The sequence below is a fragment of the Centruroides vittatus genome, unplaced genomic scaffold (genome assembly GCF_030686945.1).
Source record: "Centruroides vittatus isolate TY-2023 unplaced genomic scaffold, ASM3068694v2 contig_2734, whole genome shotgun sequence".
In the NCBI taxonomy this organism is placed as follows: domain Eukaryota; kingdom Metazoa; phylum Arthropoda; class Arachnida; order Scorpiones; family Buthidae; genus Centruroides; species Centruroides vittatus.
In genome coordinates, this window is record NW_027121741.1 from 167896 (window position 1) to 226020 (window position 58125).

The following is a 58125-nucleotide window of genomic DNA, read 5'->3' on the forward strand; positions in this document are numbered from 1 at the left end:
AGTGATATGAACGATATCTTTAACGATTCTATTGTTGATATCGCACACATACTTGTGTTATTTTCACGAACACTTTTCTTTTTAAGTTATTTGAGTGAACACAACCGGAAATCAGGTGAATTCTTTAGTGTAGAGGCTTTTAAAGAACGTGGAAAAATTATTCTGTCAGCTTTAGAAGCAAATTAAATATTATTTTAAAATTGTTTACAGTTTATCTCGATTATTTCAATTGAAATCTTTCTCAAACCTGTTGCTAGTGCATCTAAAGAGCCTACTCGAGATAGGCATCATCACAGAAAAGTGTTTTTCAACAGCAGCTCTAGCTAGAAAGATGTAAAAAAAATATTTAAAAAAAAAACACATTTTATTTTCAGTTTCATCGCAGTTAGCACGTAGCATTTATCTATCGTTGTAATTATTAGTAATTGCTGCAACTATTTTTCCTTAATATACTGTATATACATACATACACACACTCGTGACTTAGTTCACATCCTTACTAACTAATGGACCAGAGAAGAAGAATAAATAATGCAGGAATAATTGCCAGACTAATTATTTATTTATCAGTTTTACCGAAAATAAACGAAGCAGTCGAATATATATTTTCGGTTCCTTTTGAATATTTAAATAAAGAGAATTTCAGGAAGTTTTGGGAGAACGATTCCGTTTTATTAAGTATTTAAAAATTCATTTCATTTAAAAGAAATTCGAAGTGGTATAGAAATTAATATATATGCCGCATCGTTGGAATTTGTAAATTATTCAAAGAATTCCTACTTCAGTTTAAGTTTTTAATTATTTATTTCAAAAGCTCCGAGTTTATTATTATTATTTTTTTTTAATTAAAAAAAATAAATATATATATAGATGCGAAGCGAGCGTGCATCGACGTGATCGATTTTTAGGCGAAACGTTTCCGTAATATTTTCTACAAGTTTAATGAGAATTGCTGAAACTATTAAGGTGAATAAATTCGTGTTAAATTCGAATATTAATGCGTTTTAAAAGTAGGACAGCCCCGGCAAGCAAGCGCGCGTCACACGTAACAAACGACGTCACGCTAAATGTAACACTTGCCGATGATTTGCATATTTTACATGACTAATATCGTAACTAAAACTACGTGCTAATATTTAATTTTAATGATCGTATATAAGTTCGAGTTTTATCCGTAAATTGGGGTTTTTCGGATGGATAGAGCCAGAGCCCTCGATATAATAAACAAAACGGCGATTGAAATTGTATCATTAAATTGGGGTTCCACTGTGAGAGGGTCTAACTTAATTTCGGCAGAACAGGATGGATATGTTCTGTGATGTATTAAAGTTTTCTTTATTTAGGAAACAGTCATTCAATTACTTTAAAAAAAAAAAAAAAAAAAAACTCCAACGACGAGTTGTTTAACTTTCCCTGCAACAGTGTGTGGCGCCAATCTATTACGAGATTTTATTTAAAAACTCTTTATATTATTAATTATTATATAATGGCAAAAAGCTTAATTTTGATGGTAGAGATGAGTTTTATTTAAAAAGAAAAAATTGTAAATGCTAATAACGAGTAAAATATTCATTAACTCCGACTCCATTAGAGATATGACACGATTCCCTCTATCTTCCCACCCCCCTCGACCTTTAACCACCAAACTTTAACAGCATCAATATCCCTAATACCTCCCTGCAAAATTTCAAAAGTTTTCAACAAAAGGCACGGGAGTTATTAAGCTTAAAGCAGGGTAAACAAAATCGTGCTCTCCCTCACACACTAACAGCCATACATACAGAAATATCCCCAAACTTTTTTGTATTTCTCTGTTTCACGGTCCTCTGAATCAAAAAAAAAAATGTGAAAAATAACCATGCTTTTCCATATATAACACCCGAGAAAGTAAAATGCGTTATTATTGTTAGGCCCTATCGTAGGGGACTAAGCGGGACCATTTGAACTCGGAGAGGCCCTGATTATCATCTCGTTAGATTTAGCCTACCATCTTCACGATTTTCGCGAAATTAATAAATCTACATTTGTTCACGCTATGATGTATTTCGGGAGCACTTTAGTTTAAGATTTATGATTTCGACGTAAATATGATAATAACTTAAATTCTATTTTAATTTTCTAATTTTATACTCATTTATTACTAAATTATCATTCTGTGCAATCTAATTTATTAATTTAATATTCTACGTGATACGATCGACGGTAGAGCCTCAGTATTTTCTGCTTTGGCAACAGATTTATATCGTGCCTACGGCAGAAAATAACTTCACTTTAACTCGATGTAACCTAAAACAAATTTAACATTCACCGTTTTTTTTACTTAAATGTATTGCTTCTCTGTCCTCGCGTTACTCTCTTATATATATACTATTATGTATATTTTCACGTTTTGTCTACCTCAACATATACCCGTAAGTAAAGTATCTAATGGAAGAGCCCGCCCTAGATATGTCTAGGATGGTCCATTAGATACTTGGTATATCATAATATACCAAGAGATGTCACATTTTGGTGAAAATACAGTGTAACTTTATGAGTGGACGATGACCGAGAAAATATATAGCTCTTGAGATGGGAGTGAACTTTTACAAGAGAAGCTGTGGAGTTTCTCAAATGCAACATAGACCGATACTTTTTTTTTCTACTCATCTATTCTCCAAAATGGATGAGTAGAGGGGAAAAATGTGTCCTCTTCTATAGAGATGAAAGAATAAATGTACCCATACTAATTAAGCAAACAATAGAGATGATAAAGGACCAAAAGTCACTAGCAATGTTCCTACAGGAGATGGCGCGTTAACCTATGGGCAAAAAGGCAATTTCCTAAGGCCCCCACCAACGGGAGGCCCAAGCCAATCTTTTATAAATTCGCTACTGTAGTAAGAATACCGAAATTTGAATCTGGCGCCATTTCTGTGAATCCTAGATTGCTAGTGTGGCGCATATGCAAGGCGCGCTGGCTCAGCGAAGAATTTAATCCTCCAGAGGATACCGGGTGATAACCCCCAAAATTCCCAAGAAGAGAAATATCTGAAACAGCACTGTACGTGGGGCCTCCTTACTTCAAATTTGCGTCCCATGAAGCTGTAAAGCGTCACTGCCTGTAGTAATGCGAGAGAGGCTTAAAATTGAGAGGGTAGAGTTGGGCATGATAGAGAGAGGATTAAATGACGGAATGTAAAGAGGAAATCAAACTGGACATTACCCCTATAACTTATTGTTTCATTACAAGGTTTACAACATTCTCAGTTTATTTTATGTATTCTTATTCGTTCTTACTACCTTACTTACCTTGTACATCTTCCATATTTTAAATTTACTGCAAAAACAAGGAACTTGGTATTTAACTAATACAATCTTTATTCTTAGTCAATGGTAGGGTAAACAGGTACTTGGGATAGGAACTAGGACAAAATCAGCTTTTCCCGAAAGATACGAGATAAGTCAATTCCATGACATGCAATAGATGTGTACTTTTTACTCTGCCAGTGACAGAAATACATTTGAAATGTAGAAAAAAAGATACTTTATTGTAGGAACAGTTTTTTGAATAAAGCCCTCGCACAAATATATGCTGATATTGGTTTCGGTCCAGTACTAATTAGTATCATGGATTTGGCACAATATCAGTATCAGGCTTTACGTTATATAAAAGGGGCATTACAAATCACGTTTTAGTCTTTCCCACAATCCAAAATCATCACTTTTTTATAGTTTTCGGGTAGAATGACGACAAATTCAAACCGCTATAGTGTAAGTCTGAGTTCGATTTCCGTTCGGAACGGCTTACGCTTTTCCGAATGGTCCTCCTTGGTTAACTAGATTGGAAAGAGATTATACTATACAGTTTAATATTATAGGTTATAGAGAATGAGCACTACTAAAAATAGCAACAATATATCTTAAATGAGTCCTGCAGCCACATGGATACCGATGCCACATTCTACAAATTTAAATAATCAAGCTTTTGAACAATACTTCTTTTAAAGTATAAAAATTATTACTAATGTACAATCATGTCGAGAAAATAGAATAATCAACTTTTTACTGTTTCCCTTGATCCAGCGACCTCCTATCAAAAACAACGTCTTAACTTTCGACCTACATTTGGAAAAGATATCAATCTGTCGTGACATAAGCCATAGATCTTTCGGTAATACTTTTTATCCCTCTTAAAGTCAACTTTTTAAAAAGAATTTAAGCCAGAACTTTATATTATTTCTTAGAATTTCAAAATGTTCACGTTTACACGTTAAAAAACGCGTTCAAAGATTTGATAATTTAGCATCGAAGAGTGTTTTAAGAACACACTTCAAAGCTAAATTGCTCTCCAAACTTGTCGGTTGATTGAAAATGTAGAGTGACTCAACAATTAGTGAATGGGTTAAAACATCTTCGAACAGAATACCAAAAAGTATGTTAATTTTAAATTTATGCCATACACATATAAGGCCTCCGAGTTCGAAAGAAGCCCAGGCCAATAGATCATTTTGAGGTCCTTAGTGTACTAAAAGAACATACAAAACTACGTTAAAAAGTTATGTTTTTAAATAATAAAAGTTTACAAAAAACAACGTTTACCCCCTTAACCACGCTAGAGTGAATACTAGATATTCTTGCTTTATTTATAACAAATACTTTTTTCTGAGGCCCCCTAAGTGCGATACCCGGGTGCAGACGGCTCTACTGGCTCTCTCGTGATACTGTACACGTACCCGAAGAGGGGGAAATCAAGAATGTGTTGCAGGTATATAAATTCGACCTCAGTGCAATAAAAGACTTTAGCGACGATGTAACTTAAGTGTTTATTGCAGCCAAGTAGAAAAGCTTCCACACGAAAACATCCTGCAACAAAGACGTTGCTTCCGGTTTTCTCGCAATTTTTACCTAGTAAATAAGAATTTTATTTAATACTTTCAAGTTAGAAGCTTCCAATCTTTAAATAATAGATTTTTTTTTTTTTTTTTTTTGTTGATCTTATTTTGGACACGATAATCTTCAGATGAGAATTTAAAAATTGAAGATCTCGAAATACTTTATAAGAAATGGATTTCTGTAATTGATCGATATGCGGGATTATGCTTGCCATAACACAAAATAACTTCAATAACACGGACGGTATTGTTCTTAGTAATGTCGTAAAATTCTTGGCATTAACCTTCGTGAGAATTCGTCAAAATCTCTTTTTTCTTGGAAGTAAATTCGTAATTTGTAAGGATAATTTTCATTGTTTTCTGGACAAACTCGTAAAACACTTTCGTAATCGATATTGGCTGATGGGTATTCTATTTACAATCATCTTTATTGTATTTTCCCCCGCAGAAAATAATTTTTTTTTTTTTTTGCATTTTATGCAGAAGATAAGAGTAAAAACTTTACACTAAAGACTTTCCTATTGCAATGCGCTACTAGAAAAATATCGATTTATAAAAGTAGCAGTCAAATTGCTGACTTTGGCTTCAAATTCACTAGTTTTTCTCCCCCTCTTTCCCGATCGATTTGCATACTTTTTAAATAATCATTCGATGCAGATATTAGTAAAAATCGATTTTAATACGTAATTATTTAAGTCGATGATCGAATCGACGTAAAATTCTGATCAAATAACCCTTAAATTATTCTCGAATAATGCGAATTTTCATAAAGCTGCATCTAACTGGCTTATACTATTATGGAGAATCGCTTTTTAAAGTTAAATCCATTTTAAAAAATCGGTAATTTTAAGCATCTTCATTGTCTTTGACACTAAATCAAGCCCGTAATTTTGCATATTGCTGTTTAATTATTCACATTATTGTCACCGCACGCCTTGACAGAATTCAGTTTTAAGTGGAACATTTGCCTTTGTTTGCATTATTAATTTTTAATAACGAGATTAAAATGCAAGAACACAATCCGAAGCCATGGCGTATCATTTAAATGAGGTTAAAAAATAATAATAATAAAGAATAAATTTATTGTCGTAGAGAATATCAGATGGTAAATCCTTCAAGGGTTCTTTGCACTTAGAAAAATTGGAGTCGTAATTCAATTCTTTGACCTTTTTATTAATATTAATAATAATAATAAATCCATAAATTAAAGGAGACTTTGACCTTGTCTATTAATAACTTTACCAACAATTCTTCTTATATCTCCTGTTACGCAGGCCTACGCTATGTAAGTTAATTATATTTATGTATGTGTTAATTGTAGTTGGGTTTATTAATGTTGTTTATTAATCAAGATGTGAATTAATAATTAATGCGATTAAGATCTGGCTCACAGACAGACCTTGCAAAGTCCTTTCGGATTATATTGTTGTTTTCGCCAAACCAATTTATTTGATTGTCTTTCAACAGAAGTAATAATAAGTGAAAACCGGATTGCGATCCAATTGCTACTGGTAACAATAGACGTCAATTCTTCGCGAAATTATTCAAATTGTTCGAGCAATGTGTGAGCTCGAGTAATAAGATTAAATTCGTGCAATGATGTTGCGTGAACTTAGATTAATCCCCCGTTTATTAAAAGGTCATAGAGATTCAATCCTTTCGTTCAAATATGTGATCCATATCTCACATTGATAGAGACAGATGGATCTTTACCCCTGAAAAAAACTCTAATTTACTTAAATTCCATATCAATACGAGGTATGGATCATATATTTGAATGTCACGTTTTATAGAGATCGAATCTCTACATATGACCTTAGATTAATCCTCCATTTATTCAAAGTTCATACACTAATTGAGATAATTATAGTGTCTTTATAATAAAAATTTATCTCAGTTAGTGTATGAACTTAGATTAATCCATCAATTATTCAAAGGTCATGTAGAGATTCGATCCTAACAAAACCTTATATTTAAATATACGATCCATACTTCACACTGATATAGACAGATGGAGAAACACTAATTATAGTGTCTTTATAATAAAACTTAATCTCACTTAGTGTTAATAACGAGTTACCCATTATTATTTTATTTATATCCTTAAAAATGTCAATTTATCGAACACAACTTTAGGCTTATTTTAATTATTTCTATGCCATTTAACGTCACACTAAACGAGCTCCCCGTCTAACACTACATTTTATCACCCCCTGTTACTTAGTTTTTCAATAATTTATACGGCGTGCAATTATGGAATAAAATATCTTAATGCCTCCATTAATTATCAATGAATATTAATATTCATAACGCAAGATAACAAACGAATTTTACTAATTCAGTATTCGTAACAATAGATTATCATCATCAATTGTTTTTTTTAAATTTTAAACGCTATCGTCACGAATTTCCGTGACGTTTTCGCATGACGCGCAACGTCTTGTCACACGAGAAGTATGACATAACGTGTGTGAATGACCCCTTATTATATTGGAAAAAGCATTGTTTTTATTATTAAAAAATGATCTCGGTATTTATTAAAACGGACGACATTTTGACAAGTCGATAAACCTTTGTTTATTATTTGTCGACGAGTAATTTCGTGTGTCGTAATTACCGTAAGCCTGAATCATTATTATTATTATTATTTTTTGAAAAGTTCATTAATTCTAACGGCTTTTTGTTTAATAATTCATTCGAAAATGGGAATTATATTTTAAAATTTTAATTACTAACGTGAAACGCGTAACAAGTAGTCATTCGAGTTGAAACGTCACACGTTTTTAAAATATTTAACAGGTGTTTTAAACTATTTTTGAATTTAGAAAGGATATATATATTAAATCGTTGATGTTTAGTAAGCATGTACAGTAAAACCTGTACAAAACGGACACCGGCAGTGCGCGATTCCGGTTTACACAGGTTTTTCTGTATACACACGCTTTTATTTTACTGTATTCGTGAAATAAAAGCGTACGTATACACCTTGGCGTAGCCAATAGCATTATAAGGGTTTTGTTATGAGGGCCTAGTAGAGGCTGTAATTTTCTGGGAGAGACACCAGGTTAACTGGGGAGGGCCGTGTCCACCCAAGCCCCTTCCTGGCTACGCCCATGCGTATACAGTAAAACCTGTGTAAACAGGAAATCGGTTTTTAGTGTAAACATACGGGCTCAGAGAGTTGGTTGCCAGGAGGTTGCGCTGTGTACGAATACAGCGCAACCTCCGAATAGCGGACACCGTCGGGAGCGAGAAGTTTGACTGCTATTTAGAGGTAAACGTAAGAGACGTCCTATTCGAAGGGGTCTGCTGATTGTAGAAATGTCCGTTAACGGCGGTTTCGCCGTATTATCTAGTGGAGGGTCAAATTCCCTTCCGTCTCCCTCTTTAACTAAAGGCGTACGCGTCTTATTTACTCGTTTTAAAATTATGTATTAAAGAGAAACGTGAATCATGGAAATACATAAAATACGCGTATAAATATAATAAGTAGAAAGGATGAATCGCGCGTTTTCATAGCCAAATTTAGCAGTCGCCAATAAGGACCACTTCCGAAATGACGAAACTCGTGGAAACTTTCTTCCGAAAATTTTTAAATAAAGCGCCTCCTCCGCCACTCCGCCTTCGTCCATTGGTTGCTCGCGCCATTTTGTCCATGACGTGGAAAGTAGCGTTAGAAAACGGAAAGCCAAGAAGCTAAGTCCACTCACTCGGGAGAGACGATCGCTAAGGAACCGACCGACGTTGTTATGGTTACGAGAGCGCGTGAATTCCGTTACCATTAGCAACCATCCATCGAGATCGTCGAGTCAGACGCTTTCGGTCGGCCAGCCAAGTTCGTCTGCCAGAAACTAGGTAATGTGTGTATATATATATAAATACATATTTTTTATTATTCTCGATTTTTTTTTGCTTATTTAATAAGTAAATTACGTCGTTGGTTTCTACCGCCACGTTTCTTAAATAATAACACGTCGAGTTGTGTTTAAATAGGCTTAAAATGGAGGTCTAAAACTATTTTCTCGACCCCTTTTTTTCTGTTTAAAATTATCTTTTAAATTAATTTTTAAAAGACAAAAGTGACGTTGTAATACGATTTTTGTGCGTTAAAAAAATTCGTGTTTTCCCCCTTCTCTTTTTTTAATACTAGAAAACCTATATAATATACGTTACCTTGTGTTAAATTTAAAATTTTGAAATACGTCACGTCACGTGAATTACGTCTCGTGTCGGTGTGGTTCGAGTGTTTCCAGAACGATATTTTTGAATTTCTGTTAAAATTTTTACGGTTTTTCGGACGTAAATTCATGTTTTTTTTAATAGGAAACTTTCGGTTTGAAGTGCGGATTAAAGTGTAATTCTATTTTATGTGTTTTTAAATAATAATAATAATTTATATAAATGGTCTCGTCGGACATTTTGGATATAGTTTCGAAGACATTTTTTTTCTTTTAACTGTAAGGTTTATTAATAGCCCACGTGTCTGAGGAAATTTTAAGGTTGTAAGCCATCGGAAACGTTACTATTCCCGCCAACTTCGGGTATTTTTTTTAAAGGAAATTAACCTAAAACGTATAACGAATCGTTCATAAATTTAACTTTAGGGTTTGTATGTACTGTACGTCTCTCCGTCCGTCCATTCGTTCGTTATTAAATTCTCCATTAAGTTGCTCCTCCACGTGCCAGCCCTTATTAAATAACAACAGTTTTGTGGTGTCACTCCCATTCTAAATTAATAATCTATGACGACAAATCGCAACGTTAACAACGGCTTTATGTTATTGTTTTCCGGAGGAAGGGGGGACGAAAATAGACAGATAAACGAGGAAGCGTGGCCATGTCACACCGACTGGATCTTATCGTAGTGTCTTCAACCAGCCACTGACCCGAAAACAATAATTATCTTTTGTCTTATTTAACCCGGTCCCATTTATTTATCCGGCGAGAAACTCCCCATTGGGTGTGATTTGTTTCGAGGCGTGGTTTGGTAACCTTCACCCCGCCAGGCATTGTTGCCCATCGATTCGCCACGTCCAAACACGCTCACGCATTCTTTCTTTAATTAAAAACTATCGGTTTTTGAATGGCGATCGATAAAACCGAGAAAGTTACGACGATCCTCCGTTCGCAAATTGCCTCTTAAAACACAGGGAAAAAAGGGGGAGAATCCTTCCGGCGAGCGATAAATATGAGACAAGACGAAAGGCATTTTTTTAAAAATAAATTTTCGTGTTTCGAAATTTGCATAACGGATGTGTCTTCCGGTTTCAAAAACTCGACGGAAACACTCCGGAAATTCGATTAAATTTCCTACACGAGCAATATTATAAAACAATTAGTAATGAATCGGGAGGGGAAACTACGTTAGCGTCAGATAGTTCAATCGATGGATGGATATTGTTTTCTTTCTACGCTCCATCATCAATCAAGCCGGACTATAGGTCAAGCCTTATCTGCTTTTTCTCTCCCGCGTGGTTCCTTACCATTCGTTTTTTGGCACCTTGCGAACGAACGCCAGGAGAAACGACCGTTTAAGTCGATACCCGACGGGCGGTGCACGTGCCCTTTGACGGGAGAGGATCTACTAAGCAGGCTGCAACTCGATGCCTGGTGCCTTTTAAGTAAGACCCATTCGGACGAACAATTATCGTGGGCATTTTAAGAAAGTTTCGCGTTTTGTCACACGTTACCCCCAAAACAATTTCCCATTATTAAATTTCTTCGATGCCATCGTATTTTAGGGGGAAGGGGGGACGAAAAACGATTTAAAAGTTATCGTAATAAAACGACCAGATGCGAGACATTACCGTGAAATTGTTCGCAGCCGTTCAATCTGTTTTAGTCATACGACGTTAGAGTATAAAACGACTTTACAACCGACCTTGGCCATTTTATGTCCGGACGCCATATTTGTTATCGGATTAAGAACGCGTATACAGTCGGATGGAAAGGGATGACTTTAAAATAATTTTAATCGTCCTCCTCACCCGTAAAGGGGACGGTCGATAAAACTCGAACGGTTCGTTTTTTAACAACTGATTGACTATTCTAATTATTATAACAGTGTATAACTCCATTAATTACTGCGTGTTCCTTGTGTGATTTATTCTCCAAGAAAATTCATACTTATAAACAAAGGTTATACCCTAATCTTTTTCCTTTGTACAACTTTTACCAAGATGTATGCAAATTAGTGGACACCTTAATAATAACACATTGATTTATTAGGGTTGGAAAAAAAATTAGTCGTCACCTTTTTATATATCACATTTTAAAACTTAACGGATTAATTTATCTTTTGGGAATTATTAATGCGGTTATCGGCTCAAGAAAACTCCACGGAACACGTGGTCCACCCACACAAGACGTCATGTTTACAGAAGTGTGACGCTCTATTATTAGTCGCGCGCGATGCGTCCGCAGTGTTTCTCCTCCTCATCAACTGGCCACATTTTTTCGTTAGTAAACAGAAATTGCGTGACGCCGTCGCTCCGTGGCAGGGACGTGTCGTGTACGCGCCGTTAATTCCGGTACCACGATTTTAAAGGCGCGGTAACCAAGGTAACCGTCGCCGGCTTTAACGTTAATTTATATATAGATTTTCCTGCAAAAAACTTCTGCTTTGGCTTCCATTTTTTTCCAGTCCGTGACCGACGAGAAATTTCCCAAATTGCAATTGGTGTGTTAATAAATAATGCACTTTATTTATCTTCGCAGTTCCATCCCGTAAACAGCGAATCGATTCCCGTTGCAGGCGAATAAGAGGTCACCTGTTGCTAAGATACGCGCGATCCACGTCACGGGATTAGGTATTTTCCTTTTATTCCCATAAACCGATGCCCAGATTACCGCGTGTAACGAAAAAGGGCACGAATCTGGCCGCCGTCGAAGCCGTCACCCGTTACGCCAGTTGCGTATTTACGCGTATCGTTGGGCGTCCGACGTAATTTTCCTATTGTTTAGTGTGACGATTTTGTTTTCGTTGTAGGGATGGACAACTACACGTCTCTCGCTCTGACTGTCCACAGAACAGACGACGATCCCGTCACTTGGAACAGCGTTTTGCGTTTGGTGGTACTGACTTTGGTATCTACGTGCGGTAGCATCGGGGGTATATTCGTCATAAGTGGAGTGGTGGTGGTGGAACCCCTTCAGACCCGCGGCAACATCTACCTTGTCAACTTCGCCCTCGGACACTTGCTGGTGACCGCCCTGGTGTTGCCGTCGTACTGCGTCGCCATCTTGGCCGGGATTCCCAACGAGAATACTTTCTGCACGTTTCAATGGCTGACCACGTCCGTGTGTTTTATAGTGTCCGTCCTGTCCGCCATGTTCGTGTCCATCGACAATTTCCTGGGGCTGGGGCAGGTGGTGACTTACAACGTCTGCTGCACCAAAGGTAAAATCATCTTTTCCGTTTTCTTCAGCTGGATGGCCGCTATCGGATTCGCCGTGGGCCAACACGTCATGGAATACGGACCCGTTCTCTGTCAGCTGACTTACAACGCGCGCGAATTGACGTGGTTACCGTACCAGATCGCCATGGGCTGTGTTTTGATATTGTTGCCGCTGCTGCTGTGCATCTGGTACTTCACGCGCTCCGTCATAAAATTGAAGAGTTTCAAGCAAGAAATGACACAGCTGGACAACCCGATGGCTTACGTCCTCACCGACGAGCACCTCCTAAGAAGCAATATCGTCATATTCATCCTGATGCTGCTGATGTGGATGCCTCTAGTTGTGACTTCTGCAATTAACGTCGTCCTGCCGATCGATATCAATTTAATCAGCACGTCCTGGTGGGTGGCCGTCACCAATTCCTGTATTTACAGTTACGTGTACGCAGCAACCAATAAGGAATTTCGAGAGGCATTCAATAAGCTCTTCTACTACTGCTGCTGTAAGAGTCACATAACGATTTCCAGACGTCAGAGAGACATGCACAGAAGCGGCAACGGGATCGGCCTGAGAGTACATATCATTCCCAGTCTCAACATTTATGCACAAAGAAAAGAAAACTTCAAAGAGTCCAAATCTCCTTACGATCTCTAAAAAACAAACTGAGCCATCGAGTGTGCCTTGAGCAATAAAGGATTCCAGAAACGAAACTGAATTTCACACTTAAAAGCGCTTAGTGTTTAAGGTGCATACGACATTTTTATTTATTTATTTATTTATGTCGAAACAATATATGCAAGACAGGTCATATAATTCTTTACGGAAATCTTACGCTAGTAGTCGAGCCCGTCATAAACACACGAATTTTTCGAAAATTTGGCAATTTCTTTTAGTGCCATCCTCTCTAACTTCCGAAATTTTCCTTTCCAATTCGTTATAAATGACAAAAAAAAAAAAAATAACAACAACTATCACACTGCCCTTAAGACCGTTAATGTTGGAGCTAATTTTGCAAACCGATTTAACGTGGGAAATTATTTTAAAAAATTAATTAATTAATACTAATGATAAAAAATATTTTATTAAAAAAGAGACGAGGGGGAAAACATTTTTTTAAACTCAGAATATTCCATCCAGATTGTTAAATAGCAGTTATCATTAAATATATCCTATATTATCTCATATCTATCAATACATATACACAAACACACAAAAGAAAAAAATTGAATAGTCATTGTTGACTTTCCGAATAACGTCTACAAAAGTGAATAAATAAATATTTATAAAATATTTTAATAAATGTATAGTCTATAAGGTAAAGATGGTAATTTAATAGAAACAATAAAAAAAATGGAGAGTAGAACAATTTTCATAAAGGTTTCAATTTCGAAGTGTAGCCGGTGGTAGTTTCCTGATTTCGTGTGTAATCGTCTATGCTTATTTGTGTATGAACTGAACATACAAAACTGTTATAAATACTTCTTTTTTTTTGATTTAATAAAATTTACAGATATTACAGTCTGATCCGTGATGACTTGTTTTCCTGTATATTATGCTGAGACACAGTCGGATATACAAATTATTTATTCACTGTATCAAATACTATAAGTTATACAACTTTATTTTCTGGATAACATTCAATTGTTTTTAAATCGGCAACTCAGAGATGATCCAAAGTAATAGGAAACAAAAATGAATAACAAATTTCTAGATACGGAGATATTGTTTTATCAAACTTTAGAGAATATATATATATTTATACTGTATATATTTACAATGTCATTACTTTATTAAAGTAATTTTTTATGAATTTATGAAATATATAATTTTTATATACTACAATTTTTATATATATATAAGTTGTCAGGCATCTTGCAATTTCTAATATCAACAAACCTGATATAGTTTCATATCAAACTGCATAAATTAAAATTAATTCAACTGGTGGTAACAAATAAGGCATCCCCCCCTTTGTTTTTTCTGTAGTAAGAAAATCAAAAGATTCGGATCGGAAGGATATGTTCGTCGAGAAATTCGAAAATAATTTCGCGTAGCGTTTTCTTCTCTTGGCGAAAAGTTCTTTATAAGAAAAGGATGAGATAATAAGCGTAAATCGATCGGAATCTTTTGATTTTTGTATCAAATTTTGTGTACTGTAGTGAGTAAAATAGGTTTCTTTGTTAACAAAATATTTTTGTTTATATGTAACAGACTATTATTATTATTGTGAAAGACATCTGGTAAAATTTTTTTTTTCAGTATTAACATAAAAAAAGAATGATAATTCACCTACTATGAGGATTAATATTTATTTGTGGCGAGCTTCTCGATGCGAATTTGCGTTAGTTTGCAAACAGACCGTCGCCGAAAGCTTCTCGTATGGCTTGTTGGCAAGGAAGAGAGAGCCACTGTTTAGGTAACAGCTGTAATTCTCTTTCTAGAGTCATTCGTAATTTATCCCAGAGATGGCATCTCATCATCAGTTTTGTAGTTTCCATCGCCTAGACAGAAAAGAAACATAGTTTGCGTCAATTTCACTTACACGTGAAATTTAATTAGGAATGATTTTTAATAGAATGAAGTTGGAAATAATATAATGATTTATGAAACTTACACAAATTCTGTCGACTAACCAAATTATAAAAAACTCGCCAATTGACTTTTGAAACGATATCGGCCCATCAATATTACTGTCTACCGATGTGATATCTATACAGGTTGATTTGAAAGGTCTTAACTAACTTTACAGGTGGGTCGGGAATGCAAAAACAAACCATTTTTTATTAGAAAGAGAAAGATGTATTCCTTTCTGTGTGATTCTATAAGTATACAACATGGGGGTGTCGTTTGTGACTATATATTTAAAAGACCTTTGATTCATCCTGTGTGTGTGTGTGTGTATACATACATATAACGATCATATAAATGTATGTAAGTGAGCACACTAAAAACAACTTTAATTTATATCATCATTAGCATACTACTTATACATACATGTATGTAAATTAATAACAAAAAATTTTACTCTTAATATGTTGTAGAATTATAAAAATTGTTTATAGTATAGGATGAAAACAATGACTAATCTTGACTAATGTAAATTATCCATATAAAAAACAAAGATAAATTTAAAAAGTTATTTAAATAATTTAATCGAACAATTCTACAAACTTTTGAATTTTCATTCCAAATCCAAGACTTTATTCACAAAAATAAAATAGTTTTGTTAAATTTCTAATGAGGTTTTATAAAAGCTTTTTGTTCTTCAATGAAATTAAATTGAAAAATATAACTATTTTAGGAATCATTTAATGCGAGGCAATTTATTCATTAAATTTAAGAAAACTTTCATACTTAACAATAGGTGATAAAATTAAATTTATTACAGTTATTTCTGAAAATTAATCTATTGAAATAAAAAACTAAGTTATCACTATTAGAGAATTATTATCTTCATGTTAGATAATTGAATATTGTGATTTTATAATATGTTATTATGTACGATTTTTTTAAATGTAGTTATTGTAGAATATAACATTCTACAATAACTACATTTAAAAAAATCGTGATTAATGTCATTCCTCTTTAATCGATACAATAATTTTCCCATTTGTCTGCTTGTTTTTAGCACTTATTCCATTATTCATAAACTTTTTTCTAACGATCATCCAAAGTGTGAACTCTTATGTAAATGCGCTTTACAGAGCAAATATTAATTTCGTCTGTGTGTGAAACAAACGGCAACTTTCAAATTATTCCTACGTGTCTTAAACTAGATATTCCTCTGGAAAAATTATCCCGAAAAAAGTGTCGCTTGTACAAAATCTGCCGAAATCTAGAAAAATGACGACAAAGATCGACTAAGACGAAAACGGAATTAACAATATAAAAATTACGTAATTAATAAATCGACCGTTTATTTTTCACAAATACTTTTTTAGTTTATTTAAAAATCTTGTTTATCGAACCTCGCACGTAGAAATGCCGTGAATTAAGTTGGGGAGTCTCCAACTTTATCTCGTGCCAAATTTATCCTTCAAATAAATGTTTCTTGTATTCTCTCATTTCCAATTTAGCAATATTTTCTCACCTCCATTAATTTCCATAAAAATTATATAATTCTATAAAATGGAATAATTTAGCCTTAACACTACAGATTGTACGTAAAAAAATAATGTAGATTAAATATTATTGCTTGTTTCGATATAATTATTATTATTAACTCGATTTATAATTGTCATCATTTTCGAATAGTTCTGAAGTTTATCAAATTCTATCATCTAACATTTAGTAATTGGATGGCCAGGATGGTAAAGATGTTTACCTCATTGCATGAAAGAAGTTCAAATTCAATTATTAGATTGTAGTCAATCAGAATATGAATTGAAACCACGTACGGTAGATAAAGAAACCGAGACCGTTCAAACAAAAAGAAAAAAAGCAAAACTATAATACACCACACACGGTAAAAATATTCAATTTCTCAAGAAGTAACAATTTCTTCATTTTGTTGTTAGATAAGTCGTCAAACATCAAGGTAAATTTGTATAGTGTTTGATCTATTTGATTACAAAAGAAGAATAGCATCTCTATTCTTAAGAACATAATATTTAATAAATTCAATTTTTGCAAAATAAAATGAAAAAAGACAAAACATTAAAGTGGATCAATTGAAACATGAATAGTTTATTTAATTAATACTAGCCAAGACACCTGGCTTTGCTCTGGAAAATGATATATTAAGTAAAGATAATATAATCATATAAAAATCAATGTGCAAAAATATATATACTACGTACTTATAATAGATCCGGCCGAAAACAATTCGACATCAAAATCTACGGAAGTTAGACGGTTCGAATTTAAAACATTTTTATTTCGAACACTTTTCTAATTGGATGGCAAAAATGACATTTCTCAAATTGTATGCACTTGCATTCGTGAAAACAAGTTATAATTTTTAAAATGACCACTTTTTGGATGGAATTAAGCAAATCTACAAAAATACGCAGTAAAAATCATAAGTGCATATTTTACGTACATTATCGGACAACCTTAATCCGATTAAACCTAGGACGGGAACGGTGTTTATATCGAGGTTTTGCCATCGTTCGTAGCATTTCTTGGAAAATTTTCATGCATACAAATCTGGCCTTTTTTGGTAAATATAAAATTTCATATAATAGAAAAAGTAAGATAATAATTAAATGTATAATTTGAGCTCCATTTTGAACAAAAATATAATCTTATGCTTATAATGTCTTCTGACACATAATACAAACTCTTATTTTTAGTAAATTTATTCATTTCAAAATTACTGTAACTTCGTGCACATAACCCTTACCACTGTAAACTCCATATCTCAATAGTGGCCACCAAAAACGAAGTTTGAGATGGAACCATCTACATCTAAACTGCATTAAGTACTGTAAAAATGATTATCACACAATCAACATCATACAAAACTTTTTTTATCTGTTCAGTTCATTTTGGTTTATTTATCAATTAATAATAATGGTGATAAATGCCGAAATAAACTCGTTAAAATTTTCTTGTCAAAAATATCCGACTTACAAACCTGTGCCATTTAATCACTCGTCTTCTGTTCACTGTAGAAAAATAAAATATAGATGGTTTCTGAAGTTTTTTGAGTGTCACTTTGTAGAGAATTGAGAATTACCAGAAATTTATCAGATTTTAAGAATCAAGTTCAAGTAGGTGTGTATGATTAAAGCATGGTTTGACTTGGAAAGAAGAAAACTAAAGATAAACTTACGGATGGCCCATATGTCCTTGGGAAAATCACAATGAGAATTAAAAAAACATGAAAAATTCTTTACTCAATCTATTCTTGCTTCGTGAAACGAAAAACTATGCCAGTTTATAACTGGAAGTTACAATTGGTAGATAACTCTCATCTGTTTTCAAATAGACTTTTAGACGGGCTATTTACAGGAAATTATGGTAATTGCAAAACAAGGCATCGAGATGAAATATAATTAAATACCAAAACTATGGCCAGCTGTAGGCACTGGTAAAATATGCAAGGTCAACAAGACAAGCAGGTGTTTAGAAAAGAACATTAAATTCAAAGTTATAGTGTGTGTGTGAAAGGTACAAGATTCTCAGTTAATATCAATAATTCATTAAAGGATGTTTACTAAAATAATTATAAATTTCTTGAATTTCATCATTTTTTTTTTTAAACTGTCCATCTTCAAGTAAAAGATACTTTTTTTATCTTCTTTGACTCAAAGATTAAGATTGACACCCTCAGCGCTTTGGAGAAAAAGCTAACAGGTTAGAGTCTTCATATGAAACAACAAAGAAAGAAAGAAAGACGCCCTCGAGCTATTCCCGTAATCGTCGTCGAAAATATATAATGCATTATTTAAAAAAATTCGTCTTCTGAGCAATGATGATTAACCTTTAAACTCTAATTTGAAGATACAATTTGAGACAGGTAAATTTTCTGCTAGCGTTGCTGTGTTGTTAATATTTTCAAACACGTAAAATAATTCTTTGGAGGATTTAAAGACAATTTTCTTACAAATCACAATGTGATCTTATTAATTTAGTGTTGAAAATTTTTCTTATATTTTGAATATGATTACAACTTGTAAAGAACAGAGATTTTATCAGTTAATAGACATGTTGACAAAACTAGAATATACGATATTAGAAATATTGAACATAAATTTTTCTAAAAATCCTCAAGATACATTGTCAAGATTTATATTTAACACTTATTGGTGATATGGCCAGACTGGAAATATAGAATGAACTATTGGCTTTATCCAGACTCTTATGCTATAAAGCTTTACACTTGATTAGAAGAATGGTTTTTCGTGATAACGTTTGTGATATTGTGAATATTGAGAATGATAAAGCTAAAGGTATTTATACTAAGTGAAGCTTTTTAAAATAAGTTTACTTAACAACAACTATAGATCAGATTAATAAATCTGGAACAATTTTGATATTTATAGAAAGCAAGAGAGTTTTATCAAATCCAATTTTTTTTTTGCTAGACAAATTAGCATCTAAAAATCAAGAAGGAATACTGTACCATAGTAAAAGCATATATGCAGAAAAAGTGATTTTAGAAAGGTTGCATTTTTATTATTTAAAATAAAATGGTTCCAGAATTACAGTTTATCTATTTACTTAAATATCTATATCTGACTGTATAAGTAACAATGAGAATACAACTATTCTATTTGTTCTATTTTCCTTTCTGAAAACACACTACACTTTGGATAAAACTTTAATATATGGGCCACATACAAGATGTAAATTTTTTTTTTTTGTGTTTTTACTTTCTAAATATAAGTTTATCAATTTATTTCACTCTCTTATAAAACAAAAATATTCTTCAATTAAAGTCAGTCAAACCTTAAAATTGAAACTTTCCACACTGCAATTCATTGTCAAAAAAGTTCCAACAAATAATTCAAATATTAACAAAAGTATAATCTGAATAAAAAAATTAACAATATAAATTTCTTTTAAACTTTTAGAGAAACTATGATAATGATTAAATTAATTTTTAATATGCATCTCATAATTGTGGAAATATGCATCTCAATGTCTGTGTATAAAAGACACAACTTACATTGTTTTATCAAAGGAATGCATAAATTTTGTCATCAAAATCAACAAACTTGTAGATATAACACATTATTGAAATTTTAAGATAAAATGTAATTTAGTATCATATATTTTATTGAATTGCAATTTGAAAAATCATAATCTATCAATTTCTACTGTTGTCCATCTGTCTGTCTGTCCTTAATCCCGAGAATGGAATTAGATAGATAAAAGTCGAGACCAAGACCAAATACGGAAAGCTTAGGGGCAAGAGGCCCCGATTAACTATATACAAACTTCCGATCTAGATCGGAAGTTATTTCAATTCAAAAATTTCCCCCGAAAGGAGTTAGATAGATGACCGGCATAACTCTATTGTTAAAAAAAAAGTATGATGTACAGGGGAAGCCACTACTAATTTCAAGTGAAGAGCATATATCTTAAATTAACTGAATTAAAAATTGCAGCCAGACATTGTAATGACACTTATTAAATACATTACCCTATAAGAAACCAAGTCAGAATCGTCATCGTAATCAATCAATCACGACGGATATATAAATCCGGCCGGCATGATTATTTGATTGTTGTGATTCAAGCTGGATAATAAATCCAGATGATAATCATGAAGGCATAATTATTATCTGGATTTTTTAAAATATATTGTACACCATATACATTTGTTATACATATGTATTATCTAAGATTTTATTAAACATTTTTTTCTAAATTATTGTTTTCTTTAGTTACCGGCCCCAGTTCAAAATAATTTGTATGTATTTATATGCGAAATTATACCCCGACTTATGTGGTTATCACTCGGTCCCATCTATCGCGTAAGTTCGGGGTATACTGTACAGGGGTGTTAGAAACAAGCAATTATTTATTGTGACATTGTCACAATAAATAATTGCTTGTTTCTAATTAGTTTTATTTTAAACTCAACAGAAATTCAAGCAATAACTTCAGGACTAATTAGATGACATTTATAAGAAAATACTGAGGAAAGAATAAAACCAAATAATTTTCAAATTAATATTCCTTTCATATATTAATATAATCTGGTAATTTTAATGGTTAAATTTTATGCTTGTAAAATAATTTAAATTTAAGATTATTTTTATTTAACTAGAATTTAAAGTAATTTATTTTCATTCTGGACAAATTTAATGTGTTTTAAAACTTCTAGTAAAAAAAAAAAAAACAAAGATATTATATAATTAAGAATAGCTTCTAAATATATTTTTTAAAATTTGATGGCATTGATTTTTATTTAAGACTTGATAAATCATACTCTCATATTGATGTGAAAAAGATTGACAATTTTTAAATCAAATCCTGTGTCTTTACAAAAATATTGTCTAATTGAAAGTAAAAAGAATAAGTTTTAAGATATTATATTACATAAATTTAATACTTACATGGATAGGCTGTTTGGCAAGTTTAATTACACGACTAATTACGTAAGTCATCAGATATTTCTGATGAATTACTTCAGAAACAAGTCCGTGATGTTGTGCTTGATGAGCTGTGAATGGCTGCCCTCGAATTAACATATCTGCTGCCTGGAAAAATATTAAATTTAACAAAAAAAGTGCTAATTATAATTTTGTGTGACATTCCAGGTTGTTTGAAATTAAACATTTACTTTACAAACTTTTATGCTATAATTTCAATTTTTCCAATAATAATTTTCAATTAACTCATATTTAATCCTATTATGCTTCTTAATTTATTACAATTATTAAAATTATCACGAGTTGGCGGTTAAACGCCTACCTCTAGACACATTACTTTGTATCTAATTATTAACTTAACCTTATTATAGCTTGATAATTCGGCAGATCATCTATCTTTAATCTTATTACTGCAGTTTTAAAATTAACTTCTTCATTAATAAAGCAGATACAACTACTATGTACATACTGTGAAAAATTGAAATCTTCATACTTAATAGAGATTATTTAGTAATAATTTTATATAAATATTATTATGATTAGATTTTAACATTAATAGTTAACTGAATAACTGGATATTAAGATAACATATCAGTAAGACTTAATAGCAAATGTGATATCCTCTACTTATTGTGATAACTTTGGGATCCCATCTAAATGATAACATTAAGCAGAAGAAGTAAGCAAAAGTACAATCAGAGGAAACTAGTTTCTTTGACTCTAATATTAAAAGGATATGTTAAAACAATTAAAAAATTATAACTTGAAAATTTATTGAGTATAAATTGTTATGGTGTTGTTGGAATGTATCCTATCTGACTTATACCGATGCCTAGTGATTTGCTGGACCAAGGTAAAGCTTAGCTACAGGAAAAATTTTCTTCTCATGCTGTCTGTTTATATGTCTGTAATTAAGAATTTTCTTACTATATAGCATGTGTTTAGTACAGTGTATATATGTTATTATGAACTCTTAGTATTTCTAGACTTTTACATAGTATATATGGTGTGAGGCCTATGTAAGAAAACATTAGATAAGGTTCTAGATCAGCGTTTCTCAAAGTGAACGATAACGCCCCCTTGTGGGCAGTGAGTAAATCTAGGGGGTGCTTGAGGCAGGGTACTGAACGATGATCAAAGATAAAAGTTCCCTTTCCTCTGTCAAACGGATAAGAGGAAACATTGCATTTAATGGTTTCCAGATGTCGAGAACAATGTACGGTAAGGGCACAAAGTGTGAGATTCATAGAAAAGTTTTCCTAAGAATATTTCCAATCCTTTCTCACACGGGGGAATTGGGTATAACTTTATGGAACAAAGGGGGCGGTGGATCGAAAAAGTTTGAGAATCACTGTTCTAGATCAATGCCAGTATTCTTCACAGACAATTAATTTTAATGACAAGTTTTAAGTATTTACTAATTTCTTCAGTGTATGTATTTTGTATATTTTGTGTGTATTGTTTTCTTTGACTGACTGAGGTATGTAATAGCTTGTATTTCTATGCAAGTTTTTGACGTATTATATTTGCTATTGGGTTAGATTAATGTTAGTAGTTTGTCTGTGTTAAAAGTTTGCAACCTGATGCGATATTTTATACTTTTCTTCAGGATATGACATTTCCTACAGGTGCTGTCTGTAAGTATTGCATCTTTTAAAATGTGCTTCCTTATAGTTTCTTGTATTTATGACCTGATTTTGTATGGCAATAATGAATCCTTCTGTCTCTTCCAATAGGCATCCATGAGTTAGTCAGCAAAATTTGATGCAGTTCTATTAATGTAATCCAAGCTGAGATTGTTAGGATGACTACAGTGGAGCTCCTAAATCTAGGACTGCTTTATGTCTTTTTTTTACAGTTTTAGACCCAGGTCAGTGTTGTCTAGATTTAATGATGTACTGTTTCTGTTTGCAAGAGTTAAGCTTTATGTAATTCTGATGATTCTTGTTTTTTGTAGACAAAACTCTCAAGGTGTTTGTATATGTTTATACTGAAGATTTATTGTATCTGTCAGGTCTTGCCAACTCTTCCTTGTAAAGAGGGAGAACCTTTCAACAGAAGACCTAGGGTGGAGTATGTTGTGTTTTGTTCATATACAAGTACAAAACATTTAAAAACCTGAATTTTTTAAAGCCAAATGACTTCTGATTATATCAGGCTTTAATATAGTCTGATATAATCAGAACAAATTACTTAACATTTACAGGTAGGCATTAGGAAGAGATGCCCATGAAAAATTCCTGGGATTCATCCAAATTTGTTCCTGAGTTATCCAGAGCATACAGATAGTATATGTAATAACTATGAATGTAGGATGCTGTCAATGCCTTCCTGTAATCTACATATGCTAATAATTGCTAACAAACTTAAAGCTTATTCAAGCCAAGCTGGTGTAGGTGACCAATACCAAAACCTTAAAGAAGTTATCTTCATTGCTATCACTCATTTTGTTCTATTCCCTAATAAACCAAGGTATAAGTCCGATCACGTTACTCTTGATAAAGTTGATTACGAACATGACCTGAAGGACTTTAGTTATACTTTCATAGAACTACCGAAATTTCCAAAAACAAAAGAAGATCAATTAGAAAACATAGCACCACTTTTCAACTATTTTTTTAAGTAAGCAAGTGAAACTAGTGAAAAGGATCTAAGAAAAATAGTGGGAAGTGATGTAATTATTGGTAAAGCTTATAATGAGTTGGTTAGATATAATTGGACCAAGGAAGAACAGGCTATATATGAATGGTCTAAGAAAAATGAGGATGATAATGTATCTTGCCTCAAACAAAGTAGAATCAAAGGAAAAATCGAAGTGGCAGAAAACCTACTTAAAACTGGCGTATCTGTCGACTTAATAGCTGAATCCACAGGTCTTTCGATTGATGAGATTGAAAAACTAAAGTCAAATTAACCCACTGCCGAGGAATTTTGTGCACATGAGTTAGTAAACAATTTATGCCTCACTAATTAGTTCGTTTGTAAGTTTGCAGATATGCTTTGAGGTATAGATACATGATAAAGCATTTTAAAGTGTTCTTATAGCATTATTTGTGATCAGGTATTTACTTTATATTTAGAAAACATCTATAATACCCCTTAGAATTTGAATGAAAGTTGATGCAAGCAAATCTACATGGTTTGAGTGTGTGTGATTCAATATACCACAATAAAATAAAATGTTTTTCTTTAGTAATATATGGTATACTAAGTATTTAAGTAGGGGGTAAATAATGAATTACACTTTAACACCATCACTTAAGTATATAGCTCTAGTTAAGATAGCTACTACATTGTGGAATCAAGATGACATTAGGGCTTTAATAGCAAAATTCTATTTTCAATCGTTAATTCTCAGCGAAAGACGAAAAGAGTGGCAAGTAGTAGAAGATAAGGTAATAAAAAAAGTGCCAGAGCTTCTGTTATCAGAACCCCTAAAAAAGAACATATTGGATTTTATCAAACCGATAGGCATGGAGATATTAAAGTGGAAGGAGTATCATGATCAAAACCCCTATCTTGGTATAGATCTGCCAAATGAGCTTGTTGGACACCACAAGGGGCAATAGATAAAAAGAAAATAGTAGAAGTATTAATTAAAGATGAGAGTTTAGATATTACCATATGCTACAAATTGGCATGTATTTATTGTTTAGAGGATGATGTGAGAGAACTATGGAGTTCAATGCCTGAAAGAAAGAAAAGAATTTTTATAATAAGGGACATCCAAGTTTTTCTCAAGAGCTTAGGCTAGTAGTGTCCTGGACTTATGATATAAAAGGAGAAGTAGCTAAATTAAATGGTTTGATTAAAAAAATCAAAGGAAAAGAAATATCTCCTTACCAGTTCACATTTGAATATGCAGCAGTTAATGGCAATAAAGTGGCAGGCAACCGAGTATTTTTTGCAAAAATTAGCCTCTAGGGAAAGAGAAGAGTCCTTGGTAAGGTATGCAGGATACATAGCAAATACACATTGTGACTGCTCACAATCATACTGACTTTCCTAAAGAACACTATGCTGATGTTTTGTTTTTTTACTCTCACAAATGAATGAAGAGCAACAAATAGAAGTGTTTAAAAGCTATCCTTATGAAGTGTTAAAATGTTTTTTGGATTGGCCATGGCAAAACTTCTTTATAGGAATGGCAAATTGTATGTGGAGTTTTCTTTCTGAGGAGGATTATGATTATTATTAATAATACCCCACAACAAACAAAGTCTTAGCTGGGTACGAAGATTATAACTATCAGAAGCTTTTTGGGAAATTTTGGCAGCAAAGTCCTGGTTCTCATAAAAAATATATAATAGATTGGTGCGCATTGGGTGGATTATTGTTATCAGACTTAAGGTTGAAGACAGAGAGAATATCAAGTTGATCTTGAAAGATGCAACTCTTGTGGGGAGAGAAAGAATTATCTCTTATGATAAAGGAGAAAATACTTGTGAAAGCCTAATTTATAGCAATAAGTGGGATTTACTTAAGTTCTTTATTGGTGAATGCATCTCATCCAAAAATGCAATGATTAAGTTTAAGGAAGAATTCAAAGAGCATATAACATGCAACCGTTCAAAAAAATATGCGGAAAAAAAATATATAGGCCCTATGAGATAAGTTTTTTCAATTATTAGATGATCTTATTCAAAAAGATGATAGAAAGAGAAGTATAGAAGGTGACAGTAGTCCAGCTAAGAGGCTTTGTAGTATAGAATTTAAACAAGTAGCACATAATATGAAAAAATAGGTGAAAAAATGCCAAAAGCAACAGCTAAAACAAAACACATTGAACATAAGGCTGAATTAATAGAGTTATTGCTCACAGAACCAATTAATCCAAATAATGTTAACGGTAATCCAGTCAAGTCAAGTGATCCAGGAAGACCAGTAGGATTTGCTGAAAAGTTTGGTTTATCGTTGTATGAGACTCCTAGGATTGGATCGACCAGTGATCCAGAATTCTCTATTCATGGCATATTAGGTTCGGTTCTAACTTTACCTGATAGTGGACTAGTGGAAAAACTTGGTATCAATAAGATATTTGCTAAGCATACTAAGGAAGATGTTGAATATGTGCAAGGCAGTAAGAAAGTAAAAGGTGAAGCTAATGTTGTAAAACTGTTTTTCTCTTGAAAAAGATGGAACAAATGATCAGATTACAAGTGATCTAGGAAATAGATATTGTTATAATGATGATGAACTTGAAGAAATAGCAAAAAAACTAGGTATTTCCGACATTAGCAATTATTAAGTTTGTGTTGTTTGTGTGTTTATTAAAAAATGACTGAATCTATGAGAAACAGTTCTTTTCATCTGATGTGGTTTCTACAAAAACCTTGTTGTTGTTGTTGTGTTCTTCTATGTGATGGTATATTGCGTTTGTGATGCATGAAATGAGTATCGTGTACAGTGTAAGAAGACACATGATTGGTCTGTACTGGCATTGTCATTTTTGGGTTTCAAGTATGTAATGCCCTATGTAAGAAATTTTGTCTTGTGCATGCAAGATGTTTGGCTAATTCTTGGTGTAAAGATGCAAATTTTTTCTACCAGAAGTTGTGAATGCTATCTGCACAAAGTGTCTTCAATGTTGTGTGTATTTATTTTGACATAGGGCATAATTGGTGTCTTATGCACGTTTTCTTCTTCCTCTTTGGTCCAATTTAGTCACACAGAAAAATTAATATTTTAACTTAACCTTTTAATAAATAATATCTTCCCATTTATGGTTTTTATTTTTATAATACAATACTAAACTCTAATAATGCAAATGAGGTAAAAAAAATATACAAGAACAATTTATTAGCTAAATCCTGATGTTTAATACAACTCTATGAATTCAAATCTATTATTTCAGTTTAAGATTGACATTAAATGATTTAAAATATGATACTGTATTACTATAAATAAGCTTGTTCAAACCATTATTATTGAATGATATCTCAATAAATAAAAATTGCATTTAAGAAAACAAAAAATTTTCTTAACAATAATGGCAAAGACTAGGTAATCTTTACAAAAAATTGAAAATAATTAAAAATAGAATATGAGTAGATAATTGTTAAGTCCAAAATTTACAACTAATTATATTTGCCTTTAATTCACGAATTTAAAATTTGTAGAATTCAGTTTATTTAGTTTGAACTGTCTATGGTAGATTTTTTGTAATGTTATTCTGGATAGAATAGTCTGAAATGAAATTCATGGTTACATTTTTTATCGTGAATTTTATTTCAGTTAAAACACTAGAAAATAGTAGAAGTTCTATTTAAAAATTATCATAGTAAAAAAACAAATAAAATCCAAATAAATTCTGCAGATAATTTGCTGAAATCATGGGACTAATTGTTCTCACAGTAATAAAACTGTAGTAAGAACAATTATAGTCATAATCTTGAACAATTTTGTTAATTAAAAATATGGAGATTTTCAATGAAAATTTATTAAAAATGAATATACAAATGCATGTTTACAGATAACAAATTGTAAGTGGATGTATATGTAGATATAGACTAAACATATATTTGAATTTATACTTTCATTGATAGAATAAAAATGTAATAGACTAAAGATCACTATTTCATTCTCTCATCTACATACACCACGTTCATAGTTTCACACATACAGGCAAGCACAAGCATGCACACGTGTGTATGTGTATGGTACTTGTGCTTTATTATGTCATATTGTAAGATGTATAATTAATTATTCTTTTTATTTGAATGATTCAATTAATAAATGTTGCAGTCCACCAATTGTCACATTTGAAATTTTGAAACACACTATTTGTTTTTGTATGATAATGAAAAAGAGGAAAAAGTGTATATTTTGTGTAGCAGGCTTAATAAAAAATCCATCAAATAACTATGGCAACATTAAAAATTGATTATAAATAAACCCAAATGAGAACATAGCAAGTTAAAGCTGATAAACCAATCAAATCATTTAAATTTTTTGTATCTTTAGTTTAAACTGTTTTGACAACCTTTAAAAGCAAGCCTTTTATAAAACATGTTTTAAACTATCTGCAATTATTATTCAATTTAGTGATAATACATTACTTTTATTCATTATTAAGTTTTAATCCAAATTATTACAGACTGTTTCTTGTGTTTAAAATTATGTTAGTGTACACTACATGTAGTAGGCCAAGATACAAATTCAGTGTAATGGTGTTAAATTTTCTTAAACAAAATATTTTGAAGTGTTTCAACAATTACAAATATCATATGTTTTTGAAACACATTATTTCTTGCAGATGGCATTTTTCTATCAGTCTATCATCATAATTGCAATTATTTCAATCAAACAATCTAATAAAGTTTGAGCTTCTTATGTCACATTTAAATAAATATATATGTTAAAATATAACTAATAAATTCAAATATTAAATTCAGAATACATTATTTGTTTAAATTCATTAACAGACATTTTTCTAAAATAACAATAAATATCATGTAAAGAAGATAATTTACCATTGTGACACCCATAACTTGTGGCAAAGTCAAAGTTCCTGCACCTTCTGGAGTATATCCTAACTGAGAATAGGGCATAGAAAAAGTAGCACTCTCACTGGCCATTACAACATCACTATAGGTAAGAAGAGTTACAGCAAATCCCATTGCATTACCATTGACAGCTATCACCAGAGGTTTTGAAAATGAGGCAAGTGTTTCAATTAACTCTCTAGTAAAATAAAACAACACATTTATTAAATTATTCAATATATTTATCCAAAAAATAATTTATAAAAGTATTATTTTACATCAGAAGATGAGCCCTGCGTTGCTTGGGCAGAAAGTAATGGTAGTGAAAATTAAGATTATAGCCGATCTTACCCGTTTCCCACCGGGTGCAAGAAATATGATAACCTTACTTAAATAAAATGATTAATTTTAAATTCTACAATCTAAGAAAACTTGTTTGGAACATATTTCAAATTTTTTGAATTTGGAATATTTTTCAAAATTCAAATATTCATTCAAATTCGTTTATTTTGGATTTATTGTTTTTGGGTTAAATATTTATTAATTTCCAAAATGTATACTATATGTGCCACTATTTACTTTCCTTCTTTATTATTTACACTTTATACTGACTAAAACTAACTCTCTCCTCCTTTTCCCTGGGAGAATTGAATTTCCAAAAATCCCTTCTTAAGGTGCATTCTCATGGCATACCCTACTAAAAACACAGTCAAAAACACAAAAAACCACATCTAAAATAGTACAATAGAAGCCGAGTTCTTCAAGGTAATCCTTAACCCTCTACCTCTTCTCCGCGGGGATTTCCAAAAAGTTTTTATTAGGATGCATTCTCATGGCATATCCTACTAAAGTGCAATTAAAAATAAAAAATCACATCTAAAATAGTACAGTAGAAGCTGTTTCTTAGGATAAACCTTAATCCTCTCCCCCTCCCCGTGGGGGGAATTTCGAAAAATCCCTTTTTAGTGTACATATTCATGACGTACCCTAACTGTGTACCAAATTTCAACTTTCAACTCCTAACCGTTTGGGCTCAGTGCTTATTATTATTATTAACATCAATCCATCTCGATTATAAGATACATCTAATTACAGCAGCATTAGAAATTCTTTTATTTTTAAATATTTTCTTTTACCTACTGAAACACAAAAGAACAGATGATGATAAACAATTTGTTGAGAAAGTAATAATGAACAGTTTTTTTTTTCACTTCAATTCTACTTAATGATGATTTATACCATGTCACTAATTATATACAAAAGTTTATGTTATTTTCAACATCCAGTATCCAATAGATTCAATGTAAGAATATTTTCGATATCCAAATACTGAATAGAAAAATAGAATTTACCATCGAAATTAAACAATACCTAAAGATTTCAATTATTTTATTCAGAGCAACACCATTTTATTTGGAAAATAATCTTATTTTGTCTTTGAAAAATTTTTCAAAATTTTATAAAAATTTTTTATTAAATTTCATATTATTTGAGATAAATAGCAAAATAAAACTTAACTTAAAACTTTTACATATAAGCCCATAAAAGCAGTAATTGCATAAAACTCTAAATCTTTCAGCTTAAGCAAGTGTTCTGCCTTAGGCAGGCTGGAACAAGACAGTGATCACTGCTTCACAAGATCAATATTATTTTCTTTTTACTAAATTTTTATCTAGACATAGTATTTATTACATTAAACTCAAAATTAAAGGAAAAAGGCACACATAATAAATTATTCATGCATTCATGTATATATTATAAAGTGAAAAAGAAAGTATAACAAGTACACATTGTAAATAAAAGTTATTAGTGTTTTCTCATTTTAAACTGACTTTTAGAAGCCATGTATTTATTTGTTCACATATAAGCAGTCTCTGCATTTGTCTTAGTCATTATTAATGGTAAAATGGTCAACATTTTTGGTGATATGTTATTTTTAAAATAGATCTGTTTATATAACTATATTCATTATTACAGAGGAAGGCCTACAAAAAGGTTGAAAACCAACATTAGTGCCTCACAAATTTGATTACTGATTTTATGATACTAAAATATACTATTATTGAAAATATAATATAATATATCAGTATCTGTTGCATCTGCTAAATGATTATTCTCACCTCCAATCAACAGTGTGTCAGGTAAGACTTTCTTCACTTTTGATCTTTTTCACTGAGAGATATTGGACCTTTCCTCTGTAATTGATGAATTTAGCACCAATGAAGAAGAGCAGTTTTGTAGGCAAATTTCTGTATACCTATTAAATTTTTCAATCTATTGTAAAACTACTGTACAGCTTTTTATTACTGTGTTCCATTGTTTGTTTCTATATTAAAAATGTTCATATTATTGTAGATGTAAATAAATCTACCCTCTACTTCCATCACTCTTTTAATGAGCCTCAAAAATAAATTTTGCCTAGGACCTCACAAATCCTAGGGCTTTTTCTGCATTATTAGTTCATAAAAGGAAATAACTTTACACAATTTTTATTTTTCAATTCTTAAAAGTGAAACCATCTAAAAAATTTTAACAATGAGTTTTTAAATATTTATAAAATGAAATTCATCAAAACTGAATAGGAAAATCTATTACAATCTAATCATTGTTTATTATATCTGACAAGACACACTAAAAGTGTCATTAGGATACTGGGTTACCTATTTAAGAGATTTATTTTTTCTTTCTGTTTTACTTTCTGCCCTATGAGTACTAAGAGAACCATTTTTTCCAGGCTCACCAGGGCTATGGTCAAGTCCACAATGGACAGGGGACTGACATGTCCAGAACAAAACACTCCAAAATGTGCAGCACTTTATAAATCATTTGTGTCAATGTTATTTATATTTATGTACTCTAACGTAATAATTTGTCATTTGGTCTCCTATTTATTAATTTCCTGTTAACACATCTGTTATCTGTGAAAAGAACATTTCTTTAAGTTTTAAAAAGTTTCATTCCATTCTCAGTGTTCCTAAAAAAGTTTGCAATGTTGGACGCAAAAGTACTTAAGAATAGTTAAATCTGTTTTTTCATGTTTCTCTGAGTGTTAACATCCAATTCAAATTTTTGCATTCCATACTTAATGTCTGTGGTGTACAGTACCTTCCACTAATTTTCAAAAAATATGACCAACTGTTAAATACTTTATTGCAGACTATTAAAAAATTCAGACCATTATACTCACTGTAATACCTAGTTTCAGTTCAAACCACCTCAATAAAAAGTTAGATACTATAAAAACATCAAGCTTCTTTTGCATTACTTTAGGACTATTTTAAATTTTAAAAATTTTTAAGATTGTAAAGGACACTTTATTTTATAGATTTTAAAAATATGGACTACAGAAAAATTTCTTTATTCATTTAAACTAAATGAATGGTGCATAATCAAATCAAAAAACCAAACTGTATTAAGTAATTTCTGTTTTGGTACCAAATAAAAAAATAAAAAAATGAAACTTACTTAACACTTTTAGCCATTTCATCTGCTACTGTTTCTTTCCTCTGATAAATTAAGGGTTGAAGATCAAGTCCAGAACAAAACTGATTACCTGTTCCTGTGAGCAATAATACTTTACAAGTTGGATCTCGCATAGTTGCCTCTAATGTTTCTTTAAGTTCTACAATATCCTGTACATAAAATATAAATTTTATTGTTATTAATTTTTGAAAAGTAAAAAACAAAACAAAAATTACAAATGATTCCATTCAAAGTTTAAAATTAATTTAAATTTTATATAAATTTAAGCTTCAAAACAAACCTCGACAGATAAAAAATTATGTTTGCGGCCATTAAATTTAAACATGACTTGAGTATAATTTGCATTCCTTTTGACTGTGATGCCTTTATAATGTAAAGTAAACTCATGATGTGAAAGTTTAAACTGACTGGTTTCTTCACCTAATTTTCTTTTTAGAATTCTCTGGTTATTCTCAGTTGATGTTTGAGATCCCTGAATCCTCATAGTTCCAAATGCTAATTTTTCATCTTTTCCTATTAAGTTATGATTAAATAATTATTCAGTTTAAGTCTTTATATATATAAAACAAAAATAAGTTATACACTCTACCTGAAAATATTTAGAAGTAAACATTTATAAATTAAATGTATTATTAAAAACTTACCACGGATATCAGTGTTTTCAGAAATCATTGCATTCTTGTAATTTATTTGTGCTGTACAATTTTGTTTTGATATGCTGCATGCATTATTTTCATTATTTCTTTTCTGACCATGTTTCTTGTTTTGAGCTGAATTATCAGATTTATTTACACAATTTACAAAAGAAGAACAAATGTTTTGCACTGATTTTGAAACTTCTTCATCACTACTATTAGTAACCAACTGTTTGACTTTCTCTTCCTCGTTCAGAGAGATCTCTGGAGAACTTGAAATGGAAGAACTATCAAAAATACTGGAAGAATCTGAATTAATTTCAGATTGATTAATTAAGTCTTTTTGAAAATTATTTGATAATATATTAAATTTATTAATTAATAGAGGTTTATGAAGCTTCTTTCTTCTATTATCAGCTTCCTCAATAGAATCTTTTTTAGGAGAAACAGAATTACACAGTATTTTATTTTTGTTTATTTTATTTGCATTTTTTAAATGTTTTTCTCCAAATTTTTCTTGCGATGCCGATTTACATATTATTATTTTCTTTGTATTAATATTGCACAATTTTTCCTTTGGTTTAATTAACACAGCTGATTTTATATCTTTCTTAGATTTGGTAATCTTTGAAGATAACAATTCTGAAGAATTTAAACAATTCGCCAACTCTTTCCTTACCATAGCTCGTTTTTCACTTCCTTCTACTTTACGGATTCCTCTAATGGGCAAAATTCGCTTATATAATGTTGATGAGGTTGAATATTTCTTGCTATTGAGATCTTTAGAGATTCTAACAGACTGTCTTCTCATCTTTGTTTCCATCATTAACGACTTTACCGTAATATTTTGAGCCCATCTAATTTCTCGTAAAGAGTCATATAGTTTATCCAACTCATTTTTTTTCTTAATATCCGATTTTATTTGAATAGATTTATTTTCTTTCATCAAAACCTTTTCACAATTTGATAAATCATCAGTGTTTTGGTCAACAGGTTCAGTCAGCTTATGATCGTTGACATTTGTGTTTAAATGATCACAAGGTGACTTGCATTCGTTATTAAACTCAACATCTAAAGCAGACCATTTACAGTTTAAAGCATTATTTTCCTTTGCAAATTTTTGTACATTATTAATAACATCAGTAATAAATATTTCTCTGTCTGTCTCATAAAATATATGTTTTTGAGGCTCATATGTTGATTTCTCAATATTTAAACATGATGTAAAAGAATTTAAATTACTATTATTAGAACTATTATCATTTATATCAAATACATCATTTGAATTATGATAAAAATTATGTTTTAAATTATTTAAATGATATTCATGTTTTGAAAGAGAAGTTTCTAACTGCCTTTGATTTTCACACGTAACACTAAAAAAGGAACTGGGTTTTTCATCACAATATAAATGATTGTCAGTTAGACAAGATAATGATTTATGCTGGATATTTGCTTTTATTAACATGTTTCCATCAAACTTTTTTGTAATACTATCTTTTTGGTTATGTGTTTCACACGTCCAACTATGTCTTCGAGTCCTTTTCTTAGTACATAATTTCTTCTGTTCACTGATATTACACATGTGATTATGAAGGACATTTTCTGACGTCATATATTTATTTAAAGAAACTTTTTCCTTAATTACTAAATCTTTGGCACAAGATGTGTTTTGTGAAAATTTATCAAAAGGCAAATATCCCTGAGAATGAGCATATTTTACACACTGTTCGTAATTCCATTCTGTCCTTTCTGGAATTGCTGAAGAAATAAAATTAGACAAAACGGAAGAAGTAACTCTCTCTTTCCAATCTTGAGACATTGAGATCCTTTTTTCTTCAGATTTTTCAATTAGTTCATCCATTAAATTTTTAATCTCATTTTCATTAACATCAGTTATTAGTAATGGTGCATTTTCTGTCATATCCATTGCTAATATTAATGTGATCCATTGTATAATATCCTTAAATATTTCATGATTTTTCTTAGAATTTCTTTTATCTAGAAATAAAGAAGAAAATTAATTACGAGTGCTATTATCATTTACATTAATTTAAAAAATTTTTTTACTTAATCTCGTGTAATTAAATCAATAGTAAAAACACTTCATAATTATATTTAAAATAACTATAATACATAAAAATCAATAAACTTGTAAATTTGATATAAATCATAATTAATATTATAAAAATATCATACATAATAGCTAACTTGGAAATACAGTGGAACCTGGTTAACTTGAATCACTCGGGGGCAATGTTCCCTCTATGCAGTGCGGCTGTGCACTGCTCAAATTGTTGCCACGCACGAGAATTTGTGCGCCATGCAGGTGAGCATGCACACTGATTTCAATTGTTTACTCATTTCTCACTCTCTCTGCAACATGATTATTGCTACGTAATTTCGATTAAATACATTAAATCACAGACAAAAGATAATATTTTGTATGGAAGTATGTTTTAAAATGAATTTTAATCTCTACTTTATAATTAATTATTTTAATTTTTATAGGAAAAAATAAGATTTTATATATATATATATATATATGCTCAGAAAAATTTTTTGTTCAGAATTTGCTCAGCAAAAAACTTTTTTTGCTCAGAGAAGTATATGTTCCACTCATCTATAAAAAAAATTAGAGGGAACATTGAATTGCTCGGGGGGAATTCAGTGACTCATAATATACCCTCCATATGAATCATAGAATCATCATGTCAATGTAAAACTCTTGGTACTGTCCAGAAACTTGAAAATGCTTAACTGAATTGGTATTCAATAAATAAGCTACTGAGAAATACTTTCCCTATTGGTTGATCTGTTTGCTCCTGTGTTTAGTAAGGATTTTTTTAAATTGAAATATTTCATGCCTAAATTGGTTGGTTTTTTTTTAAATCATTATTTTGCCACACAGCTTAAAATTTTTACATAAAATCAATTACAATCATTTTTTAAATATTAATTTATCAAAAATCCATTTATTATGTCAGCTAATTGGAGAAATCCATCAGCAATCAAATAAAAAAATGTTCGAAAAAAAGAAGGTTTGAATGGCAGTTACAGTATCTAGGTCACTCACACCGTCTGGAAGCCACCACCCCTGCCTGTCATCACATGACGTAATCTTTATTTTTAGTCGTACATGGTTTCCACACTTTATAGAAAGTTTCTGATTAGTTTGTTCAACAGTTGGATGTTAATTATTTTATTTAATGAAAAATTCCAGAGAGTTTATGAAAGTACTAGATCAAAACCCCATTCAAGTTAAGCAGTTTGATTTAACATGTAAATCCCTATGCTATATGATTGGGAAAAGAAAATGACGGAGTTATCCTTAACCAGGTTCCCACTATAACAATTATGTAAGATTTTTATTTTAAATAATTGTATTCCATTCAGATGATATAAAGTGGTCTTCAAATTTTTAACATTTACAGAATTTACTTCCGAGTATTACTTATGTAGTAATTTACGAAATAATGTGTGACTTCTGCACAGTTTTCATTTTCATTATAAATTGGCTACGAATAGGACTCAAACCTACAACTACCATATTGAGCCAATTCTTTTCATCTAGAATGCTTTAAATTATTAAATTTAATAAGAGATGATGCTTAATGTGTATTTCTAGGCCAGAATGGCAAACTTATGGCACATAACATATCTGGCATGTAACATATCATATCACTTCTATTTATCATCTGTCTTTTTCAATCATTCTTTTGGTTTATCACCCGATTAGCTTTTTTACATTTATTCTAATTAAACCATATTCGTTTAATTTATTTAAATACCATTATTTGAAGTCTAAAACTTTGGCACAAACAAACATCTTTAAAGTTAAGTATGCTTACTATATGGCACGTGGGCTCAAAAAGGTTTGCCACCCCTGCCCTAGGCCATATTACTTAACATTTAATTATTAATAGCAGCAATAATATAGCCTGATTTAATCCAACAATCATTTGGCTTTAATATTAAATAACTATAAGGCCTATAAATGTTTAGATTTGTATCTTGTAAAACCTTTGAAAAAATAAAACAAAATCTAATTCATATGGCATAAATCATTCAATTAGTCAATATTTTTATAAATTGTATTGTTTATAGAAATATATTATAAATAAAAATTCCTTAAAATACTTAAAATTTGGTTATGTTAAATGGGTATGTGAGATGGCAGAAAAGAGTTTTAAAAATATATATTAGAGTATAAACAAGTTTAATAGAATGCAAAAACTAAATATTCTCGATCAACTATAAAAAGAAAGTTAATTTTATCAACATGAGACCAGAGAATTATTGTAAAGTTTTGTCAATAGTTAAACCTTTGCCTTGAATTTTTCATGCATTCAGAATGTGCATACCTGTGCTACCTTTATTACAAAATTATGATTGCTTCGTGTACTTTATTAAACCCGATATAAATATATAATCTGATTAAAACAATAAAAAAAATTTTTGATATGTGTACTATCATCATTCTTAGGATATAATTTGGTATTAAAGATTTTTTTCCTTTTCAACAGCATATTAATAAAATGAACATCTGAAAATTTTAAACATATTTCCAATTTTGTTAAATGTAAAAGTAATTGTTTAAATTTCTTCTAAACATTGATATGTCATTATACAGGGTGTATCACTTAAAGTTGTGACAGGAGTATATGGTAAGGTAGGCTATAGTATATTTAATAGAGCAAAGTTCAGAGAAGCTGATAAATCCTTCATTGCATGACCTTAAATGATAAACATAAAAGAATAAAAAATAATTGTACTTGTCATCTCTAAACAAATAGGCCTACAGAACAATATGACAGTATTATAATAAGTTTTGATATACAAAATGTCCTCCATCTACTCCAATATGAAATTGTGCTCAATGAATATACTACCTCTCTTGAGTGAAGGCACCTTATGCTATGGAAAGAGAAGCAATTAAAACCACTGCATATAATCATAGCAAAAAAATTCATCCATTATTCAAACTGACAGCATTTCAGTTGCATAAATTCTTCCCAGAAGTCATTTAGGGCATTGCCTTGATAGTCAAAAATGGATACTAACATTCAAAAAGCACTTGCTATTTATCAGATTATGTTAACAGCTGCATTAGCATATGAAAATCATCAGCCAAAGCAATGTGATTGGTAAAATACTCATTTGCAGATTTTTGTTGTGACGGAAAAGATGGATAACATTAAATTATAATGAATAAGATTTTTTTCAGATAACATTCTGTAAACAGTTTTAATTCCATCGTAAAGAATTCTATAAATTTTTTTGTTATTTGATAACATCATAAAAGTTTTGAATCAGAAAAGTTTAGAAGAAACAATCTGAGAAACCATCGACTCAATTATTTATTGATAGAACCAAATACTCAACCACCATTACATCAACTTATGAGTGCTCTTAGATATCATAATAGTTATGAGACTTTACAACGTTGTAGCTTACAATGTGTTTTGAGAATATGAGACTTTGTATTTGGCAACTTATGATAAATTTCATTGTAACTTAGGATACGAGATGTTTGTGAATCCAGGCCTTACATTGGAAAGATCTTCATTTTATAAAATGGTATTTATAATATTTATTCTTGTCTTATTAAAGTTTTGTTTGAAATGTTTCTAGATTTTCTTTAAGTATTCTGAAAATAAGGAAACTTGAAAGTACTTAACAAACATTTAATCTAGATTTCTAAAAGTTTGTTTGATACAAACTTTTACTTTGTTTGTTTGATACAAACTTTTACTGTTTGTTTGATACAAACTGATTAAATCAAATCAGTGTGTATCAAAAGTTATCAATATACATATATAAACTATTATAAAAAATTTAAATTAAAGCTAAAAGTTATGCTTCAAAAAATACAAATTATATATTAGTAATGCTATTGATCAAAAAGTATTTTTGCCTTTTATATAAAGAATACCGAACCAAAACTGTTTTCTAATATAAATATATTCTATTGTGAAACATTATAAATACACTATATAGGCCTAAATACACAAGCAGATTAAAATTTATTTAAAAAATAGCAATGCAACATAAATATATAAATATTTATAAAAGAAAGAATTCAATATTAACATTTCTATTGTGTATTAAGATATTAATTACATGAATCACTAGATATTTTTAAGTTTTTTGTTAAGCTGTTGTAATCATACTTTCAAATTATACGTTTTACAACACCTTTCTTTGTTTTTTTCTAGCAATTTCTTTAATGTAACTAATGGTTTCGGCTATATTAAATAGCCTTCTTCAGGTTAAATAAAAATAGAACATCAGTTATAAAAATAAAGGCTTTATTTTATAACTGATGTTCTATTTTTATTTAACCTAAAGAAGGCTATTTAATATAGCCAAAACCATTAGTTACATTAAAGGAATTGCTAGAAAAAAACAAAGAAAAATGTTGTGAAACTTATTATACAAAGTTCTAGTTCAGGGCTGTCCAACTGGCGGCCCGCGGGCCGTATACGGCCCGCCAAATTATTTTTACGGCCCGTGAGTACATTTTACTATGAATAAATTTATGTTACTAAATTATTATTATTAATATTAAAATTATTTTACTATGTGAAAATTACGGCCACAATGTTCTCATTAATATATTACGAATATTTTAAAGTTTTCTTTTTAGTATAAATAAAATATTTTTTTAATTAACATAAACTGACTATTCATTTATCAACCTTCTTGGCCCCCGAAATGTTTGGTGAAGAAAATATGGCCCGCGGGCTATGATAAGTTGGACAGCGCTGTTCTAGTTTATTGTGCATAGAACTTTCAAATTAAACAGAATATACGAGAAAGTAATCAGTTAAAAAATTTTTCAAATTAAAGTAAAATTTATTAACAACACAGAAAAAATTACTGTTGTTATGTATTTAGAAAGACTAAAATAAACAGAATATAACTCAGAAACTTTTGTTTTTCTTAAATAAAACTAGAGAATAATGTAAATTTAATACAGTAGAGCGTCATTTATCCGAATCAATTGGGGACTGGGGTTGTTCGGATAACGGATTTTTCGGATAACTGATTATGTATGAAAAAATATATTAACCTATCCCATGTTAAAATTTTTCTCCGTTGCATGTCGCTTCGTGTTGAATTTTCGTCGATTTTAAGCCTAACAAAAATTTTTATAATAATAATCGAGGCTATTGTATCGTTAAAAATTATTTCTTTATTTTGTACAAACAAAATAAATATATTGAAAAATATAAAAACAAAAACATTATACTTTAGAAGCTAATCTAGTATCAAAAACGCTTGATTCAGCACGACAAAGTCTGACTGGAAAGCTTTCAGTTAACAGACATTTCGGTTGATTGACTTTCGGATAAACAATGCTCTACTGTAATTACATTTTCTTTTGTACGTTAGCTTTCTATCTCAAAATATGTTTGTGCCTTTTAAAAACACTCATTTTTTTTAAAGAACATATTCATTCTCTGAGTTCAATATCAGCTGTTCCAGAGATTTTACAACTATTATTGGCTGAAACTGATCTAAAGAAGGTCAAAAACATTTCCAAGATTAACAATATGGTTTCCATAACAAACAATAACAGGAACATATATTGGATTCAACTCTTTAATGCAATTTTAAACCAAAATATACATAAAAGTCTGCTATAAGCTAATGTAATACACTTAACAATATTTATATTTAAGAATTATAATATTCAAAGATCTATTAAGCCTTCACACTATAATTTAAACGAACATTTATGATTTTCATTTATGATTTTTGTGCTGAAACAAAAGTAATCAGTTTGGTTTGGATTGGTGCTAGGTTAATCATGTATAAAGCATGCGATTTTTTTAGATATTTGATATGTTTATCTTAAGTGTTCATATAACACTAAAGAAAGAATATAATTAAATCATTCATTTTTTCATTCTTAATCTAAACTTCAAAAACTATCATCAAATTTTTGAAATTCAATAAAAAAAATCAAACTTCAAAAGTGAAAAGAATCAACAAAATTTTGAGATAATGTAAAATAACTATAAAAAAAGTTCTCTTCCTATGTTTAGTTGCTTATTTATCTTTTATTTCTATTATCTTAAACTTTTGAAATTTGGTTTCTGCATTTCAACACTTCCCATTTTAATGACTGACTAAATAATAAAGATTTTATTCCACAGAACAAATTATAACTGGTGATTGTTTTAATTAAATGTTTAATAATAATAGAAAAGTAACTTTAAAAATCTTTGTATACAGATTTCATAATTTTCAAAATCTAATAAAAATAATTATGACATCAATAAACTTCATAAAAACAAAATTATTCTTGACAGCTGCTAGTTATTAGACAACTTGCATTTATATTATAACTTATTAAGCGTTATTGTTGAAAAAGAAGTTTTTCTTTGTTAGGTTTTTCTCTTAATTATGTTAATGCCAGTTAAGTAAAAAGATTGTAACTAATAATTTTTGTAGATTTCCATTTCTATAATTAAAAACATTCAGTAACAGAAACTAGCTAATTAATTAACTACTAGAAACTTAATACTATCAATCTCCCTAATTCACAAACCTCACTGCAAAATTTCAGAAATTTTCAACAAAAAGCACAGGCGTTAAGCTTCCGAGTGGATGAACAAAACCATGCAACACATACAAACATCAATACATACAGAAACCCTCTGACTGTTTTTGCATTTCTCGATGTTACAAGATTCTCTGAATCCAAAAATGTAAAAATCTTGGAGAGGAGTCACTTTCTGACCGATCGCCACATTTCCCTCTATTATAAATAACAGCTAGGAAAGTAAAAAATTTTATGTTGTTTTTGGAGAACATGTATAAACAAACATAAGTTGTGCATATGATATTGTAATTTAAAGGTGTAGTTTTAATTTTGTTAGTTGTTTATGTTATTACCATTACATTCAGTAATGCAGTAAAACCTCAGTATTCAATATCAAATAATTTGAAGTATCACATAATTCGAAGTCAAGTCCCCGGCCAAGAGAGTAGGGTTTTGCACATATTTTAGTTTGGATAATTTGAAATACTCATACAATGAAATTTGAAGTCATTATCTGGTCTGGTGACCCTCAAAAAGATTGTTTACAAGGAAAGTTTCCATGTGCAAGTGACAGTTTCCTTTTTTGGTTTTACTAATTACATATTGATTATTGGATGACCGTTCAAGGTCATTCAGACATTGCACACATTGCCAACAGAGAGAGAATTTTTATTATTATTATTTTTATGGAAGAAATCTATTTGTCAGTTAATTATTTTGGACATTTTTTACAAAAATCTATTGTTTCAATAATTCCAAAGTCCATTAAATACACATATATGATAGAATGTGTACATAACTTTAGCCATTAATAGAAACTGTTTTCATCAGATCACACGATTTTTGTAATCTCAAACTCAAGACAGTAAATTCTTCATAGAATTAGTCATTGGTCCTTTAGATGAAATTCATGGGTAATATTTTATTAAAGCATTTAAGCTTCTTTCATAAGTTATTTTCAAGTCTTCCTTTAAATGTAGTTTTGTTATCATTAACTACATACTGACTAATAGTTTTTTTGAAATGGCATAAATTTCTAAGTAATAACTTCCATTATTAACACATTTGTAACCAAACTGGTAAAATTATATAAGATAAAGTCATAATTTTATTAGGAATTACAAAAAAAATGTGATTCGATAAAAAGTTCGGATAATTTGAACCAGGATAATTCGAAAGTGGTTTTTGTTCCCTTGAGTTTTGAAATAATGAGGTTTTACTGTATATGGAATTACAATTTTGAATAACGTTAGTAATACAAAAAACATTACTACAGATTCTGTACAGTCTGGTATGAACAGAGATCCACGAGGTTAATATTCATTTAAAGCATAATGACAGCTAGTACCAGCTAGCTGAAAACATTTGCATATTAAACTATTTCCTATAAATAAAAGTATATTTGTTATTAGTCTTATAACTCCTGATTTAATGTTTATAAAATGTTTATCTAAAATAAACTTGTGAAATTGTTGCAAGGGGCAGAATATGTCCAATTGCACAAATAAAATTAAGAAAAAACTGAAGCATTAGAAAAAAGTAATATTATGACAAATCACAAAAAAGTTACAATAAAATAGTGTCTCAGTTAGGCCTATAGACATTAACTAAGAAAATCTGCCAAAATGCAGGAAAATTGAGTGTTTTAAAAGTGGAACATCGTTTACTTTGTTTCTGATCAGTTCAGTAATTTGTTACATTGCTGCCTACTTACACAGTTATGTGCTTGCAGTAAGAACAACTTGGTCTTACTGAACCAGGATTTTATGAAAAACTGAAACCAAAACAAAGCTTTTAAAAAGAATTTAAAAAAAAAAAAAAAATCTGTTTTCATTTCAAAAACTCTTTTCAATACTATTTAATGGGCTTAAGTTTATGTAAACTTGAATTAAAAAGACATATTCACTGCTTTCCAACATGCAAAATTTGCAAATTAATAAACTGCATTTAAAGATTTTTTCTGAATTGTTTCAATTAAATAGATATATAGAAATTTTTAGCATTATTTTATAATAATTACTTTTCTTTTTTCTTCATATTTTTCCATACATTCATTATAAAAAATTGTCAATGTTGTATTTATTTTGAAACATTATAAAAGTTCAGTCATGTTTCCAGAAAAACAATAACGAAAAGTGAATCAAAATCTCAGGAAAGTTTTGCAAAAGATTGGTACATTTCTTAAATAATTTTTCAGAAAAAAATTGCACCATCACTGTTGTCTTAAATAAATTTTGCATTGTGGATGTCAGAGTCTGTTAATTAGCACCACACACTAAAAACAGGTCATTCATGTCATTGGTGACAACTTCAATTTTATTTCTATTAATGAACATATTACATTAAGTTTATAATTGGATGTGCTATGCTGTGATGATAACACATGCTTAAATTAAAGTGAACTTTTAATTTTAAAATTTTTACTTTAATTTATCTGCAGAGTAAATTATTTGGCAAACCTATATAATTATTTGTATAAATTATTTAAAATTTTTCAAATTACTTAATACTCATTAATTGGTTGTTTTGTGTTCTAGTGTGCAATAATACTTGGGAGAATTTTGTGTAGGTTCTGTAGAAATTTTGAGTCCTGAAAATATTTTGCACTCATTGTATACAAGGATATTGTATTCAATTACAGTAGAGCATCATTTATCCGAAAGCCGATCAACCAAAACGTCAATATATTTGTTTTGTTTGTATAAAATAAAGAAATAATTTTCAACAATACAATAGCCATGATTATTATTATAAAAATTTTCGTTAGGCGTATAATCGACAAAACTTGAACGCGAAGTGACACGCAACGGAGAAAAATTTCAACATGGGATAAGTTAATATATTTTTTCGTACATAATTGGTTATTCGAAAAATAAGTTATCCGAACAACCCCAGTCCCCAATTGATTCGGATTAACAATGCTCTACTGTATTATGAATATTGTAAATTTCACTGATTAATTTGTTGTAATTTTTCAAAACTATATAATTAATTAAAGAGGTTAGAAAATATAAATTATTATTATACATAACTACTAGCAAATGAGCCTGGCATTGCTTGGGCAAACAATTTGGATGATTTGGTAAATATTGTATGTTTGGAAATTAAGTTATTGCTATCAAAAACAAGAAATTGCAACTAAAATAGTACAGTAGATGCTAATCCTCAGGTTAAGCCTTGATCCTCTCCCCTCTCTACTTCGCGGGGGAATTTCGAAAAATCCATACTTAGTGTGCATTTTCGTGATGTACCCTAACTGTGTACCAAATTTCACCTCTTTAGGTTCAGCAGTTTGCTCTGGGCGATGATGAATCAGTCAGTCAGGACATGTACTTTTATATATATATAAGAAATTTTATGAATTTTTATAAAATATTGTAGAAAACTTGTTAAGTCATTATTTCATCTTATTACAAGGTCTGATTCAGAACACAATCAAAAATTATGCCCAAATCTTCTTTTACCTGGTACAAACACTTCCAAAAAAAAGTCCATGTAAAAAATATATTGTATGAAGAAATGGAAGTTTGGTTCTATTCCTTAAAAACCAGTAAAAATAATATAAATCAAGTAATATAATAGGATATGTTTAAACAAAATATTCCAATTTTAATTAATATATCAAAAGAAAAACAAATTTTATTTTCTCTTTAGCATTTTCAATTAAATACCAGAATACATCTAGTTTTTAATACCAAATGGCATAAAAAAAACTATTCTATATTAAAAGAAATCAGAAGAAATAGTCATATAAACAAATTGTCAAATTTCAATTACATTTTTCCTGACAGCTTCACAGGATAGAATGAAAGACTAATTATTGTTACACGCATTCAAATAAGTAGAAAAATTCATCAAATCTTAAAACTTACTTCAGTGTTTATAGTACTTTTAAATGCAAATTTCAAGAATTTTTTTTTTAAATTAAAAAGTGAGCCCTTTTCTAGAAAAGAAAGTACAGTAGAACCTCGATTATCCAGATCGTTCAAAATAAACAAAAATTTTACAAATTTGCTGATTCGCACTTGGCGATTGCAACACTGTTTATGTACGTGATGAAATGTATAACTTTTTTGTCCCAACAATGTCTCACCCGGCACAGTGATCCTAAACTTTTTAATACATTTTGTGTCGTAATAAAAATATAACTTGACATACATACTGTAGTTTGATTTTTATGAATAAAAATTTGACATTTTCAATTGCTTTTTATTTTATAAAATCTGTCTTCTTGCATCACCAGAGGGCCTTTAAACAATAGGCAGTGTTAGTGCTGGTCAGTAGTAGTCCAGATTCAAAACAAACGTTTGTTTCTTGAAAATTTTATCACGATTTAAATACAGTACAGTATTATTTTTTGATTATCCGGATTTTTTGTTATCCGGACTACCTTCATCCCCAATTAGTCCGGATAATCGAGATTCTACTGTAAATGTTTTTTCTTGAGAATTAAAATCAAATGGAAATTTTTAAAAAAAACTAATTTATTGAAATGTGTTAGATCAAAACAAATTGTGTAAAAAGAGAATTTAATTTCTTTTTTTTCCCAGACTATGTCAAATCAAAATTGTGTAAAATCAGAATTGGGTGTATTCAGTTTAACACTTTTCTTTCAAAACTATAAAGCTATTGTTATTTATGAATTACTATAAAACAGAGAACAAAATACTCTATCCTATTTTATTTTTATCAGCATTTTCATAGTTCAGTTTTATAAATTCTTGATTTCTGGTTGGACGTGAAGGACATAACAAACTTGTTTGTCTGTTTATAAACCCCATAAACCCTCTTTTTACTGATTACCAAAATAAGTTTTATAAAAATTGTTAATTTTCTAAAATGATAAAAATCAATCAGTCAAATATACTTCTTACTATATACTGGATGAATTATAACTCTTCACTCCACGAAAAAACCTTTATAATCCAGTGATAGATGTTTCTACAACAGCAATGGAATTGGAAGATAAGATGGAACATTATGAGCATAATGTTCCATCTTATCTTCCAATTCCATGATTCTAAATATGGAATAGAATTCGCTTCAGTTTTTTGTTCCGTTCACTGGTATTTGAAATTTCTTATGAACTGTGCCTGAGGAAGACTCCGAAGGGGTTGAAAATGTTAGCTGTTGTAGAAACACCTATCACTTAATTATAAAGATTTTTTTGTGGAGTGAAGAGTATCAATCAGTCAACTTTTTCAATTGTATCTATAAACTATTATAATAAAAAAAATGGGTGTGGCTTGTGTCGAGGACACAGCCACGTGTTTTACGTGAATACATGTATGTAAACGGGTAATATTTTCTTTGAGTCCAGTGATTTTCTACATGTGTCTCACAGTTTAAAGTCAGCCACTACCTCCTCCGGGAAAGTATTACTAAGCAGCGTGAAGTGTTTTCCCTTTGGTGGCTTCAACAAGCACAGAAACCATAGATGGTCACACACATCACACTTAGGCCTGAATGGATTGTTGACAAACGTAGTAGTGAAATGTGCACTAGCTGCTGCCCAATGTCTTCATAATCGGCAATTGCACACAACCAATGTCTATACAGCCTGGCGTTGATACAGAAGCGATTACACCATCCACTTGCATAGGCTCAGCCGCCCCAGCAGTAGATGTACTTGCACCATTGTCGATCCGCTTGGACACCTTCATTTTTTTACATTACAGGCACCGCTTCACTCTAGCATATGGTGTTTTATGGGTATCACTAGATTGCTCTTGAGAAGCCCTTTCCAACTATATACTATTTCTATATTTTGATTTGGCTTTTCGACAAGTATAGGCCAACATTGTATTAAGTTTTCTTAATTTTTAACTTTAACACCATATATATTCACCATAACTATTCCACACTAACGTTTTGTGTATGCAATCGATAAATATTGACGAAAGCTGTAAATTGAAACTCAAATGAATGTCGTAGCTTCTCCAAGTCAAAATGTATACTAAATAGAAAGTATGTGATGCAGCAAAACGACCTCAAAATGGCGGTGCTTCTCCCTCTGCCGCACATGATGCATTGCAGTCCCCACTCAATGTAATGAATTCTTTGATTCTTTAACTATCAAGTAATGTAATTAAATTTTGGATGTAGATGATAGATATGTAGCTGCAATGCCAAACTGTATCCCTCAATTTTGTTATCATCAGTTTTCTGAATTGCCTCCCACTATGAAAGCAAATTTAAGGACGTATTCACGTCAATAAACAAACTAAGATGTTTTATCTTTATTTTAAAAATTGCTAGATTACAAAACAGATCAAAAGTTAATCCATATAAGTTATTATTCTTTACTTCATGTTTGTTCCTGAATTTTCAAATTGAGAAACTAATTTGCTTTATTTTTTAAAGTGACTGTAGTGGAAAAGACCAAAAATGTTTAACTATTTCTTAATATAGTCCCAAAATTTTTACTAAAATCTATTAAATATTAATATGCAATTTTAAATATTTATAGTTGTGCTACTTTTAATATATGTGATTTTTAATTTTACATCTGTTTATCTTCACAGGGAAAAGTTCATTTTATTTCATGAATGACTAAGGTTATGTGCTTACTCATCCAATTCTAAACAAATTATATACATTTAACATACATTTATATTTATAAATAACTTTTTACATAAATTGCATTGTGTTTATGCAGGTATAAATATCTCATACCTTATTTAAATGGCATGTTTCACTAAAAATTTAATATGTTTTTTGTTAATTTTCTATCAATCAAGAGATGTTAAGCTTAGAGTAACCATATTATTTATTGTTCAAACTGGAATACTTAAAAGAGTAAATGAAAAATGGATAAATTTAATTTCTTTTTTAATATTTATATATTGACCTATAAATTGGTTATATTGCATCAGAAGAACTATAAAATGGTTCTATTTAAAAACTTATTCTATAACTGACCAGTCACCCCAGTTAACCTCCTTACATTTTTCTTTTCCATTTTCAAACAAATTACCATATTCAAAAGCTGACTACTTAACATGCATGTACAAGTTGAGGAATCAGAGATAAGCAGACCATATCATTTACAATCCAACCGGGGACACATTTGAAAATCAGTGAAAATGGAGTCTAAAACCAACTGAACTTTGTTTACTTTTAAAAATTTCTTTACATATTGATCTAGAAATTGGTCACATTATAATGATGTGTTAATAAAATAGCTCTATTCAAGAACTGATCCTACAATCAAATGCTTTTATGTCTATGGCAGAGGAGACCAGCAGCTCAGACTGAGGCATTAAGAGTCTAATCAATAAAATACTTGGATCTTTGGCATAAAATGGGTTCTGATTTTATAAAATAAAAAATGCAACTTACAACAACCATTAACTGGTGTGAATACGATTAACATTTGAGTGATGAAGGTTTTCATAACCCCTTCTCGGCTTTTTTTTTTACCTTCCTTTTAATTCAAAACAGGCTGGCAGTTAACATTCGAATATAAAATTCAATTTTATATTTGAATGTTAACTGTCAGCCTGTTTTGAATTAAAAAGAAGCTCGAAGAAGAGCCAAGAAGGGGTCATGAAAACCTTTGTCACTCAAATGTTAATCGTATTCACACCAGTTAATGGTTGATGAGAGTCTTATTTTATATTCATCCCAGTATGTTATGCAGTTAATTATAAAAAAGATGTTGTTTCCTTATACAATGAAATTCATTTATAAGGTTTGTGTTTTTCTGACATACTTTATTCCAGTCTTAGTGTTTGAACTATACAATGAAATCTTAAAAACAGTCAAAACCTAGGACAGTTCAGGAAATCAAAGACATCCGAGAACCTCACCAGAGGGCACCATCCTCCCAAATTCAGAAAAAAACCAGAATGCAACATGGTTAACAAATTATCAGTGATGGCAAATAAAAAATTGGTACTCATGCTTTCATTTGAGCATGTAAGTTTGTTTCCGGGCAGACCAACCCTTCCGTCCCTTAAGCAAAGCACACTCGTACACTCAAGCTACTTAATATAACCCATTCATTCCATTCAACAATTCCACGTACAGCATTCCAATAAAAATTTTGACTACTTTCTTCTCAAAGATCACAATGCATAGAAAATGTAATCTGTAGTAGGAAAACAACATACAAAGTGTACCATAGTTGAATTAATATGCCTTTGTGTCCTTAACTTAAACTTATCTCATCTACTAACACTTTATCAATTAACGGGACTTATTATACTGGATTTATGGATGCAGCAATTAGGTCTTACAGATCAGAAATAATATTGTCTATTTAAATCACGTGATTTAAATAGACAATATTATTTCTGATCTGTAAGACCTAATTGCTGCATCCATAAATCCAGTATAATAAGTCCCGTTAATTGATAAAGTGCTAGTAGACGAGATAAGTTTAAAATGTATCATAGTTGCTTTATATTAAATTAGGACAAATATTTAATTGCATGGTTGAGAAATTATATTTGCCAATTAGTTGAAATTGTTGAACTGTGTGTGAATTACACATAAAAAAAAAAGGCTGTGATATTGTAATAGTGTAATTTGTTATTCTTATTTAATAAAAATAGCTTGTGTTTTGTGTAAATAAGTCATTTCTTAAGGTTATTCACTTCATGTAATTTAAGCCGTCGTTGTGAACTCATTATGTGTTTTTTGTAAATATACAACGTTTATTTTCATAAATATATTAATTTATAACGTAATTACGAAGTGAATAACAGTTTTAACCGACTAATACGCTTCATAAAAGTGCTGAATTCGACCTACCTCATTCTATTCTTCAACTTTCAATGGCCGCCATTTTGTTTATGGTTAAAAGATCGTCTGTTTCTCTTAGTTAAAAATAAAAATAAATAAATATAAAAATCGTTCGTTGGTCGGAAAATAAATCTTATAAATTTAAAACGAGTATTAAAATGTAAAAATTGAGTCTTTTCGTGTAATTATTTTAAAATTTGTCGCAAAGTTTAATTGATGGCGCTTTTATTTTGTTTTTGTTAGTACGAAAGAATTTTGTTGAAAAGTTTAAATATTTTTTTATGTTTAGGATTTATTTATGAATGAATAAAGAAAGAATTTTAACGTTTATATTTAGCTACGCAATTAAATAAAATTTATTATTTTTATTCTTTGAAGTGAATTTATTTCATATAAAATTTATTATTTTTTTCGAACATTTTAAATACAACTGACCCTTGATAATCCGACAGGTATGGGACCAAAGGGATGTCGGATTACCAAAAGTGTCCGGATCACCGAAAGTGATTACATATTTGGCATTGTTTTGCTAGCAGTAGCCTACAATGTTCCTACATTTTATGAGTAAAATGCTGCCTAGGTTAATATGGAAATGAAACACCCATTTCGGTTAACTAAAACATGTTTATTAAAAGAAATATGGAAGCCAATAAATGTACATACAGTATGTATAGGCATAAATAATACAGTACGTACAGAACTGCTCATGAAAAACACAAGAAATGTGCGTCATCATTTAAGAATTGGGTGGGGAGATTCGTGTCGCGACATCCTTCTGTGCAAGCAGACACGTAACGGGACGGGGACTACGGTGACCTTGATGGGAAGTGCGTCGGACTACTGAGCATGTCGGATTACAAAAGCGTCGGATTATCAAGGGTCTGCTGTACTTTTAAAAACCTAGGGCACGTTTGGAAATTGTAGTCGGTTCAAACGCGCCCTTATGTGTACTGTACATATGAAAATATTATTTGGAGTTTTAACATGGACTCAAATCCCATTTACAGATACTAAAATTGATATAAATAAGATTGTGTTAAAATAAAAAAGCAATAAAATATAAACAAATAAAAATCTTATGAAATATTTTCATTGACATTCATTTACATAAAATATATAGACTTTAGATTCATTTGGGTACTTTAAAGTATATGACACTGTATATTTAGCCTGTGTACAAATTCATTCTTATATAAATACTACAGTATGTAGATTTGTTAAATATATTATCAACAACTGCATCCATACAATCTACTGCATAATGAAGGTCTTGCCAAGTCATCCGACCGTGCTGGTTCACTGCCCTCCTCCTCGATATTCGTCCGACATACCTTGTGATTTCGACCTCTCGTCTTTTTGGAATCATTTCCTATTTTTTACTGTTCGGTCAAATACCTCTGTAATCCGTTGACTACGATTTGACCTAACGCTATGGCCAATCTATTGTCACCACAGCTGCATTACTCTTATTTAATATTAGATAAACTAGGATACTCTACTCTTTTTCTCATACATATGAGTTCCATTTACGATCTACTCTGGTAATTCCTAACATGCAATTGATTTTTAAATTTGTCTTCGTAATTTATTGGATTTTTTGTAGCAAAAGTGCTTGAACACTATATCAGATGTACTTCTCAAAATTATAGAAAGACACTCCACACTATTGGCAGTTTCAAAGCTTGAGAGAAATTCCCTTGTCTATGCCTCTTCTTTATGTAATAAACAACTGAACTTCAATAAACGAAGATATGGAAGATATAATATGTTGCCTTCTGCAAGTGTTTCTTGAACACAACTGCACATTTCTACTGACATTATTATTGGGGATAAAGCACCATATTAGAAATTAGAATTTCCATACAGCAAAATAAAGTATTAGTAAACACATTGTAAATTATACAGTATTTAAATAGAGTTTATAGTAATCAAATAAGTTTTAGTATTCTAATAATGTATGGTACATGAAACACTATAGATTAATGTTTTGAGTAAATTAATAGAATATTAAAGAATGATTTCATAACAAGTCTTGTTTAACTACTTGATATGATTACTAATAAACCTTTCCCAATTCAATAAATTGCATTCAAATGGTATATAAAGATTAATTTTTAAACCTAATTATACACTTGTTGCCATAGTAATAAATCTAACATTTGCATTATTTGTAAAGACAAATGTAAATTAATAGATATATGTAGGTAGAGAATTTATCAAATATTATGAATGATTACCATCAAAAATTGCCTAAATTGTGTCAGGAAAAAAAGCATTTTTAATGTTTTGCCCAACTGCCAAATGAACAATTTAAACTCAAAAACTTGATTTGTTTTATTTACATATAACTTTATGGCTTTTCTACATTCTTATGCATGCAAATAATACATAAAACTCCAATTTCTTCAATTATATAAACTCAATGGTCTTTTAAAAACTAAAAAATAGAACAAAATAAATAAAGTTTCTAATGAAATATATTGATAACTAACAGTTTTTTAAAAAATTAAGTTTTAAATTAAATATATTTTATCATAATCTTAAATAATTATTAAAAATTTGAAAAATTTGTATTCAAACTTCAACATAAGCATGAAAAAGATATATTTAAGGGTCAATCAAAAATATCCAGGACAATTTACTGTACAAAAACAAATATAATTTTCAGTTATTGCGAGTTATTTCCTTAACGCACAACTTTCTAGATTATATCCAGAAATTTCAGGGATTCTTCCACTTTTCCATGCATGTTTGATACATCTGTTCAGGAATGACTTGTAGTTTTCAGGTTGCATTTAGTTTGTAATTTCACAAGAATTTATCATTTCTCCTTCAATGTGGTTTTGAACCTGAAAAACAAAAAAAAAAGTGTTTCAAGGTACCAAATCTGATAAATTAGGTGATTGGAGAATACTGCATTGACCAAAACTTTCAAGACACTCTGAGCTGAGGGTTGTGTTGCATGATACATTATCATGATGCAAAAGCCAGTTAGAGAAGAGCATTTCTACATCTCAAAGGAACTGCAGAACAATTCTACAGACAATGATCTAATCAACAGTTTCATTGATTCATGCCTGTGTAGATCATCAATTGATGTGTAGCCATTTTGAATCATGAATACCACTCAAATGTTTTTACTGACTGAGCACTAATTCTCCGAATGCTTGCTGAAGCATTTCATACATTTCAGTGACATCTTACTAAGCTTCCAGCAAAACTTGATGCAAACACATTACTTGTTCAACTCATCTATTTCACATGGCAGAAAAATACATTTTCACTGTAGCTCATCTCACTGCTGACTTACACATGCTGTTACCTGCTGTTCTGGTTTATATAATCAGAAAATATAGTGAAATATCTATGGTTGCTACATCACTATTATTATTAGTTTCCCTGTAAAAACTGTAAAAAAAAATTTTCTGGATATTTTTGATCAGTTTATATATATATTTCATTGTTGACTTTTGTTTAAACTCTTTCTGCTCTGTGGGCAATAAGAGGGCATAAGCATCAATCCATATGGACATATCCTTTCAATATTTTCAAACCAGCAAATTGTCCTTCCCTCATATTTTTATTTTATATCATATTACAAAATTTAAAAGTGGAAACTAGTACTGTACACAACAAATACATCTTATTTTCATTGACGTAGCCAGGGTTTTGTTATGGGAGAGGCCTAGTAAAGGCTGTAATTTTCTGGTGAGGGGCACCAGGTTAACTGGGGTGGGCTGTGCCCACCCATGCCCCTTCCTGGCTACGCTCATGCTTATTTTGTATATCCACTCAAAATTCAATAATGAGAAAATTTTCTTATTCATTGTCACTGGCCTATCCCCTCAAATATTTATACAGCTTGACTCAGATGTAAGAGGGTTTTTATATATATATATATATATATATATGTATTTCATTGTTTACTGAATTAAATAATGACTAGTTCAACCTTAATCTTTTGTCTTCAATTAAATGAATTTAAACTTTTTACTAAAGTTTCATATTAAATTCAATTAATTGATATACTGTATACAGGCTGCCCTCATTTTATGCTGGTGATTTTTTCCTGGAAGATGCAGCATAAACAAAACTGATGCAAAATAAATCCATTTTATATGGAATATATAGGGATGCATTCTAAGTATCCATGATTATATTTTTTTAAATAAAAACAACTTTATTACCAAAATTTTTTACTAATATATAATAATAATAATGAAGTTACAGCTTAGGTCTAATTATTTATAGTTGAAATTAACAATGCAACTTGGTTAATGTTACCTATGGTAGCGAACATGGCGGCTCGTCTCTGAAACAGTGGGAGCACACGTTCTAACCTAACCTAACCTATTCTAATAAATTACGATAATTATTGCCAACCAAATTATTAGAATAGGTTAAAATGTGCGTCCCCGCCGTTTCAGAGACGAGCCGCCATGTTCGCTACCATAGGTAACATTAACCTGCAATTGTGTAATCTTGTACAGCAAGGCTGCTGGATGCAACTTTCGTTCTGCAGTGATGATCCAGTTGAAGGTCATCCAGGATGCTGAATGACAGCTTAAGCTGAGGATCAGGCATCTTCATAAAATATAAATTCAAAGTTGTATGCTGTGTCTTTCTTTTCCTCTCTTTGAGATTTTAATATAAAGTTCTAAAATCATGTGTAAACAATGTTTAGACATGTTTGTAGAACTGACTTTATTATTCTGATATGAATAGAACATTCGTAGATGAGTTACTCATAAGATGTAAATGTCACTTTAAAGCAAAGTTGCCACTAGTGCTATCAGCACTATTCAAGGCATAAAAAAATACTTGCATTTAGCATTTACGAAAAATATTCTACACAATGTGAAAAAGTTTTTTTGAGACTTTTTGATGAGAATTTGAAACCAGCGTTTTTGTCAGTTTGCATAAATCAAACCAGTACAAAATGAGAGCAGTCCATATAAGTTTACAATCAACTCTTAGATCACACAATAAAATAGGACATTTGTATAATCCCAATTTTTAAAGACATTACAAAAGTATGTTAAGATTTGTGGATTATCATTAATAATACAGTAGAACAGCAGTTTTCAACCTTCCTGAGACCATGAAACACCATTCATATACTTTTTGTTGCATGGAACATTAGCATTATTATATTCAAAAATTGATAAGAAATTTTGCATTTTACTATTCTCAGGAAATAATACAGCAATAAACCAATAAATTTTATTGTACTGAATAAAATAATAAACATTGAATTAAAGTAAAAAATTAATAAAAAGTACGTGGCCGGCATTATTTACATTTAATAAATATATAAAAATATAAATACGCAAAATATTAATAAATATAAAAATATAAATATTTATACATTTATTAAATGTAAATAACGCCAGCCACGTACTTTTTATTAATTTTTTACTTTAAAATGTGATATTATGAATGTGGCAATAACACCAGATGACACTTCTACCCGATTTTACATTTCTTCTGCGGAGGCAGTAGCCTCAAAAGAAAGGTCATCTCCGAGAGTTTGCGAATCATCTAAGGACTGCCAACGAAGTGAACGGCGAGAAGGAAGGACAAAAGCAAAGTTTTATCTTTGTATAGTCGTATTTATATTTTTAAACATTGAATTGTTTACAAATAAAGTAATTTGTTGTAGTACATTAAAACAAATTTTCAATAAAAACTTTAAAATTTTCTTTTTTTCTGTCGAACACTCAAGGAAAATTTGCAAAACATCAGTTAAGAGCCACTGCAGAAGAACCTCACTATTCTTAACTAATTTGGGTCCAAATTTGTTTTCAATTATTCAAAATTGTTTTTTCTGAAGTATTTACATTAATTAATATGGGGCTTTGAAATGAACTGTAGTTAGATGAGCCTGTTGTATTACATCAGGATGACAACACCAGACATTTTTGGAATATTCACAAACTTGCTTCATTTATGTGAGGATTATCAACCACTATCCATGAAGAAAAAGAGGAGACAGACTCGCTTTCATTTCCTATTCCAATAACAGATTTAAAATTTATCTTAGGGCTTAATCAGTAGCATAGTGTAGTGGAGGCGGTCCACCCTGGGCAGCACTTTCAGGGGGCGGCAAAATTTCACAATAAATAATAATAATATCTTGTAAAAATTTTTGTAATAAATGTGATTATTATATTGCAAAACATATATACATGACTTTTTTTATTTGTAACTTGTACAATACAAAATAATGATGATTGTTCTTTCTGAAAAGTTCTTTAGAATTACTGCATATTTTAGTCTTTTAAATTGAGATACCTAAATAAGGGACGGTGAAATTTTCCTCCACCCCGGACAGCTGACTCCCACGCTACGCCACTGGGCTTGGTACATTGCATATTCTAGATGGTGTGAGGTATGCATCACAACCACATATTTCGTTGAGAGAAGGAGAGAGATCCAGATTATTCCTGCCCATTTGAATTAACTAGAATTTTCAGTGACAGATTATCATCTGTCACTGAAAATTCAGAGGTGCACCAAGTGTGCTTGGAGTCTCAGAAAGGTAGCAGCTTCAAAAAGGAATACATTCTGTGAATCTTGGGCACAGATACCATCTTCACCTTGACATATAGAGATTTATGTTTAAGGAAACGATTGACTGATTAGTGTTGTTTTATAAATAAAGAATTGATTTGACAGCATTAATTGTTTGTATTTACAAGGGGGGGGCCTCAAAACTATGTTGCACTTGAGGCCTCCATGTGCTTGATCTGCAACTGAAAAGTTTAGACTACCAGAAATTGGATTAGCTAGATCCTACTGAGCATTAGTGTTTATAATTAAGATTACCAAATAAAGGTTGATCAGTAAATTACCACCAAAAGCAACAGCATGGCTGCTTGCCCTGGCTATTTATTTATTGATTCACCCTTATACAAATTAAATAGTGAATGGATATTTTTCTGCAATACAACTTAAAAAAATAAACTTATCATAGAATTTATTGATGGAAATTAAAAATTTTATAATTGGGAACAATTATTTTAAGTTTCTGTTAATCATTATTTAGTTTTTGAGATTTATTTACATTTGAGAACTGAGGTAATATAAAAATAACAGAATTATTTAGTTTATTTCTCCATTTTTTTCTGATTTTATTTTGAAATTCTATAAGATTAATAGGAATCAATCTCAAGTTAAATCTGCAATGAATATTCTTAAATTATGGCTACAAGATTGCCGGCATCAAGAAAATTTTTTTGAGTACAAAATGAGACGAAGGCTTAATGAATGAAAATTACTATTATTTTAAATAACATATATATTCTTCAAATTACAAATAAAAATGAATATCATTTTGATTTATTTCAGAACTTAGCACAAAAATTATTACTGTATTACTAACCTATCTAAAACACTTAATGATAAAATTAATGAAATTAATTTCCTAAAACAGTTTTATACACTTTCTATTAAACATTTCTGTTCTGACCATATAAAATACAAATAAAATATTTTGTAATCCATATTTAAACTTATTCTATAGTGTTATTCATATAGTGTTACTGGTTTCATACACATGACACATAACCTAATTGACTCAAAATATAATGAAAATCTTATTTCTAAAGAAATATCACTATGCTGAAGTTTCTGGATTAAATGTAAAGTGTTACTGTAAATATAATTATAAGCTTGCATTGCTTTTAACAATGAATGCCCCGTAAGATTATAACATAGCGGGACATCTGTATCCACCTGTACCTTTTCTGTGTAAATACATACCTATTGTGTTTCATATGACATATATTAGTAGTACATTGTCTAAACAGTTAAGAGAGCTTGTGACTGGCAAAAACATGCATGACAATTTGGTTTTAATGCATATCTTTTCAATTATTACTGTATCTTACATAATAACAT

The 58125-nt window shown here is 30.4% G+C and overlaps 2 protein-coding genes and 1 pseudogene across 4 annotated transcripts; 2 read left to right on the plus strand and 1 right to left on the minus strand.

Moving 5' to 3' along the window:
* The first annotated feature begins 8302 nt into the window (after positions 1-8302).
* On the plus strand, positions 8303-13796 carry LOC136971954 (alpha-1A adrenergic receptor-like). Of its 3 annotated transcripts, none has more exons than XM_067266473.1 (2): positions 8303-8729; positions 11863-13796. In XM_067266473.1, the coding sequence occupies exon 2, from the start codon at positions 11865-11867 to the stop codon at positions 12924-12926; it is 1062 nt and encodes a 353-aa protein (XP_067122574.1). In that variant the 5' UTR covers positions 8303-8729; positions 11863-11864; the 3' UTR covers positions 12927-13796. The 3 variants fall into 3 exon arrangements, with proteins under 3 accessions (XP_067122574.1, XP_067122576.1, XP_067122575.1); XM_067266475.1 differs by lacking the exon at positions 8303-8729 and adding an exon at positions 10080-11012; XM_067266474.1 differs by lacking the exon at positions 8303-8729 and adding an exon at positions 11148-11435.
* A 42-nt stretch (positions 13797-13838) lies between these two features.
* On the minus strand, positions 13839-50376 carry LOC136971951 (uncharacterized). The gene is made up of 7 exons (XM_067266470.1): positions 50233-50376; positions 32931-34922; positions 32567-32799; positions 32269-32435; positions 28792-29002; positions 21284-21427; positions 13839-14773 (listed from the first exon to the last, which is right to left on the minus strand). The coding sequence occupies exons 2-7, from the start codon at positions 34849-34851 to the stop codon at positions 14615-14617; spliced, it is 2835 nt and encodes a 944-aa protein (XP_067122571.1). The 5' UTR covers positions 34852-34922; positions 50233-50376; the 3' UTR covers positions 13839-14614.
* LOC136971964 (uncharacterized) lies at positions 24533-25517 on the plus strand (annotated as a pseudogene).
* Positions 50377-58125: the final 7749 nt, after the last annotated feature.

Coding starts and splice junctions, on each gene's coding strand:
- LOC136971954 (XM_067266473.1), top strand. CDS start 11,865: ATGGACAACTACACGTCTCTCGCTCTGACTGTCCACAGAACAGACGAC.
- LOC136971951 (XM_067266470.1), bottom strand. CDS start 34,851: ATGGATATGACAGAAAATGCACCATTACTAATAACTGATGTTAATGAA. Junction 32,436..32,566: donor ATAATTTTTTATCTGTCGAG/GTTTGTTTTGAA, acceptor TTTTATGTACAG/GATATTGTAGAACTTAAAGA. Junction 29,003..32,268: donor GAAATGGCTAAAAGTGTTAA/GTAAGTTTCATT, acceptor TTATTTTACTAG/AGAGTTAATTGAAACACTTG.